Source organism: Gorilla gorilla, chromosome 13, assembly GCF_029281585.2.
Source record: "Gorilla gorilla gorilla isolate KB3781 chromosome 13, NHGRI_mGorGor1-v2.1_pri, whole genome shotgun sequence".
Classification (NCBI taxonomy): Eukaryota; Metazoa; Chordata; class Mammalia; order Primates; family Hominidae; genus Gorilla; species Gorilla gorilla.
In genome coordinates this window covers 90,277,740-90,349,828 of record NC_073237.2, presented here as the reverse complement: position 1 = coordinate 90,349,828, position 72,089 = coordinate 90,277,740, and the positions used below count along the sequence as shown (strand labels likewise).

At 45.4% G+C, this 72,089-nt stretch overlaps 1 long non-coding RNA gene across 1 annotated transcript; it reads right to left on the bottom strand.

The window, feature by feature from the left end:
* Positions 1 to 22,506: 22,506 nt before the first annotated feature.
* On the bottom strand, positions 22,507 to 53,739 carry LOC129524441 (uncharacterized). Its single transcript, XR_008668198.2, has 3 exons — positions 53,592 to 53,739; positions 23,481 to 23,723; positions 22,507 to 22,607 (listed from the first exon to the last, which is right to left on the bottom strand). It is a non-coding gene; the product is annotated as an uncharacterized lncRNA (long non-coding RNA).
* Between the last annotated feature and the right edge of the window lie 18,350 nt (positions 53,740 to 72,089).

Sequence of the window (72,089 nt, the reverse complement as noted above, 5' to 3'; positions counted from 1 at the left end):
TCCTGGAAGTGAATACGTCTCATGAGATCTGATGGTTTTATAAATGGGAGTTCCCCTGCACAAGCTCTCTTGCCTGTCACCATGTAAGAGGTACCTTTGCTCCCCCTTTGGTCTCCACTATGATTCTGAGGCCTCCCCAGCCACGTAGAACTGTGAGTCCATTGAACCTCTTTCTTTTATAAATTACACAGCCTTGGGTATGTCTTTATTAGCAGCATGAGAATTGAGGACAGGAGTTTGAGACCAGCCTGGACAACATGGTGAAACCCTGTCTCTACTAAAAATACAAAAAATTAGCCGGGTGTGGTGGCGGGCATCTGTAATCCCAGCTACTCGGGAGGCTGAGGCAGGAGAATTGCTTGAATCTGGGAGGTGGAGTGCCGATTGGTGCATCCACAAACCTGAGCTAGACACAGGGTGCTGACTGGTGTAGTTACAATCCCCTAGCTAGACATAAAGATGCTCCAAGTCCCCACCAGACTCAGGAGCCCAGCTGGCTTCACCCAGTGGATCCTGCACTGGGGCCACAGGTGGAGCTGCCTGCCAGTCCCGCACCATGCGCCTGCACTCCTCAGCCCTTGGGTGGTAGATGGGACTGGGCGCCGTGGAGCGGGGGGGGGGGGGCACTGGTCGGGGAGGCTCAGGCTGCGCAGAAGCCCACTGTGCAGGGGGTGGGGGGGCGGTCAGGCATGGTGGGCTGCAGGTCCCAAGCCCTGCCCCACGGGGAGGCAGCTAAGGCCTGGGAGAAATCAAGCACAGCAGCTGCTGGCCCAGGTGCTAAGCCCCTCACTGCCCTGGGCTTGTGGGCCGGAGGGCCACTCCGAGTGCAGCGCCAGCCGAGCCCATGCCCACCTGGAACTCGCGCTGGCCCGCAAATGCCATGCGCAGCCCCGGTTCCCACCCATGCCTCTCCCTCCACACCTCCCCGCAAACTGAGGGAGCCGGCTCCAGCCTTGGCCAGCCCAGAAAGGGGCTCCCACAGTGCAGCGGCGGGCTGAAGGGCTCCTCAAGGGTGGCCAGAGTGGGCACGGAGGTCAAGGAGGCGCCAAGAGCCAGCGAGGGCTGTGAGGGCTGCCAGCACGCTGTCACCTCTCAATGTAAGACTCCCATAAAGGAGGCCTCCCTAGTGCCCGCCTTTGTTGTCTCATCCTTAGGAGCAGCCTGCCCTTGAATTCTTTCTTACTTGGGATGTATTGTCCATTCTGCATCTAACTTTCAAAATATTCTTTTCTTTTGCAATAAATTACTCTATGCTGCACCTCCTTTGCTGTGTGTTTCTTGTTTAAATTATTTTAAATCAAGAAAACAAGAACCGAGGTATCACCACAGCCATCAACAATGTTAGCTATGAGTTTTTCATAAATGCCCTTTATCATGTTGAGGACATTTCCTTTTATTTCTGGTTTTCTGAGGGTTTTTTTTTTTTCATGATAGGTCATTGGATTTTATCAAATGCCTTTTCTGTGTCACTTGAGATGATCATGTGATTTTCTCCTTTGTTCTATTATTTTATTAATTTTAATTTCATTAATTAACTTATTTTTAATTAAGTAAAAAATATATATTCATAGCATACAACATGATGTTTTGACATCTGTATACACTGTGGAATGGCTAAGTCAAGCTATTTAACATATGCTTTCTCTCCCATACTTATCTTTTTTGTGGTGAGAGCACTTAAAATCTCATTTAAATTTGTAAGGATAAAATATATTGTTATTAACTCTAGTTACCATGATGTGCAATAGATCTTTTGAATTTATTCCTCCTATTTAGCCTTCATTATATTAATGTGATGTATTACATTGATTGATTTTCTTATGCCGGACTAATATGCATTCCTAAGGTAAGAGTCACTTGGTCATGGTGTATACTCTTTTTACCATGCTGTTAGATTCAGTTTGCTATTACTTTGTTCAAGATTTCCACATCTATATTCATAAAGTCTGTAAATTGATTTTCTTGTGATGTCTTTACCTGGCATTGATTTCAGATAATTGGCCTTATAGAAAGAGTTTGGGAGTTTTCTCTCTTTTTCCCATTTTTGGAAGTGTTTTAGAAAGATTGGTATTAAGTCTTCTTTAAATGTTTGTTAGGATTCACTAGTGAAGTCATCTGGTTGTGAACTTTTCTTTGTTGGAAGATCTTTAATTACTAACTCAATCTCCTTAATAAAGATCTGTTCAGATATTCCATTTCTTCTTGAATCAATTTTGGTAATTTCTGTGTTTCTAGGAATTTGTCCATTTCATCTTGGTTGTCTATTTTTTTGGTGCAAAATTTTTCATAGTATTTTCATATAATTCTTTTTATTTCTGTAGAGTCAATAATAATGTCCCCACTTTTATTTTTTATTTTAGTTATATGCATTGACTCTTTTTTTCTTTGTCAGTCTAACTAGAGGTTTGTCAATTTTGTTGAACTTTTCAAAGAACCGATGTATTAGTCTGTGCTGCCATAACAAAATATTTCAGACTGGGTGGCTTAAACAACAGATATTTGTTTTCTCACAGTTCTGGAGGCTAGAAGTTCATGAATTTGTAGGTACTTACAAATTAAGTTTCTGCTGGGCTTTCTTCGTGGCCGTATACAGCTGTCTTCTTGCTGTGTGTCTTTAGGTGAACTTTCTCCTGAGTACTAGGAACAAGAGAGATAGAGCATGAGAGAGAGAGAGAGAGAGAGAGAAAGAGAGAGAGAGAGAAAGAATCTTAACATTTCTTCCTCTTGTAAGGACACCACACCTATCAGATTAGGACCCTACCTTTATGACCTCATTTAACCTTAATTACCTTCCTAAAGGCCTTATCTTCAAACACAGCCACATTGGAGGTTAGAGCTTCAACATATATATATATTTATATTATATATAATGATATAATATGATATATAATATCATATATAATATCATATATAATTATATATTATATATCATATATAAAATATTTATATATAAATACATGTATATAAATATGTATATATATAAATACATATATATAAATTTTGGAGGACACACTTGCATTCATAGCAACCAACTTTTTCTTCTCTATTGTTTTTCTATTCTCTAGTTCAATTATCCCCACTAGAATCTTTCCTTCTTTCTGCTAGCTTTGGATTTGGTTTGTGCTTTTTTTCCTAGGTCCTTAATGTGTAAAGTTAGGGTATTGATTAAAGAGCTGTCTTATTTTTTAATATAAGCATTTACAGTGACACATTTCCTTTATAGCACTGTGTTCATTGTATCCCCTAAGTATTGGTATGTTGCATTTTCTCTTTTGTTAAACTCTAAGTGTTTTCTAATTTCTCTTATTATTTCTCCTTGACACATTGATTATCTAAGACTGTGTTATTTAATTTTCACATATTTGTAAATTTTCCTGATTTCCTTGTTATTGATTTTTAGCTTCATTCCATTGTAGTCAGAGAAGATTCTTTATACATTTTTCTTTTTAAATCTATTGAGAGTTATTTGTGTCCTAACATATGATCTATTCTAGAAAATGTTCCATGTGTACTTGAGAAAAGTGTGTACTCTGCTGTTGTTGAGTTTATAAATGTTTCTTAGGTCTAGTTGGTTTATAATATCTTTTCATTTTCTATTTTGATTGATCTTCTGTTTATGTGTTATCTGAATTACTGAAAATATGGTGTTGGAATACCCAACTATTAATATTGAATTGTCTGTTTCTCCAGTCAAATGTGACAATGCTTTTGTCATATATTTTTGGGCTCTGTTGTTTTGTGTGCATACGTTTCTAGGTGTTACATCTTTTTGATTATTTGACCTCTTTATCAATGTATAATGCCCTTCTCTGTCTCTTTTAACAATTTTCTACTTAAATGATACTAGTATAAGCACTGCCACTATCTGTTGGTTCCTGTATGTTCATGGAATCTATTTTCCATTCTTTTATTTTCAACCTATTTGTGTCTTTGAATTTAAAGTGAGTTTCTTGTAGACAGCATATAGTTAGATTTTTGTTTTGTTTTGTTAAAGATAGGGTCTCGCTATGTTGCTCAGGGTGGTTTCGAACTCCTAGCCTTAAGCAATCCTCCCATCTCAGCCTCCCAAAGTGCTGAGATTACAGGCATGAATCATTGTGCCTGGCTTATTTTGTTTTTGTTTTAATCCATTTGGCCAATCTCTGCCTTTTGATTGGGGAGTTTATTTTATTTACGTTTAAAATAATTACTGTCAAGGAAAGACTAATTTCTGCCATTTTGGTATGGCAGAAATTTCTCTATGCCTTAGCATTTTCTCTACGTCTTAGCTTTTTTTTCCCCCTCATGTCCTCCATTACTGCCTTCTTTTCTTCTTAATCTTTTTGTTGTGAAACATTTTGATTCCCTTCTTACTTTATTTTGTCTATATTCTTTAAGTTTTTTCTTTGTGGTTACCATGGGAATAACATTTGAAATCCTAAATTTATAACAATCTAATTTGAATTTTTATCAATTTAATGTCAATAGCATCCAAAAACTCTGTCCCTATACAGTTCTGCCCTCCTCTTTATGTTATTTTTGTCACAAATTATTTCTTTCTATGTTATGTGCCAAATAATATAGATTTATAATTATTTCCATGCATTTACATTTTAAAACATGCAGTAAATCAAAAGTGGAATTAGAAACAAAAATTAAATACACTGGATTTTATATCTGCCCATGTATCTAACATTAATAAAGATATTTATTTCTCTAAACGTTTTCAAATTACTGTCTAGTGTGCTTTCATTTCCATCTGAAGGACTCCTTTTTGTACTTTTGCAGGGCAGTTCTAGCAGCAATGCACTCCCTCAGCTTTTGTTTATCTGGAATGTCTCTCTCTCTCTCTCTCTCTCTCTCTCTCTCTCTCTCTCTATATATATATATATATATATATATATATATATATATCTTGCCACCACACCCATCCCCTTTCTCTTATTTTTGAAGGACAGTGTTGCTGTTCATAAAATTCTTGGCTGACAGTTTTTTTATTCTTTTAGCACCTTAAATATGTCAGCTCATTGCCTCTTGGTGATCAAGGTTTCTGATGAGAAATCAGCTGTTAATCTTATCAAAGAATTCCTTGTACATGATGAATCACTTCTCTCTTGCTGCTTTCAAGATTCTCTTTTGTCTTTCAACAATTTGTGTCTTGGTATAGTTTTTCTTGTTTAGTTTATCCTACTTAAAATTTTTTCGAGGTTCTTGGATTTGTAGATTCATGTCTTTCATCAAACTTGTGAAATTTTTGGACGTTATTTCTTCAAATAAATTTTCTACCTCTTTTTCTCCTCTCCTTTTTGGACTCCCATTATGCATATGCTGGCCCACTTGGTGGCACCTTACAGGTCAAAATTAGTACTGAGGAGTGGGGCATTGCTATAAAGATACCTGAAATTGTGGAAGCAACTGTGGAACTGGGTAACAGGAGAGTTTGGAAGAGTTTGGAGGGCTCAGAAGATAGGAAGGTGAGGGAAAGTTTGAAACTTCTTTGAGACTGGTTAAATGGTTGTGACGAAAATGCTGATAGTGATATGGAAAATGAAATCCAGGCTGATGAGGTCTCAGATGAAAATGAGGAACTATTAGAAACTGGAGCAAAGATCACATGTGTTATGCCTTAGCAAAGAGCTTGGCTGCATTCTGTTTATGCCCTGTGGGGCTGTGGAAGTTTGAACTTTATAGTGTTGATATAGGGTACCTGGTAGAAGAAATTCCCAAGCAGCAAAGCATTCAAGATGTGGCCTGGCTACTTCTAACAACCTATGCTCAGATATGGGAGCAAAGGAATGACTTAAAGTTGGAACTTATATTTAAAAGGGAAGCAGAACATAAAAGTTTGGAAAATTTGCAGCCTGGTCATGTGGAAGAAAAAGAAAAAGCTTTTTAAGGAGAGAAATTCAAGCAGGCTATGGAGCAACCATTTATTAGCAATATTTGCATAACTAAGGAGCCAAGTACTGATAGGCAAGACAATGGAAAAAAGGCCTTGAAGGCATTTCAGAGACCTACATGGCAGCACCTCCCATCACAGGCCCAGAGGCCGAGGAGGAAAGAATAGTTTCATGGGCTAGACCCAAGGTCTCACTGCCCTGTGCAGCCTCAAGGAACTGCTCCTCACATCCCAGCTGCTCCAGCTCCAGCCTCAGTTCAAAGGGCCCCAGGTAAAGCTTGAACCACTGCTTCAGAGGGTGCAAGCCATAAGCTTTGGTGGCTCCCATGTGGTCTTAAGCCTGCAAGTCCATAGAGTGCAACAGTTGAGGCTTGGGAGCCTCTGCCTAGATTTCAGAGCATGTAGGAAAAGCCCAGATGTCCAGGCAGAAGCCTGCTGTGGGGTGGAGCCCTCACAGAGAATGTCTACTAGGGCAGTGTCAAGGGGAAATGTGGTGTTGGAGCCCACACACAGAGTTTCCAATGGGGCACTGCCTAGTGGAGCTGTGAGAAGGGGGCCACTGTTCTCCAAACCCAAGAATGGTAGATCTACCAGCAGTTTGCACCCTGCACCTGAAAAAGCCACAGGCACTCAACACCAGCCTATGAGAGCAGCCCTGGGGGCTAAACCCTGCAAGAAAGTGAAAAGTAAAACTAAAATGAAAAATTCATTAGAGGGATTCAGTAGCATATTTGAGCAGGCAAAAGAAAGAATCTGTGAACTTGAAGATAGGACAACTGAATAATTAACAATTCAACCTCAACAATTGAAATTGTTGACACTGAGGAGCAGAGAGAAAAAATAATAAAGTGAATATAGCCTGATAGATTTTGTATTAGTTTGTTCTTACATTGCTGTAAAGAAATACCTGAGACTGGGTAATTTATAAGCAGATAATTTTAATTGGTTCATGGTTCTGCAGGCTGGAGAGGTCTCAGAAAGCTTCCAATCATGACAGAAGGCAAAGGAGGAGTAGGCACATCACATAGTGAGAACAAGAGTGCGTGTGCATGTGTGTGTGTGTGAGAGAGAGAGGAGCAGGGGTGGTGGAGGTGCCACACACTTTTAAATTATGAGATCTCATGTGAACTTAGAGTAAGAGCTCACTTATCACCAAGGGGATGGCCCAAGCCAATCATGCAGTATCTGCCCCCATGATCCAGACACCTCCCACTAGACCTCATCTCCAACACTGGGGATTATAATTCAGCATAAGATTTGGGCAGGGACAAATATACAAACTATATCATTCTACCCTGGCCCCTCCTAAATCTCATATCCTTTTTACATTTCAAAATATAATCTTGCCTTCCTAATAGTCTCCCAATGTCTTAACTCATTCTAGCATTAACTCAAAAGTCCAAAGTGCAAAGGCTCATCTGAGATAAGGCAGCTCCCTTCCATCTATGAGCCTGTAAAATAAAAAACTAGTTAGCTACTTCCAATATACAATGGGGGTATAGGGATTGGGTAAACATTCCTATTTCAAAAGGGAGAAATCAGCCAAAAGAAAGGGGCTACAGGCCCCATGCAAGTTTGAAACCCAGCCAGGCATCCATTAAATCTTAAAGCTCCAAAATAATCTCCTTTGACTCTATGTCTCATATCCAGGGCACACTGGTGCAAGTGGTGGACTCCCAACCGTCTTATAAATTACCCAGTTTCAGGTATTTCTTTACAGCAATGCAAGAATGAACTAATACAAAGTCCATCGGGCTATATTCACTTAATTATGCCTGTGGTCTGCAGAATAACGCCCCCCTAAGATGCCCCCCCAACTCCTGGATCCTGTGAATACACTGCCTTACATGCCAAGATGGATTTTGCAGTTGTGCTGGGGGATACAGACCAGAAATAGGGAAATTATGCTAGATTGTCCAGTAGGGCCCAATCTAATCACTTGAGTTCCTAAAAGCAAAGTACTCTGCCAGTTGGTGTCAGGGATATCTCAGACGAGGAAATCAGAGAGATTTGAAATCTGAGAGGAACTTGACCCTCTGCTACAGGGGGAGCCATGTGGAACCCTTGGAAGAGATGTGGCACTTTCTTCCAGGAGCAAAGACCCCTCAACCCTGGCTGAGAGCCAACAAGAAAGGGGACTTCAGTTCTGCAACCACAGGAAGCACTATTGAACCAACAACCTGAATGAGTTTAGCAGCAGATTCATCCTGAGCACTTCCAGAAAGGAGCACAGCCTGACTGGCACCTAGGTTACAGCCTTGTGAGACCCTAAGCAGGGGACCCTGGTGAGCCTGGAGGTACAGAACTTCTGGTTGTCTGGCCCACAGCACTGTAAGAGCATGAATGTGTTGCTCAAAGCTTGTAGCTCAAAGCTTGCTCAGTTGGTAGTGATTTGTTATAGCAGGGACAGGAAACCCAAGCACCAGGTCACAGGGTCCGTTCTGTCCTTGGTAGTCCGGTGGCAGCTCTGAATTCAGGTTTCTCTGTGGTTCTGCTACTCTCAGCTCTTTTCACAGCCCATGGCCCAGTTGCAGGGCACCAGGAGCTCTTTAAACATGGCTGTGAGGCCACTGGTATTGCCTGTGATTTCCTGACCTGAGCTTATTTCCATTCTACATCTCATCCACCTACAGCAAATTGCAGCCCTTCTCATTACAATCTACCCCCATCTCTTAAGTGCTAGATGCATTGCCCGGCCCGCGCACTCCGCCCCGCCCCCAACTTGGAGGAAGGGGGATTGTAGCAGGTGCATTTCTGCAGCAGCCAGTGGTTTCTGCCACTCCACTCAGCACCAACAGTGGGGTCCCTATGGCCCTGTACCCAGTTGGGGCCCCAACTCCAGAGCCTCACCAAAAATATGCTTGCTAGGACAATTTTTTTTCTTTTTTTTTCTTTCTTTCTTTCTTTTTTTTTTTTTAAGAGACAGAGCCTTGCTCTGGGCAACCTTTCTCTGTCACCCAGCCTGGAGTGCAGTGGCACAGTCATGGCTCACTGCAGCCTCAACCTCCTGTGTTCAAGTGATCCTCTTGCCTTAGCCTCGCTAGTAGCTGGGGCTACAGGCATGCAGTACCACACCCGGCTAATTTGTGTTTTGTGTGTGTGTGTGTGTGTGTGTGTGTGTGTGTGTGTGTGTGTTTTATATATAGAGACAGTGTCTTGTTATGTTACCCAGGCTGGTCTTGAATTCTGGCCTCAAGCGATCCTCCTACCTTGGCCTCCCAAAGTGCTGGGGTTACAGTTATAAGCCATTATGCCCAGACTTGATAGGACAATTTTCAGTAACCAATCCCAGAAGCAGAGCCTGAGTTGAGGGCTGGTGTGAAGGTGACTTATGAGGAAAGAGCAGAAAAGGCAGAGGAGCCAAGAAAGGGTGTGAGGCCAGGCAAAGTCCATGACCCCTTCCTGCTGGGCGCTTTTCAAGCCCATTCCAATGTGGAGCGAGGACTGCCACATTCCCTGCCTGATGGTCATCGGCCAAGGACTGGTAATACCTGAGGTCTGAATTCTGAGGTGCTCCCCATCCTTCAGGTGTAGATGCAAAGTGGGTTCCAGCGGCTTCAGGGCACCTCTCCCTGCAAAGGAGCCTCAGGGGCTGATAGGGGAGTGGATTTCACCTTGAGACTGTGGGAACAGAGGGTGCAGGAGGCCAGGGCTGGGTGGGACCTGACAGGTCCACTACATCCCAGACTGTGGGAGGTCAGGTGTCTTTGTGTGTTTGCTTAATAAATAGAGAACATTGGGGCAATCCCCCATTTGGTAGCTTACTCATAAGAGTGCAGCTGCCCTGTCAGCTCCTGATACTTGGCTGGGTACTGGGCACGGACAGGACCCACCAGATAAGGTCTCTGTCTCAGAGAACCTGGCGGGAGGAAGGGAGTAGCGCTGTGTGTCCAAGTTGGAACAGGTACTCCATGCATCACAGGGGTACCAGTTCATCCCGGGGTGAGCCAGGGGAGAGGGAGCCGGGGAGAACCTCCTGGAGGAGCAGATGTCTAAGGGGAGACAGATTTACAGTAAAAATAGCAAACGACTTGTCCTGCCAGAAGAAAGTGTAGAATCCTCTAGTTCCAGGGGCCAGGGAAGGCCTGAGGGTTTGGCTGGGTAGGAAGCCCCATCCTGTTACCTGCCAGCTGTGTCACAGCTACTCTCTGGATCTCAGTGTCCCCACCTGTGAGAGGAGAGGGTGGCCAAGTAGGCATCCAAGCCCCAACAGAGCAGGGGGTCAGAGGCACCTGGACTCAGTAATGGGGTGGCTGTGTGAGTGGTCATAGGGTGGCTGTGTGAGGGGTCATGGGATGGTTGTGTGAGTGGCTGTGGGCAGGTGTCCTAGTCCCACAGGCTCAGCTCCCAGCCCACGGAACCCAGGGCTGCAGTGCGGCTGGGGCAGCCAGTCAGTCTTTGGAAAGTGTGAAAGCTCAGTATTGTGTGTATGTGTGTGGTGCACGTGTGTGCATGTGGTGTGTGACGCTTGTGTGGTGCATGCGTTGTGTGTGCGTGTGATACATGTGAAATTTCTGTCCTTCCATCCCCTAAGATGAACCCCACCAGCCACAGATCCTTGCTCAGGAGCCAACATGGCCATAAGACCCTCACCCTGTCCCCAAGGCTGTGTCTTCCCTCCAGCCTTGGCCTCCTGGTCAGGGAGAAAGCAGGTGGTAGTACGAGAGATATCTGAGGCTCGGCTGCTGCTCTGCGCTGGGGTTCTGGGATGGTGGGAGGTGGGATGCAGGGTCAGGACTAGCCGAGAACTCCAGTCTGGTGGCCCACAGCTGACATTTCACCCGCTGCCCAGGCCATGCCACCTGGGGGTGGGCTCCCCAGCAGCTGGCTCTCAGGCTTCTCTCAGGCCAGAGACAGGGGTGGGGACCTGCTGGGCAGGAAATGACCTTGTCCTCTCACTGGCTCTCCAGGGACCTCTGCCCACAGCGCGAGAGTGAACAGAAGGCCCTAGGCAAGGCTTGGATTTGGGGGGCTCTCTCTGCATATCCATGTCCACTCCACCTACCCCCACGAGTTCTCACTGGTTGCTCATGGGCATGAACTCCCCAGAGCCCTGGGTTCCTGATGAAAATGTGTGGAGTGGCCTCAGGCCAGGAGTGGTGCCTGTTGCATAGATCAGAAAACCCCTGGCCCAGTGAGAAGCTCCTGGAAGCCCCAGGAGACTGTGGCCATCGTGACATCCTTGTACTCCACTCTGACAGTATTTCACAGGGTCTGTGCCTTTTGTGTGTAAAATGGCAGTTGTTATTTTCATCTGGGCCTGTTACCCAGTGCCCTCAGTTGGCGGGGAGTCACCCCTACCGGCTGGCCAGGCAGCCCTCTAATTTAAATTTCGGACATGTTCCCTTGTTTCCAAATCCCTCCCCAGGAGGCCCCCATTCCTATGTGTTTGGTGTTTCTTTTTGTCTGGAATTTGTTTCTTGAACACATGTTGTTTTGTGCCTGTGAGTTTTTCATGTCGGTATTTTGCTTTTTCTGTTCAGCCCTGTGTCTGCAAAGTTCATCATTGCCCGTTACTGCCATCTGGCCCTCTGAACATTGCATCAGTTGAATGTCACCGTCCACTGTGCTGGTCACTCAGCTCCTGCTGATCCCTGCAGGGCTGGACTCACAACTTTCTCCTTGTCCCCTCTGTGCGAAGTGAGTGCATTCTTTAACATAACAAGGCCATTGTTGCTCTGCCCAGAACAAAGGCCCGCACACAGCATCTGATGTGATTTGTTTTGAGCAATTGGCAACCAGGCTTCCAGTGAAAAGTTTGAGAGCAAATTTGGGTCTGAAAATGAAAACTCATAGGGCCAGTGTGATCAAGTGAGTGATACACACATACATATGCACACACACGAATACATGCCTTGTATGGACACATAATACACACAAGTGCACACACACCATATATGCGTGTACACACATGTACACGCACATACATGTGCACACAGAAAACAGATACAATAATATACTCATAAAAACATACAGATAGACATACCCACACATACACATGTGTAAATGTGCACATATACACATACCCACATAAATACACACACACGTTCACACATGTACAACCTAGATAAATATATAATATACATATACATGCACAAATGCATACAAACTTTTGCATAGCCATACATTTATACATGCATACACATTACAGACATGCATGCACACACATGCATACATAGGAAGAACATGTACACACACATATATACACATATGTATGCACACACGTATACATACATACCGCTCTTGCCATCTTCATCATCTTTTTTTCCATCCCCTCTCTTTGTGTCTCACCAGTGCTGGGCTATCAGCTCATCTCCCTGAGGCTCCCTGGTAAGCCTGGGGCAAATTTATTACCACCTTACAGATGAGAAAACTGAGGCCCCATATGAACAAATGCTCAGGGTCACACGGCCATAAAGGTTGGTGTCAGGGTTTGGTGTGGTATGAGTCTAGTGATCATCCAGTGCTCAAACCCCCATGGCTCCATTCAGAACTGAGGGACAGTGAGTTCTGCAGACGTTCCATACACAGATGCCCTTAGGGGCATCCTTGAGCTCCACTGTGTGTCAGGCTCTGGGGACAGATGGCTCCTCCCTCAGAAGGGTTGGAGTCTGAGGGACATGGGCTCTGGGGACAGACACTGCACAGGACAGACATGGGCAGCAGGCACTGATGACAGATTTGTTGCAGATGTGAGTGGTGGTCTCAGGCTTGTTTGAGTGGTTGGGGAGACATACATCAAAACACAATGTGCACCTGTAATCCCAGCACTCTAGGAGGCCGAGGCGGGTGGATCACCTGAGGTCAGGAGTTCACGACCAGCCCGGCCAACATGGTGAAACCCTCTCTTTACTAAAAATACAAAAATTAGCTGGGCATGGTGGCGCACACCTGTAATCCCAGCTACTCAGGAGGCTGAGGCAGGAGAATCACTTCAACCGGGGAGGTGGAGGCTGCGGTGAGCCAAGATCGTGCCACTGCACTCCAGCCTCGGCAACAGAGAGAGACTCCATCTCAAAACAAAAAACAAAAGCAAACAAACAAAAACCACAATGTGCAATATCATTAGTCATCAGGGAAATGCAAATCAAAATCACCATGAGGTATCTCACTCCAGTTAGAATGGCCATTACCAAAAAGACAAAAGGCAACAAGTGCTGGTGAGGACGTGGAGAAAAGGGAACTCTTATACACTGTTGGTGGGAATGTAAACTAGTACAGCCATTATGGAAAACAGCCTGCATTCCTCAAAAAAATTAAAAATAGAACCACCATATGATCCAGCAATGAAACCAGTATGTTGAAGAGATCTCTGCACTCCCACATTTATTGCAGCATTATTCACAACAACAACCAAGATATGGAGTCAATCTAAGAGTCATCAGCGGTTGAATGGATACAGAAAATGTGGTACATATATGCAATGGAATACTATTCAGCCATAAAGAGAAGGACGTCCTGTCATCTTGGCAACGTGGATGAACATGGAGGACATTATGTTAACCGAAATACTCCAGACACAGAAAGACAGATACCACATGATCTTGCCCATATGTGGAATCTAAAAAGGAAAAAAAAGTTGATAATCATAGAAGCAGAGAGTAGAACAGTGGTTACCAGAGACTGGGGAGGGAAGAGAGTGGGGAGGATGGGGAGAGGTTAGTCAACAGGTACAAAGTTACATTTAGAGAGAAGAAATGAGTTCTGGTGTTCTATTGCGTAATAGGGTGCCTATGGTAAAGAGTATTGCATTTTCCAAAATAGCTAGAAGGGGGTCTTTTGAATGTTCTCAGCACAAAGAAATGATAAATGCATAAGGTGATGGATACATTAACTACCCTAATTGGATCATTATACAACATAGATATACATCAAAACATCAAAATGCACCCTATAAATACGTACAATTACAATGTGTCAATTAAAAAATAAAGTTTGTCATTTAAACAAAAAAGAGCATATAGTTCGAATTATTAAAATTCAATCTGATGACATTTGTCTTTTATGGAAGCATTTGGCCCATGTACATAGAATGTAATTACTGGTATAGCTGGGCTTTAATTTTCCATCTTATTTTCTGCTTTTTATTTGTGGTCTGTTCCATATTTCTTTTCTGTTATTCCTTTGAATTGATTATTTTTAGCATTTCATTTTTTCCACTACTAGTTTGAAAATTATATACCATTTTTCTTTTGAGATTACTCTAGAAATTACAATATGTATTATTTCCCAAAGTCTAACATTAATGACTATTTTTATTCCTTGTAAATAATGTTAAGATCTTACAACACTTTAATTATCTTAACCTGATAGTTAACCTTAATGAATAACGTTATTCATGTGCCCTTTTTATTTAAAAAACTATTTTATAATTGTGAAATATATCAAACGTGGGTAAGCATATGTAATGCATGAGGATGTTTTAAAGAAGAAAAATTAAAGGAAAACTCAAACATCCCTAAGCCCACAAAATAAAGCTTTTAAAACCTGACAAACCCGCCCTCACCATGACGTGGGGGATATAGATTCAGGATTGGGGGTTTAGGAGGTCGGAGGGCGCAGAGGAGATGCTTCCTGGAAGTGACCTTAGAAGGCAGGAGTGAGGCTGCAGGACCTGCCCCCAACTCCCCCTCCCTAGCCCCCACTGGGCAAGGGGGTTGAAGGCTCAAGGGAGCTGCCAGAGAGGAGCACGGAGGTTCTGCTGACACTCCACTGTAGGGCTGGTTCTGGACTGGGGCCGTCAGGAAATCTCTTTCAGGCTCACTAAAATGAGTGCTGAAGGAAACTGGTCTTTTACGTTACACTGCTGCAACGTTCAATGTTCTTGTTATTTGAGTAGCACGAGGGCCTGCAGAGGCCTCTGGCTCCATTCCTGGAGCAGCCCCAGGGCCTGCTGCTAACAGGTGAGGCCAGGGGCCCCGTGAGGGTCCCGCTGTCTGAATCGCAGAGCCCAGCAAGTGGAGAGTGCCTCCCTGGAGGGCCTGGGCACCGGGGGGACAGGAGCGTCCCTTGGAAGGGCCTGGGGCCCCCATGCCTGCACCATGTCCCTGCACCCTGCAGCTCCCCTGCCTGCAGCCCCTCCTGTGCCCACCCCAGTGTCAGGTTCTCAGCTCAGGGACACTGTCCCACCAGGGCAGGGCAGGCAAAACCCAGCTCTAGGAGCCCAGTCAAGTGGGGGTGGAGAGTGACCCAAGAAAATAAGTAAATTCTGTGTGTATTGGGGGGCACAGTGAAGCAAAATTGCAGGGCCTTGGGCCCACAAGAGGCCCCTCTGAAAAGGTAACATTCGGTGGTGACAGAGGGGTCAGAGGTATGGTCTCTGGGACGTTGTGGGGCCGGCTTCTCTCTGAGATGGACATGGAGGGTCTAATCTGAGGAGGGATGGTCAGGCTTGGGTGGCCACAGTGGGGACAGGCTGTGGGGGTGCGGGGAGCCAGGGCCTGAGAGGTGGCAGCTGCCACTGTCCAGGATGGGGATGAGGGCTTGACTGGTAGAATTGCAGAGTCTGAGGCCAAGTGGGCAATGGTGAGTGGGGAAGGGAGCAGACACGCTGAGGCCTGTGGCCTGGAAAGGTGGGGCTGACATGCCTGAGATGGACCAGGCAGGTTTCTGGGGAAGAAGATGGACTTTTAACACAGTCCTGCAACATTTCCCCTCCCTATAAAGCCTTCCATTTTCTGGAAGCCTTCTGTTTGTCCACCTGTGGTCCCTGCAGAGATCCCTGGGGATGGGAAGCCAACAAGAGCTGCCTCAGTGAGGAAGGCCCAGGTCTGGTCAGGTGAGATGGCTGGGTCCTGCCGTCACCCACTCATGGCCTGCCTCTAGCAGCGTTGCCCTCTCTGCGCCTTGCCCTCCTCTTAGCCTAGCAGATCAGGGCAGTCACTCCTCTGTGCAGTGAGGGCCATGCAGACAGCAAGAGGGTTTCATCCCTGTGCCTGTGCGTCCATGGTTCCTCTGCGTGAAACGCTGTTCTTGCCACCTCCATGTGGCCAGTTCCTATTGCTCCTCCCAGACTTCACTCAAATGTCACCACCTCCACGCAGCCCGCCCTGACTTCTCCCACCCCCACCTAAAGACCATAAGCCTTCTTGTGAGCCTCCCAAATGCTTTGTTCATCCTCCACTGCTGCAATCCCCCACCCCTAGGTGAATACTCCTCTGAATCCCCTGGGTAGAAAAGGAAGGAGGAGGTGGAGCCAGGCTCTTTGCAGGGCATGTGTAAGGGAGCAGTTGGAGAGACAGAGATGAGAGAGAGAGAGATGAAGAGACAAAGAGGGAGAATCAGTCAGACAAGGAGAGACAGAGAATTGTACAAGGAGAGAAATACAGAGAAAAATCAGAGAGCAGAACACCGACACACAGAAACTGAGGCCAAGATGACAAAGTAAAAGAACCACAAGCAGGTCCAGAGAGTGAAAGACAAAAAGAAAAAAGAAGAGATGCAGGGTGAGACAAAGGGAGACAGAGTAGAAGAAAGGGCTAGAGAGAAAGGGGAGAGAGAGAAGCTGGTGAGAAGGTGGAGGAGTGGGGAGAAGGGAGGGGAGGAGGAGGAGTGGGGGAAGGGGCCCGGCCGGTTGGGCTGGGTGTCTCCTGGGGACGCTGACCCCACCGCAGGCGGACCAGCCCACTCACCTCCCAGCTGAGCTCAGATTTCAGGGCTTGGAGCTCACGCAGATTCAGTAACAAATGCATGTGTAACGCATTATGAAGAAAGCCTTAAAAAGCCCTCGTTTATCGCTGTTTACGTTATGTGATTGAGGGGAGAATTTGCCAAGACCAAAGGTTACTGCTGGTGTTTCTGTGACGAATATTACCTCAAACTAAAGCAATTAGCTTCAAGGAACGGTGCATTGTCTTTGGGAGGGTTTTCAAGAGCGAACCCCATAATGTGCCCTGATGGATTTCAACGCTACCAATGTCTCCACGTGGCGCACAACCCACACAATGCACAATCTGCCGTTTTGCTCACAGACTTTCCATGGGAGCTGGGTCGGGCCACGTGGCCTCCATGCGCCTCAGCTTCCCTTTCTATAGAATGGGGAGGGGCCTAGACTGGACCCAGACGTTCCGGGTCTCCCCGTGGCCTGTGTGGTCTGTTTCCATTGGTTTCTGCTCCCCGTGCTGTTACTTTGGCTTTCCCTCCGCCGAGGCTGTTTCTGCTCACAGTTTGGCTGATCAAATCTTTTCTTGAGACAATTATGGAAATTGCCTGAATGGTAATTAGCGAATGGTAATTAGTAAATGTTCTCCGTTCTTCCAAAGAGGACAGGCCTAAGAAATCTGCCCATGGGCCCCTCTTTTCCCTAGCTTCCCAGGCTGGGAGGCAGGGCCTTATGCACCCTCAAACCTGACTGGGCGCCCCTGCTTCCCCATCTGTAAGTACAGTGATGATGGCACCTACATTGCAGGGAGCTGCGACAGAGGGTACCAAGAGTTTCTAACAGTTCCCAGGACACAGGTGGCACTAGTTGAGTGTTGTACCTGCTGCTGCCACGTTGCTACCTCAGCCAATCAGACTTCCCAGGATTAGGGTATTGGAGAGAGGCAAGAGAACCCGCTGTGCTCCCTGGGTCCAGCACCTGCTGCCTGCTCCTCACTTCCTATCCCAGGCACTTTGCAAACCAACTAGCTGAAGTCACGAAGTTGTTGTATCACACCACACCCCCCTTCGCCCCCCACTGAAGGTGAGAGGTGAAGCCAGCTGGACTTCTGGGTCAGGTGGGGACTCAGAGAACTTTGCTGTCTTACAAGAGGATTGTAAAATGCACCAATCAGCACTCTGTAGCTAGGATTGTAAAACGCACCAATCAGTGCTCTGTGGCTAGCTAGAGGTTTGTAAAATGGACCAATCAGCACTGTAAAATGGACCAGTCAGCACTCTGTAAAATGGGCCAATCAGCAGGATGTGGGTGGGGACAAATAAGGGAATAAAAGCTGGCCACCACCACCACCTTCCCCTTCCCCCCCCCCACCCCCCCAGCTATCAGCCGGCAACCCTCTGGGGTCAATTTTCATGCTGTGGAAGCTTTGTTCTTTTGCTGTTGCTCACTGTTTTGGTCCGTGCCACCTTTAAAAGCTGTAACACCGCGAAGATCCGTGGCTTCATTCTTGAAGTCAGCGAGACCAAGGACCCACCGGAAAGAACCAACTCTGGACACAAAGGCACATCTTTTGCGTTGCAGTAAGCTGAGACTCTGGCCTGAGGTGGTTTGGAGATACCTGGCCCCCAGGCATGCCAAGAGCTAGACTAGCTTCAGAGGGTAGCCAGGCAGCAGGAGTCCACCCCTGCTCCTCGTCTCACTTTCTGTTGGCACTGGGAAGGTCTCTTTGCTCTCTGGGTTCCTCACTGGAAAACAGGACCAATGGTATCCCTCTCTCATAAGGTTATGGAAAGGGGGCAGTGGATTCTACAGCACGGCACCCAGTAACAGGCACAGAGCAGGCTGTGCACAGTGAGGCCCGTGAGTCCTTGCTAAGCCCCAGAGCCTGGGGGATCAGGATGGGCCCAGAGGACGCTACAGGAAGGACAAGGCCACCAGGGGATGCATGCTGGTGGGGAAAACCCACTCAAAGGAATGGCACTATCACTGCAGGATCTGGAAACAGCTTTAGATACCAGGGGCCAGGCCTCCAAATTTGGGGAGAGGTCTGGCTGCCTGCCCTCCTACCTCCAGGAGGAGCTGGTGGGCTCCTTCCTGCAGAGGCCCCAGGACAGCCTCACAGCAACATTCCTTCTTGAAACCGCTTCTGAGCCAACTGCAGAGCCTGGAGCTTCAGTTTGTCCCCAACGGAACAGGCAAGACAGTTTTCAGGTGGCATAATGGGCCCAAGTCACAGCTGGGAGTAGGGGACAGAGGCGACTCCGGGATGGGGGCCCTGACAAGGTTCTGTCCCCAAAGGGCCACTATTCCGGTCACTGTGACTTCAGCTGTTGGAGACTCACCTCTGCATCCTTCATAGCAAACAGTCTGCCCCAGAGGGTTGTAGAGGGAGGATCAAAACATGCCAGGATGGCCAAGCTCCACAGCCAGTAGTGGGCAGATGCCACAGGTCCTGGGCAAGAAAGGGGACCTTAGGGATCCCCAAACCCACAGCCTGTAGTTTCTTCCTCCCCTGCGATTACCCCATTTTATAGCCGTGGAAACTGAGGCTCAGGGTGGATGTAACCATGCATTCAAGGCTCCAATAGACTTTTGCCAAGTTGCTAAGCGTTTGTCTTACTCGTTTGGGTTTGGAGCCCCCAGCACCAAGTGCACAGCCGGGCAGGTCCTGGAAGTCCAACGGACGCCTTCTTGGCATCTCCACATACGGGTATCAAAGGCACCTCAAGTTCCTTCAGTCCCAAGCCAGTGCACGGCTCACTCTGTGTTGGCACACCCCAACCTCTCCTCTGGGACATTTTCTGATCCCGGATGGCAGCCCCCAGAGCCAGGCCCCCAGGTCGCACGCGGTCTCTTGAGAGCCCCGCAGAGCCCCAGGCACTTTCCGCGGGACCACCCAGCACTCAGGAGCCTGTCCATGCTCTCAGTCCCCTCAGCCACCGCCCCCTGGCAGCCCCTGCCCCGCCTCCACACCTCTGATTCCAAGCTCTCCCGAGCCTCCCTCCACGCAGCAGCCAAAGGGGGCTTTTTGCAGCAAACCGCGGACGTGTCCTCCCGGATGGAGTCTCCCTTGCTCTCATTGCCCGAGGGTCCCGACCGCTGCCCTCTCAGGCCTCAGGCCTGGATGCCCGGGCCCTTTCCCACCTCCCCAGCAACTTAGCTCCAGGCTCGCTGCGCTGCCCCCGCCCTCCGCACCGCCCCGGCTCCTGCCTTAGGGCCTGGGGACAGACGCCCCTGCTGGATCCTGCCCCCCAGTGGCCCCGCCCCGCCCTCCGCTAGGCTCCAGGCTCGACCCACGTGGGTTGATCACCCCCTCCGTGTCACGCCCCCTCCCCCTGTTTGCATACTGGCAGCACTGCATGGCCCGATTTGTGCAATCCTTTGCTTCCCCGTAGCGCCGCCGCTCCCCAGGCTGTGTGCTCAGTATACCAGGGTGCCCACCCAAGAGGGACAGCCTGGGCTTCACGGCTAATGGCCAGGAGGGTGCCGGGCTCCAGGAGTGTCCACACTGGTCCTCAGGCCCCAGCCCAGGGTTGGCCTCAGCATTGCCAGCCCCTCCTGGGTCAGTGACCACAAACCCTGTAACCCGAGGACACCCGGAGGGACCCGGCAACCAGTCACAACTTCACTTCCCCCTCCAGATGAAGGCAGCTAATTCCTCAAGGTCGCCTGTTCACCTCGGCATAAAGCACCCATTCTTCCTCAGCGTGGGGATCGGGTGGGAAAATATTTTCCAAAGGTCAGTTTTCCAATTATACTTAAAATTTGAAAGTTCATTTTTTTTTTTTTTTTTGCCTCCCCTCGGTGCAGCCGCGTTCTGCTAATTTCATAAAGATACCATTTAGCTGAGGTAGGTGGGATTCTGGGCATCAGAACAGCTTCCCAACGTCAACAGCCAGCCGTAACCGTAACTACCGACTTCCCATCATTTGTGGGGAAAAAAACGTTTTTCTCCCCAAAAATTATGGCCTGTAGGAACCAGACAACATCCCCATTGCCCGGCGGGAAATTACAGAGATTTTCTTATGTACTTAACATTAAGCCCAAGTTTATAAAGTCTACTCGGTTTTAATGACCTGCTCACGGGCCGCCCTGGCCGCTGGGGATGAGGGGCTGTTTGAGGCCATCGCTTTGGTGTGGGGTGATGTGTCTGAATCCCCAAGTCACAGGATGGTAGCCTGGGGTGTCTGGGGGCTGGATCCATAAACAGGGCCATGCAGCTCTGAGGGCAGGTGCAGGGGCTGGGACCCCCAGGCTGGGATGGCCCTACATGCAGCAACCTCACTCAGTGGCTGAGGTACCAGTCCCAGAGGGGACACAGACGACAGACAGAACTGTCTCTCGAAGGGCTTCTGCCTTTCCCCTCTAAGATGAGGACACCAAAGCACTGCTTCCTGGGTTGCCATGAGAATGAAAAGAGGGAATGCAATGGAGATAGCATCAGAGGCTGGGGTGTCAGTCAGGTGGTGGGGCGGGGGGAGTCCAGGAAGGCTGGCTCCAACCAGGAAGGGTGGCCAAACTTTTCTGGGATGGGAGGGCAGGATGGACCCCCTACCTCCAGGGCTCTCTCATTACCTTTGCCCAGGCTGTGCCAAGGCCCCTCTAAGAGTGAATTGGGCTTGAGGTGGCTCCCTCTAGGGCCCAAGGAGGCACCCAGCACAGCTAAGCTGAGCAGAGGACCAGGAGAGGCAGCTGGCAAGAAGTCTGAAATGAGGGCCCTGTTAGGGGCCAGGCTGGAGTCTGTACCTGGAGGATGGGGTGCAGGGGAAGTGATAGGTCTCTCTCCTGTGGGGGCCAGGGAGGGCTTGACGCAGGTGTGTGTGAGGTGCAGGGTTCAAACGAAACCCACGGAGGGTCCGGCAGGGGTATGGGTACAAATACCAGGCCTGGTGCATAGGTCTTACCCCAGCTACAGGGCTGAGGCACCTGCCTATCCCAGCAGGGGCGGGAGCAAGACTCATGACCAGTTTACAGGCTCAGAGATGCCAGCAATACCAGTGTTTAGAAGAAGCTGGGCATCTGGCTTTTGATGTGAAATGCCCTCGTTTCTCAAGTCTAGCACCCATTTACTATACTTTTTGGGCACATCAGACCACAGAGGACTTCGGGCCTCTTCTGTTCTCTCATTTCCTGTCCTTCCCCCACTCCCACACCCCAGCCACCACTTTGAGTTCCCTGTTCCTGCCTCAGGGCCTTTGCACTTGCTGTTTCCTCTGCCTGGGACACCCTTAACTCATCACTGCAGGGCCAGCTCCTTCTCCCCTCAGAGGGCCCTGGCCATTGTCACAATGCCACTGCACATTTGTTTTCTTCCCAGCCCTGACCTCAGTTTGACATAATATTATGCACAGTGCTGACTGGCTTGAGTGTTTACTGTGTTTCCCCCACAGCACAGAAAGCTCCTGAAGGCAGGGACTTAGCTGATTTGTTCACCGCATTGCTCTCAGTGCCTGAACAGTAGGTGCATGATACATAGCAGGTGCTTAATAAAATCCTAGCAAATAAACAAACAAATAAGCACATGACCTTTCCACCACCTCCCCCCATGGCTGGCAGCACCCTCTGCCCCTCTTCATTCCACACTCCTCCCCTGACCTTGGGCACCTCTATCACTGGGTCCTGAGCTGAGTCCTGCAGGAAGGGTTTCCTGCTCTAGAGGGAGAAAGGGGCCAGCCTGGGGTGACTTTGCTGGAAGTCCTTCCTGCCCTACCCTGTCTTACTTTGCTTTCAGAGCTATTCACCACCTGAAATGTTTGGGTTTACCAAACATGTCTGTTCAGAAGTCCAGAAGCAGAACCGGCCTTAGCACATCTGGGGCATGGTCAGGAGGTCAGTCTGTATGTCTGGGCACTGGTGTGAGGGCTCTGATGGAAGTGGCAAGGTCACTGGGGCTGTGGGCACAGTGAAGAGTTGAGATTTTATTCTAGGGAGCCATTGATGGGTCTATATCAAACATGGCGAAATATAGAGAGGAGTACAGAGAGAAATCTGATGGACCAGATCTGTGTCCTCAAGCAGCATCCAGGTGGTGAAGGTGTGCAAGTAGAACAGATACATTTCTTGGCAATGTCTGTGGTTGTCCAAATACAAACACACAAGGTATGGACCTGTCTTCAAAGACCTAAGATTCTAAGGAGGAAGACAGATAGGCAAATAGAATAAACATTAATTAACTCCCACATTGACATATCCACCCACCCATCCATCATCCACCTATCCATCCACCCACTCATCTATCCATCCACCCATCATCCACTTACCCATCTACCTACCCACTATCCATTATGCACTGATCAGCTCTCCTACCCTTCCAGGTCAGGGTTCCCAGCTGAACATTTGAAAATGGAAAAGATATTGGGCCCTGTTCTCAATGTGCTCACAGTAGAGGGAAAGATTGATAAATAACCTCATAGTTCCCTTTCAGCAGGATTGCTGTGATGACCATAAGAAGGAAGGGCCAAGGGTGGCAAAGAAGAGGAATGACTCACTTTGCCTGGCTTATCAGAGGGCAGAATGGAGCATGGTATATCAGAACAGGGTTTTGAAGGATGAATAGGAGCTTGTCAGATGGACATTGGAGGGAATTTTTTTCTGTGTGGTAAAACATATTGTGCAAGCCTGAGAAGGCGGGAAAGAACCAGAAGTGTTCACACAAAATGTTTAGCTTTGGAAGGGTGGGGGCAGAGGCACATGAGATCGGTGGAGGGAGAAGTCACTGGAGATGGAGTGAGACCAACTTATGGAGAATGTTGTGCTCTGGGTGAGGAGCTTGGACCTTGTCCTGTCAGTAGTGGGGAGCTGGGTGGGGGCATGGCCAGGGAATGGGCAGGCTTACATTTTACAAAGGTCATGATGGGGGCTAACAGGCAGAGACCAGAAAGGACAAAACAACATAAAATCATCTTTCCCAAGCATGTTAATAAATGACCTCTCATTTTTATCCTCAAGGAACACATTTCCCCATTCTGTGATAAGAAGACAGTTTTAACAGGAATGAGATACCTAAGGTAGCAAAGGAGTAGAAGCAGCACTGAGATTGGAAGGCAGATTCTGTGAGTCCAAATGCACCCATCATGGCAACTCCTAAAAGCTTCCTGGAGGCTCCCAGACTGTACTGAAGGACTTGGCTTCGCTGGCCTCCTGGCTGTCTGGACAATCCCCTGTGCTTACTCTTCCAAGATGGGAATTCCAGTGGGCAAAAGGCAACATCCCAGGCTCTGGACCAAAGGTTCCGTTACTGTAGCACTGAGTGGGGAGGACAAAAATAAAAAAACATTTTTGAGCACTTACATGATAGTATGGACTTGTAGAAGGCACTCTAGAGGAGCAATTTCATTCAATTCTCAAAGCTGTCTTATGAGGGAAGGATTATCCTCTTTATTTTGCCTGTAAGAAACTGAAGATCACAGAGATTAAGTCAGCTTACCCAAAGTCACAGAACTAGTAAGTGGCTGAGCCAGTATGCACACCAAGGGTTAGTTCATTTCAAACTCTCAGACCCCTGGTGAGAGGGAGAGGGAAAGGGAGAGTGGTTGGCAGGCTGTGAGGCGGTAGTGCATAAGCTGAACAGGCAAGTCAGGCACTGCCTGCACTGGGGATGTTTACACCAACATTTGAAGAAGTTAATATAAAAATAATATATACACAAGGTCAAAAATTTAAATATAAAATTTGAACAATAAAGAGGGAGTTTGTACCTCCAGCTATGGTCACGATGGAGTACAGAGTATCAGATTTACCCTACCCATAAGCAGCATAAGCAGCTGTAAAACTAGACCAAATATATATGAAGCAACTACCTTCAAGCATTGGGCAGCAGAGAAAGCAGAGCTGTGATTCTCGGGAGAAGGAAACACACAGGCGAGCCCTGCATTTGCTCTGGCTTTTTGCCTGGGAGTATTTTTCAAACTGTGGCACAGGGATATAAACCTACAAAGCGAGCTCCATGGGCAGAGGAAAGACTGGAGGTTGGGACTTCTGAGGCAGACGGAGTTTGAAGGGCAGAGTACTGGGAAGGAGGAAGCTATGCAGAGAAGTAGTAGAATTCTGTACAGAAGAACTGAGTCTCTAGCAGAATGCTAAGCTGCAAATGCATTAAGGTGAGATTCTGCGAGATTTAGCAGAGAACCACTGCTAGATGGTTGAGAGGTAAATGGAGATTCTAGAGGCTGGACAATTCTTGGAGACATTGGAATTCTGCCCAGCCAGTGTGAAGGGCTACTCTAGGCCCACCATAAAAAGCCTAACAAGTACCAATCATTTTCCAGTAAACTAAGTGCCTGTCACAAAACTAGTCAACACTCTTTAAACAACACCCAGGCTCTCAATATCATAGCATCCGCAATGTTTAAAATGCAACAAAAAATTACCAGATATGCAAAAACAAAACCAAAAAACAGGGAAAGGGGAACTCAAAACCAGGAGGAAAAAAAGCCAACATAAAGAGATAGAAATAAATCATTTGTTGGATTGACAGAAAAAAACTTTAAGTAATCAGTTATACTATGCTCAAGAATTTAAAGAGGGGAATGGACACAATGAGTGAACAAATGAGAAATCTCAGTAGAGAAACTGAAACTACAGAAATGGATCAAGTGGAAATTCAAGAACTGATAAATAACATATTTGCAAAGTGAAATTTGGACACGTCAGAAGAAAGGACCAGGCTTGAGCTTGAAGACAAGGCAATAGAAGCTATTCAAATTGAAGCATACAGGGGGAAAAGACCAGAAAAAAGCAATCTAGAGCCTCAGAGATATGTGGGACAATGTCAGTCAGTCTAACATGCATGCAGCTGAGGTCCCAAAAGAAGCAGCAAGAGATTGGGACAGGAAAAAATATTTCAAGAAATATTGGAGAAAATGTTTGAAATTGGATAAAAACTATAAACCACACAGATGCAAGAAGCTCAATTAAATTCCAGCAGAATAAATAGAAAGAAAACCATACCAGGACTCATCATATTCAGATGGCTAAAAAGCAAAGTTAAAGAGAAACATTTCAGCCAGGGAAAAGACACAATTATAATATGGGGTAGCCAAAGACTTAAAAAAACAAAAACAAAAACAAAAAAAACACCAAAACACTGCTGAGTATCAGAAACAAGGCAAGTCAATAGAATGATATCTCTGAAATTCTAAAAGAAAAAAACTTGTCACTTTAGAATTCTACAGACTGCAAAAACACCCCTTAAAAATAAAGGAAAAATAAAGATATTTTCTTATGAACAAAAGCTGAGAAAATTCATAACCAGTAGATTTGACCTACTAGAAATGTTAAAAGAAGTTTCTTTGAATTGAAAAGGAATGACATCAGGTGGAAACAGACTTGTATGAAGAAATGAGGAATGTCAGGAATGGTAACTATGGGAAAATGTAAAAGACATGAAAACCAGAGAAAGAGAATCAATTTATAATGCTAAGAGTTAATTCTATAAAAAGACGTATTGACGCTAAACACAAACACAACTAATAACAGACACTCAAAATGCAGAGAAGCATTTTGACAGAACTAAATGACAAAACTAATGACAAATAGAATTAACAAACATAGTTGGAGAGTTAACCTTCCTTTCTAAGTAACTGATTAAAAAATAATTCTGTAAAGATATAGAACAATTGAACAACATTAAGAACCAGTTAACCAAATTGACATTTACAGAAAACTATATTGGAAATATGCATTTTTTCCAAGTGTACTTGGAACATTCACCAAAACAAGTCTTAATAAAGTAAAATAATTTAAAGCATATAGGATATGTTTTCTAGCCTTAACAGAGTTAAATTAGAAATCTATAACAATAAGATACTAAGGAAACCCTCAAATATTTAAAAGTGGCACATTTCTATAGCCTACAGATCAAAGAGGAAATCACAAGGGAAATTATAAAATGTTCTGAACTAATGAAATTAAAACAGAACATATCAAAATTTGTGGAATGCAGGTAAAGTTGTGCTTAAAGGGAAATTTATAGCTTTACATGCTTATATTAGCAAAGAAGAAAGGCCTAAAATCAATTATCTAAGTAACCAACTTAAGAATCCAGAAAAAGAAGAGATCAAATTCAAAATAGAAAGAAGGAAATAAAGATAAGAACAGAAATCAATGAAATACTGCAAAGCAAAAAATAAATAAATAAATAAAATAAAATAAAGAGTAAACAGATGACCTATAAAATGGAAGAAAGTATTTGCAGATTATGCCTCCAACAAAGTACTAATATACAGAATCTACAGGGACTTAAACAACTCAACAAGAAAAGAAAAGCCTCATTAAAAACTAGGCAAAGGACATGAATAGACATTTCTCAAAAGAAGAAATACAAGTGGCCAACCAACACATGAAAAAATACTCATCACTAATTACCAGAGAAATGCAAATTAAAATCGCAATGAAATATCATCTTACACCAGTCAGAATGGCTATTAATTAAAAAGTCAAAAAAAAAAAAAAAAACCCACAAACAGATGCTGGTGTAAATGCAGAGAAAAAGGAAAGTTTATACACCACTGGTAGAAATGTAAATTAGTTCAGCCTGTATGGAAAACAGTATGGAGATTTCTCAAAGAACTAAAAATAGAACTGCCATTTGACCCAGCAATCCCACTACTGGGTAACTACCCAAAGCAAATCATTATGTAAAAAAAAGACACTTGCACTTATATGTTCATTGATTGCAGCGCTATTCACAACAGCAAAGTCATAGAACCAACTTTTAAGTGTTCACTAATGGCTGACTGGATAAAGAAAGTGTTACACACACACACACACACACACACACCACAGAATACTATGCAGCCATGAAGAAGAATGGACTCATGCCTTTTGTAGCAACATGGATGGAGCTGGAGGCCATTATCCTAAGTGAACTAACTCAAAAACAGAAAATCAAATGCCACATGGTATCACTTTGAACTGGGAGCTAAACAATGGGTACACATGGACATAAAGATGGAAATAATAGACACTGAGGGTTCCAAAAGTGGGGAGGATGAGAGGGGGAACAAGGGTTGAAAAATTACCTATCACGTTCAAGTTTCGCTGTTTGGATAATGGGTGCAGTAGAAGCCCAATCCCCACCAGTATGTAATATACCCATGTAATAAACATGCACATGTACCCCCTGAATCTAAAATAATAAAATAAAAAGTGAACAAAAATAGAGCAAATCAATGAAATGGAAAGTTGGTTATTTGAAAAGATCTATAAAATTGATCTCTTTCTCTATCTCAACTGTTAATATATCCAATATAATGAACCATTACAACTCAATAAAAATAACCCAATAAAAATGGGTAAAAGGTAAAAAAAGAAAATATACTGATGGTCAGCAAAAATGTGAAAGTGCTCCTCACTTTAAAAACAACATGAGATACCACTACTACACACCCACCAGAATAGCTAAAACTAACCAGACAATACAAAGTGTAGGCAAGGGTGTAGAGCAACTGCATACCTCATATATTGCTGATAGGAATGTAAAACAGTAAAATCATGCTGGGAAAGGTTTGGCAGTTTCTCATAAAGTTAAAAGTATATTTACCACATGATTCAGCAATCAGCTCCCAAGCATTGGCCCAGAAGAAATGAAATCACCTATCCATCCAAAGACTTGTGTAAAAGTTCATAGAAACTTTGTTAAGAATTCTCCCTTGTTGGAAACGACTTAGATTCCCATCAACAGGAGACTGGATAAAGTGCAGTGCACCCACACAGTGCACCCAGCAACAAAGAGGCGTCAACTGCTGACACATGCAGCAACAGGGATGAATCTCAGAAAAATCATGTTGAGGGAAAGAAGCCAGATACAGCGGATTCCATAATGTATGACTCCATTTACATGAAAGTGAAAAACAGGGATTTGCATGGCTTGATGTAATGCCCCATGTGTTGAACTCTGTCTGCACCTAGTCTTTTCCACCTCACAATACATCCTGGTCACTGGTCCCTATCAGGATGTTTGGATCTGCCTCTGCCTCTTCATCAGCAGCATGGTGTTCCATTGGGTAAAAGGAGCATAAATTATTTACTGCTGCTATTGGAGGACACAGATCGTTTTCAATCTTTTGTTCTCATGCCACCATAGTGAAACTCATTGTAGGTTTTCTTGTGATTGTTGACAAGTCTAGCTAGCTGGGGACTAACTCCTAGAATGGATGTCTGAGGTCAAAGAATGCACTGACTTTTTCCTTGGGAAGCCAGAACACAGTCCCAGGCAATCTGGGAAGCAAGGGCTCCCCTGGGCCATCTCAAGGTTACAGCCAAGGGCCCTGCATCCAGAACTGCTAGTATGAATAGGCATTATGAGTCACTGACAGCCACCAAGATCATGCTGGCAGCCTCCGGTGACTGCTGAGGTGTACTGGTAATACCCAACTATGGCTATATCATGTACCAGACCTCAGGTGCTCCTGCCCACCTGCAGGTGAGCAGGTAGGAAGTGGGCACAGACACATGGGACAGGATATGCCTAGGACAGAGCCTTGTCTGGACACCAAAGGGGTCTGAGAGGAGTCACAGGTGCCCTACCCCAGAGAGGAGGCAGCCAGAGCCCTATGCAGAGCCCTTCCTGCCAGGTCGCCAACCACCCTGGGCCACAGGGCTGGAGCAGTGACCATGAAAGCCTCCACGCTTGTCTCTAGGTCTGGTCCTGCTCCCTCAAACTCTAGCCTTCCAGTCCACACCCACATACCTCCCCAAGGCAATCATTCTTTATACAAATAAACTTATGAAATTAAATTATAAAAAGCCTTCATCTTCTGGGCAAGATGGAATGATAGTACGGATCTACCTTTCTCCCTGAAACAACTTAAGAATAAACAGGATGTATGAAACAGTGGTTTTTCAAGACATTGGACATCAGGCATTGAAGGACAGTGATCTATAAGAGCCAGGAAATAAAGGAGACAAACTCTACAATTACTCCAGATCATTGTCTTTGAGAGTTTCCAGGCCATGGTATAGAGAGAGGGAACTGCATGGAGTCTCAAGGTCTCACTGACTTGAGAGACAGAGCTAAGAGTCTGGAGAGACTAGGTGGCTAGAATTTGTAAGACACAGTACTAGAGAGTAGAGAGGTGCACAGATAGAGAACTCCAAAGAACTGTGGAGAGTCTTTCCGAAGTATTCAACAGAGTCTGGATCAGCACATGCATGTGAAGAAACTACTCAAGGATGGAAAAAGAATCACCTGAAAGGATTAGCAGTAACAATACCCAGTACTCACACAGGACCAAGAATAGTGCCTGTACCCACCACACAGATTGGAAAACGTCATGATTAACAGGGCATTACGTAGACTATGCACAAAAGTCTTGCCTCATTAGTAGGGAATAATTTGCTCTAGACTGAACACTGCCCTGTCTCCACCTAAGAAAGCTTAAAAGCTTTCTTAAATCATCACACTGTTTCCAAGTAACTTTACTGTGTTTCAGAACAAAGCTTAATCTTTGCAGGAATAAAAAAATCACTCAGCACCCAACAAGGTAAAATTCACAATGACTACCATCCAATAAAAAATTACCAGGCATGAAAAGAAACAGGAATATACAACCCATAATGAGGAGAAAAGTTGATCAATCAAAACTGACCTAGAAGTGACACAAATGCTAGAATTAGCAAAGAAGAATATTAAAACAGTTATTGTAATTGTATTCTGTACGTTCAAAAGGTTAAGACATGGAAAATATAAGAAAGACACCAAATCAAACTTTTTTCTGAAAAAGAAAAACAAAATTGGGGGACAAACACTATCTGATTGCAAAACTTATCATAAAGTCACAGTAATCAAAAACTCTGTCACTGGCAAGATGGAAAATACATCAGTGGAACAGAAAATGTCCAGAAACAAATTCTCACAAATATATTTAGCTGAATTTTGACTACAGATAAAGGCAATTCAGTGGAGAAAGGACAATCTTTCAACAAATGGTGCTGGAAAAATTGGATCAAGTAGGCAAAATACTGAAATTCAACCCAAAATTTATACCCCAAATTTAGTCCTCATATAAAACATACTGAAATGTAAACCTCCAAACTATAAAATGTCTAGAAGCAAACATGGCAGAAAACTTTGTGACCTTGGGCTAGGCAAAGATTTACTAGCTACAACAGCAAGAGCACCATACATAAAATAACACATTGATAACTTCAGCTTCATCAAAATTAAAAACTTTTGCTTTGCAATAGACACTGTTAATAGAATGAAAAGACAAGCTACAGATTGGGAAAAAAGAACTTTGCAAAGGATCTCTCAAAACTAAATAAATAAGAAAAATTCTAATTTAAAAATAGGCAAGAGCTTTGAACAGGCAGTTCACCAATGAATATATGTGGATAGCAAATAGGCACATGAAAAGGTGCCCAACATCGAACTCATCAGGAGATGCAAATCAAAAACACAGTGAAGGTCAGGCAAGGCGGCTCATGCCTGTAATCCCAGCACTTTGGGAGCCCAAGGCGGGCAGATCATGAGGTCAAGAGATCGAGACCATCCTGGCCAACATGGTGAAACCCCCTCTCTACTAAAAATACAAAAATTAGCTGGGTGTGGTGGTATGTGCCTGTATTCCCAGCTACTCAGGGGGCTGAGGCAGGAGAATCACTTGAACCCGGGAGGCAGAGATTGCAGTGAGCTGAGATTGCGCCACTGCCCTCCAGCCCGGCGACAGAGTGAGATTCCATCTCAAAAAACAAACAAACAAACAAAACAAAACAAAAAAACAAAGAAACACACACACAATGAGATACTACTATACATCTATCAGCTGAATAGACTCCATTGGGTATATGTACCACATTTTCTTTATCCATTCATCTGTTGATGGACACATAGCTTGCTTTCAAATCTTGGCTATTGCGAACATTGCTACAATAAACATGGGAGTACAGATATCTCTTTGATATAATGATTTCCTTTCTTTTGGGTCTATACTTAGCAGTGGGATTGCTGGATCATATGGTAGCTCTTTTTTTAGTTTTTTGAGGAATCTTCAAACTGTTCTCCATAGTGGTTGTATTAATTTACATTCCCATCAACAGCATATGGGGGTTCCCTTTTCTCCACATTCTTACCAGCATTTGCTATTGTACATTTTTTGGATAAAAGCCATTTTAACTGGGGTGAGATGATACCTCATTGCATTTGATTTGCATTTCTCTGATGATCAACAATGTTGAGCACCTTTTCATATACCTGTTTTCCATTTGTGTCTTCTTTTGAGAAATGTCTCTTCAGATCTTTTGCCCATTTTTAATCAGATTATTCTATGTTTTCCTCTTGAGTTGTTTGAGTTGTTTAATTCTGGTTATTAATTCCTTGTCAGATTACATATCTATTAGAATGGCTAAAATGAAAGAGGCTGACGATATGAATTGTTGGTAAGAATGAGGAGAAACTAGAACTGGTGGGAATGTAACAGGGTACAAACACTTACAAAAACAATTTGTCAGCTTACTGAGAAGCTATAGAGGGATGTTAGAATATGAATCTTTGCAGACTCACTTCCAGTGAAAAAAGCAAAACTAGACCAGGTATGGTGGCACATGCCTGAATTCCCAGCTACCTGGGAGGCTGAGGCAGGAGGATCATTTGAGCCCAGGAATTCAGGCCTGTAGTGCACTATGATTGCACCTGTGAATAGCCACTTTACTCCAGCCTGGCAACATTGCAAAACCCCATCACAAAAAAAAAAGGAAGACTGTCAACAGCTATTTTTTTAAAAAACATTTCTTTAAGAAGTCATTAAAAGTCTCTGGAAATTGTCCTGCAGCATACAGCAAATAAAGAAATATTTATTCAAGAAAACATATTAAAACTCAGTAAGAATAGCAAGAATCTGTGGCATTGAGCCATGGCCCATTCCCTCCCCATGTCCCCCCGACCCCAGCTTCCTCTCTATTCAGCTTCACAGAAGCTCCACTCTGAGTGAGTGTGATCAAAATACGGTGCTCCCTCTCCCTCTTCCTCCCAACCAAGTCATTCCATGCCTTACTGAGAAGGGCAGACCACTAGCATTTCTAATTCCTTTCAATTCCAAGTTTAAGAGTTCCTGGTGAATGTGACTGAGAGATACGGAGCTTCCTTCCTCTACCGATAGGACAGAAGCTCTACCCTAGCACATCAGGCCAAGGATACTGGCACCCTAACCACCATTGCCTCAGCTGAAGGCAGAGTGTTTACACCAAAACAGGCAAGCAATGAAGACAGAGGCCATGGCCCATGCAGGGCTCAGAGACTGTGCCAGGGGAGAGGCGGCACATAGAAAAAGCTCTCCACAAAGGACCTGACATTATTTGAAAGAGACTGGAGAAGTTTAAGCCTAAGGATGCTCTCAAAATCAATAGTTGCTCTTAATTAGGAGGAACAAGCTAAACCATAGGCCATCTAGGTCACCAGGGAGAATCTGGGAAAGAGATAGCTAAGAAGACTTCCACTGGGTACAGAATAAACCTTAAAGACTGAGCTCACAATCTAGCCCTCTCCAAATTTAATTGGATTGGGCTGCTCAGAAATTAATGTTTCAGGGCATTGTCAAAAAAGACATAAAGCAATCAGTTGGTAATTTGTGGAGTCTAAAGGATGGAGAGTAATACCAAATGAAACAGGCAGCTTAACAGAGAGATCAGAAAAGAGACAAAGAGAGTGTGCTAAAACCACCCTCATCCCAAGGTAACTGTATGCATGCCCCAGGCTGTGCCTTTTGACGAGCAACACCAAAGACTTCATTCTGTGTGAAATGGACTTCACTAAGATAGTCTAGCCAAGTCATAAAATACATAAGCAAACAAAATTAAGCTTCAGAGAGGGAGAAGGGCAATCAGTCTCCAAAGTTGCTATATTACCAGAAATGTTCTCATTTCCAACAAAATATTATAAGACATGCAAAAAAACAGGAACATGGACCCATACACAGGAAAAATGTAGGCAACAGAAACTGCCTGTGAGAAACTCCAGATGTTATACTTAATAGACAAAGTCTTCAAAGTATGCGTTATGAATATGTTTGGAAAACTAAAGGAAGCCATGCTTAAAGAAATTATAAAAGGAAGATCATGTTTCATCAAATGGAGAATATTAATAGAGATAGGAACCATAAAAAAACAAAAGTTCTGTGGTTTAAAAGTGTAATAAATAAAATGAAAAATTCATTAGAGGGGCTCAACAGTAGATTTTAACTAGCAAAAGAAATACACAGTGAACTTAAAAATAGATCAATAGAGACCATGCAATCTGAAGAACAGAGTAAAAATAGACTGAAAAAAATGAGCAGAGCCTCAGAGTAATGTGGGACACCTTTAGACACACAAACACACATGTAACAGAAATACTGGGAGGAGAGAAGAAACGAACAGAAATAATATTAGATGAAATAATGGCTGAGGCCAAGCACGGTGGCTCATGTCTGTAATCCCAGCACTTTGGGAGGCCAAGGCAGACAGATCACCTGAGGTCAGGAGTTCGAGACCAGCCTGGCCAAAATGGTGAAACCCCATCTCTACTAAAAAAACAAAAACAAAAACAAAAATTAGCCAGGCATGATGGTGGGCACCTGTAATCCCAGCTGCTCAGGAGGCTGAGGCAGGAGACTCGCTTGACCCCAGGAGGCGGAGGTTGCAGTGAGATGAGATCACACCACTGCACGCCAGCCTGGATGACAGAGTGAGACTGTCTCAAAAAAAAAAAAAAATTGTAGCTGAAAACTTCCAATTGCTGAAAAACATTAATCTGCATATCCATGAAGCTCAGCAAAGTCTGATTAGGATGAATACAAAGACAGCCACACCCAAACACATAATAAAAATGCTGAAAGCCAAAACCAAAGATAAAATCTTGACAGCAACAATAAAAAATTACATGCAAGGTAACCCCAATAAGATGAACAGCTGACTGCTTAGTAGTATGACACACTTAAAGTGCTCAAAGAAAAATATTAACCATGAGTCTTATATTCAGTAAATGTATCTTTCAAAAATGAAGGTAAAATACAACCATTCCCAGATAAACAAAACTCGAGATAATTTACTGCTGTCAGGTTCACCTTATAAGAAATATTAAAGGAAATCAGTCAGGCTCAAAGCAAGTAAACCCAGATGAAAATTTGAACCCACATTAAAAAAAGAGCCCTGTTAAAGGTAGTTATGCAATTATTAATAAATAAACAAATGCATATTTTCTTCTTTCTTCTCTTACCTGATTTTAAAAGCAATTGTATGAAACAGAATGTATATATGTATACATATGTATATACATGTATACATATGTATGACACTAACATATAGGTATTGTTAGGCCTATACATGTGACATGTTTGACAATAACAGCACAAAGGAGTGGGTAGGTACTGGAGTAAGGAAATGATCCCAGATGGTAACTCAAAACCACAGGAACCAATAAAGAGAACAAGAAATGATAAATAAGAAGGCAAATATAATAAGCTAAAAAAATTTACTTGCTCTCTATACAGAAGTGTCCATATATAAAGTAACAATTATAACAGTGTATTGGTAGGTTTATGACATATTCTGATGTAATATGTCTAACAATAATAGCACAGAAAGGAAAAGAGGACATAGAGTTTTCTAGAAGTAACACTTCCATAGTTCACTGAAATTAAATTAGAAGGACTCTAAGTAGATTCTAATAAATTTAGACTCTATGGAAGCCCTAGACCAATGACCAAAGAAATAACTCAGAAAATTTAGAGATTTGGAGTACTTCTGGTTCCAAAATCATGGTGTAGAAGTAAGCTGGCTTCACCTCCTCCCACAGAAAACTAAAAACAAATAGACAGCATGGACATTATCACCAGCAATATCCCAGAACTCAAATATCAGGAGAATATATGTGGTTCCCTGGGCCACAGAGAAGTGAACAAACTCTGAGCAGATAGTAAGAAAATTGGATTTTCATATCCACAATGTCCCTCCCCACAATCCATCCAGCACCTAGCGCATAGAAAATTTTCCCCAACTCACAGTTGGAAAAATACTGGAAAAAATAAGATCAAGGTGGTAAACCAACTTCCTCATCCTCTTGGGTTCACTGGCAGGAGACCCATTCCTGTTTCAACCATGGGAAGTATCAGGAGTGCCTGAAAGAAGAAAGATCACTGAGGATAGCCAGAGACAAAAGAGGGAGGCTAGACTACTAGCCCCAGCCTTGGAAACTTAACCCTGTAACTTGATCAAAGGAGACACCAAATCACAGTGGCTGTTCACCAGCACCATGCTGTAGGAGGTTCATCCCACAGGTCCCCTGGGCATGAGCCTATAGCCAGCAGTCCCACACTACTGAGTCATCCCCTTTGAGACCTCCCCTATTTGAGACCAGTGACACTAATTGTTTATTAGAACTGAGGCAAACCTGGGCTTAAGGCACCATCTAGTACAAAGAAGGAGGCAGAAACCTAGCAGAAAAAAAAAGAAAGAAAATCAATGGGTAAACTACAAAGAAACTCTGAGGAAACATATCCAATAAACAACAAAATGAGCCTGATTAGACTGGGACAAATAACTAAGCCTTCAATGCAAAGATATAGGCATACATCAACAAGAAACAACAGCAAACAGGGACCCATGATTTCTCTAGATTTACAAAGCAAGAAATCAGAAACTGACCCTAATGAGATGGCAATATGTGAACTCTCTGATCAAAAATTCAAAATAGGCCAGGTACAGTGGCTCACCCCTATAATCTCAGCACTTTGGGAGACCAAAGTGGGAAGATCACTTGAACCCAGGAATTTGAGACCAGCCTAGGCAACATAGTGAGACTTGTCTCTACAAAAAAATTTTAACAATTAGCTGAGTGGGGTGACACATACCTGTGATTCCAGCTGCTCAGAAGGCTAAGGTAGAAGGATTGCTTAAGCCTGCAAAGTCAAGGATAGAGTGAGCCATGATCATGCCACTGCACTGCAACCTGGGTGACAGAGCAAGACCCAAATAAAACTACTCCAATGCATAATCAAACCCTCAAAGGTCAAGGACAAAGAGAGGATCCAAAAAGTAACAAGATAAAAGAAGCAAATAACATACAAAGAAAACCCAATTTGTCTGGCAACAGATTTCTCAATAGGAACCATATAGGCCAGGAGGGAGTGGTATAACATTTTCAAACTGCTGAAAGAAAAAAAATAACTGTCAGCTAATAATACTATATCTAGCAAAGCTGTCCTTCAAGTATGAAGGAAAGATAAAGTCATCCTCAGACAAACAAAAACAGAATTCACCACCATCAGATCCATCTTCCAAGAAATGCCAATGAGAGTTCTTCAATTTGAAAGAAGAAAAACACTAATGAACAGAATGAAAACATTTCGATGTATAAAACTCACTTGTAAAACTAGGTATACAGACAAACCCAGAATACTCTAATACTCTAATTGTGGTGTGCAATCCACTCTTAACTCTAGTATAAAGCCCAAAAGACAAATCTATCAAAAACAACAATAGCTATAGAAACCTGTTAAGAGATAGGCGTTATATGTAAATTGAGATAACATAAAGTCAAAATGTTGAGAGAATGGAGTTAATTTGTAGAGTTTTAAAAAATGTTTTATTTGTTTCTATTCTTCTCTGTGTTCTCTCTCCCTCTCTCTCTCTCTCTCTCTCTCTCTCTCTCTCTCTCTCTCTCTCTCTCTCTCTCTCTCTCGACAGGGTCTTATTCTGGCCCCCAGGCTGCAGTGCAGTGGTATGATCATGACTCACTGCAGCTTTAAATTCCAGGGCTCAAGTGATCCTCCTACTTCAACCTCCCAAGTAGCTGGATTACAGGCACACATCACCATGCCTGGCTAATTTTTTTAAAAACATTTTTTATAGAGACAAGGTCTCACTGTGTTGCCCAGACTGGTCTCAAACTCCTGGACTTAAGCAATCCTCCCACCTCAGACTTCCAAAGTACTGAGATTACAGGCATGAACCACTGTGCACAGCAGTTGTCATCTCTTCAAAATAATTTGTTATATATCTATGATTTTTTGTAAGCCTCATGGTAACCATAATGCAAAAACCTATAATAGATTCACTAAAAATAAAAAAAGAATTAAAACATAATGCCAAAGAATATCACTTAACCACAAAGGAAGACTGTAGGAAAGGAAGAAAGGATGCGGAATTACAAAACAACCAGAAAACAAGCAACAAAATGGCAACAATAAGTCCACATTTAATCAATAATAACATTGAATGTCAACGGACTCAATTCTCCAATTAAAAGGCATAGTGTGGCTGAATGGATAAAGAAATAATACCTAACTATATGCTACCTACAAGAAACTCACCTCATATATGAAAACACACATAGACTGAAAGTGAAGGAGTGGGAAAAGATACTTTATACTAACCAAAAATGCTACACATGCTAACCAAAAAAGAGCAGGAGTATCTACAGTTATATTAGATTGAATAGAGTACAAATCAGAGACTGTAGAAAGGGACTAAGAAGGTCACCATATGATGATAAAGGGGTCAATTAAGTAAGATAATATAACAATTATAAATATATATGCACCCCATTAACTGTAGCTTCCAAGTATATAAAGCAAACATTAGTAGATCTAAAGGAAGAGAAGGATTGCAATACAATAATGGTAGAGGATTTTAACACCCTACTCGTAGTAATGGGCCAATTATCCAGACAGATAATTTGCAAAGAAACATCTAAGTTAAAAGAATACAGGATATCAATGAAATGAAAAGTTGATTTTTTGAAAAGATAAACAAAATCAACAAACTTTTAGCTAGACTAAAAGAGAGAGAAAGAAGTCTAAATAAATAAAATCAGAAACAAAAAAGAACTCATAACAACTGAGACCACAGAATTACAAAGAATCTTTAGAGGCTACTATAAACAACTATATGCCAACAAATTGGAAAACCTAGAAGAAATGGATAATTTCCTGGACACATACAATCTACTAAGATTGAACCATGAAGAAATAGAAAACCTCAACAAACCGAGAATAAGAAACAACATTGAAGATGTGATAAAAAGTCTCGCATTAGAGAAAAGCCCAGGACCTGATGGCTTTACTGCTGAATTCTACCAAACATTTAAAGAAGAACTAATACCCTCTTTTTCTACTGATTGGAATAGTTTCAGAAGGAATGGTACCAGCTCCTCCTTATACCTCTGGTAGAATTCGGCTGTGAATCCATCTGGTCCTGGACTTTTTTTGGTTGGTAAGCTATTAATTATTGCCTCAATTTCAGAGCCTGTTATTGGTCTATTCAGAGATTCAACTTCTTCCTGGTTTAGTCTTGGGAGGGTGTATGGGTTGAGGAATTTATCCATTTCTTCTAGATTTTCTAGTTTATTTGCGTAGGTGTTTATAGTATTCTCCGACGGCAGTTTGTATTTCTGTGGGATCGGCTTCTGAAACTATTCTAATGAATAGAAAAAGACGGAATCCTCCCTAACTCATTTTATGAGGCCAGCATCATCCTGATACCAAAGCCTGGCAGAGACACAACAAAAAAAGAGAATTTTAGACCAATATACTTGATGAACATTGATGCAAAAATCCTCAATAAAATACTGGCAAACTGAATCCAGCAGCACATCAAAAAGCTTATCCACCATGATCAAGTGGGCTTCATCCCTGGGATGCAAGGCTGGTTCAACATATGAAAATCAATAAACGTACTCCAGCATATAAACAGAACCAAAGACAAAAACCACATGATTATCTCAATAGATGCAGAAAAGGCCTTGAAAAAATTCAACAATGCTTCATGCTAAAAACTCTCAATAAATTAGGTATTGATGGGACGTACCTCAAAATAATAAGAGCTATCTATGACAAACCCACAGCCAATATCATACTGAATGGACAAAAACTGGAAGCATTCCCTTTGAAAACTGGCACAAGACAGGGATGCCCTCTCTCACCACTCCTGTTCAACATAGTGTTGGAAGTTCTGGCCGGGGCAATCAGGCAGGAGAAGGAAATAAAGGGTATTCAATTAGGAAAAGAGGAAGTCAAATTGTCCCTGTTTGCAGATGACATGATTGTATATCTAGAAAACCCCATTGTCTCAGCCCAAAATCTCCTTAAGCTGATAAGCAACTTCGGCAAAGTCTCAGGATACAAAATCAATATGCAAAAATCACAAGCATTCTTATACACCAATAACAGACAAACAGAGAGCCAAATCATGAGTGAACTCCCATTCACAATTGCTTCAAAGAGAATAAAATACCTAGGAATCCAACTTACAAGAGATGTGAAGGACCTCTTCAAGGAGAACTACAAACCACTGCTCAATGAAATAAAAGAGGATACAAACAAACGGAAGAGCATTCCATGCTCATCGGTAGGAAGAATCAATATTGTGAAAATGGCCATACCGCCCAAGGTAATTTATAGATTCAATGCCATCCCCATCAAGGTACCAATGACTTTCTTCACAGAATTGGAAAAAACTACTTTAAAGTTCATATGGAACCAAAAAAAGAGCCCGCATTGCCAAGTCAATCCTAAGCCAAAAGAACAAAGCTGGAGGCATCATGCTACCTGACTTCAAACTATACTACAAGGCTACAGTAACCAAAACAGCCTAGTACTGGTACCAAAACAGAGATATAGACCAATGGAACAGAACAGAGCCCTCAGAAATAATGCCGCATATCTACAACTATCTGATCTTTGACAAACCTGATAAAAACAAGAAATGGGGAAAGGATTCCCTATTTAATAAATGATGCTGGGAAAACTGGCTAGCCATATGTAGAAATCTGAAACTGGATCCCTTCCTTATACCTTATACAAAAATTAATTCAAGATGGATTAAATACTTAAACGTTAGACCTCAAGCCATAAAAACCCTAGAAGAAAACCTAGGCATTACCATTCAGGACACAGGCATGGGCAAGGACTTCATGTCTAAAACACCAAAAGCAATGGCAACAAAAGCCAAAATTGACAAATGGGATCTAATTAAACTAAAGAGCTTCTGCACAGCAAAAGAAACTACCATCAGAGTGAACAGGCAACCTATAGAATGGGAGAAAATTTTTGCAAGCTACTCATCTGACAAAGGGCTAATATCCAGAATCTACAATGAACTCAAACAAATTTTAAGAAAAAAACAAACAACCCCATCAAAAAGTGGGCGAAGGATATGAACAGACACGTCTCAAAAGAAGACATTTATGCAGCCAAAAAACACATGAAAAAATGCTCATCATCCCTGGCCATCAGAGAAATGCAAATCAAAACCACAATGAGATACCAGCTCACACCAGTTAGAATGGTGATCATTAAAAAGTCAGGAAACAACAAGTGCTGGAGAGGATGTGGAGAAATAGGAACACTTTTACACTGTTGGTGGGACTGTAAGCTAGTTCAACCATTGTGGAAGTCAGTGTGGTGATTCCTCAGGGATCTAGAACTAGAAATGCCATTTGACCCAGACATCCCATTACTGGGTATATACCCAAACGATTAGAAATCATGCTGCTATAAAGACACATGAACACATATGTTTATTGCGGCACTATTGACAATAGCAAAGACTTGGAACCAACCCAGATGTCCAACAATGATAGACTGGATTAAGAAAATGTGGCACATATACACCATGAAATACTATGCAGCCATAAAAAATGATGAGTTCATGTCCTTTGTAGGGACATGGATGAAGCTGGAAACCATCATTCTCAGCAAACTATCGCAAGGACAAAAAACCAAACACCGCATGTTCTCACTCATAGGTGGGAATTGAACAATGAGAACACATGGACACAGGCAAGGGAACATCACACACCGAGAACTGTTGTGGCCTGAGGGGAGGGGGGAGGGATGGCATTAGGAGATATACCTAATGCTAAATGATGAGTTAATGGGTGCAGCACACCAACATGGCACATGTATACATATGTAACAAACCTGCACATTGTACACATGTACCCTGAAACTTAAAGTATAATAATAAAATTTAAATAAAAAAATCAAAAAATCAAAAAAAAAAGAAGCCCAAATTTCAGCATCATGCAATATACCCATGAAACAAATCTGCACATGTGCCCTATGAGTCTAAAAATAAATTAAATTTTTAAATTAAAAAAAAAAAGAACTAACACCAATTCTACTCAAACTCATCAAAAGATTAAACAGGAGGGAATACTTCCAAACTAATTCTATGAGGCCAGAGTAAGACAATACAACATAAAAGAACATAACAGGTCAATATCACTGATGGATATAGATGCAAAAATTCTCAACAAAATACTAGCAAACCAAATTCAACAACACATTAAAAAGATTGTTCACCATGATCAAGTGGGATTTATCCTAGGTATGCAAGGATGGTTTAACATATTCAAATCAGTAAACATGTTACATCACATTAACAAAACCAAGAATAAAAACTATATGATCATTTCAATGATGCTGAAAAAGCATTCAATAAAATTCAGCATCCCTTTATGTTAAATTTTTATGCTAAAAAGTTAAGAATTTTTATGTTAAAAACTCTCAACAAACTGGGTATTAAAGGCACATATTTCAAAATAATAAAGGCCATATATGACAAACCCACAACTAACCTCATACTGAATAGGGAAAAATTGAAAGCCTTTCCTCTAAGATTTTGAACAAGGCAGAGTCCCAATTTCACCACTTTTATCCAACATAATACTTGAAGTCCCAGAGCAATTAGCTAAAAGAAATATAGAAAAGAGACCAAATTAGAAAGTAAGAAGTCAAGTTAGCCTTGTTCACAGATGACATGATCTTATACTTAGAAAAACCTAAAGACTCCACCAAAAAACTTCTAGGATTGATAAACAAATTCAGTAAAGCTGTAGGATATAAAATCAATATACAAAAATTTGTAGAACTTATATATGCTAACAGTGAACAATCTGAAAAGGAAATTAAGAAAGCAACTCTACTTACAATAGCTACAAAAATATAAAATACATAGGAATCAATTTAACCAAAGAAGTGAAAGATCTATATAAGGAAATCTATAAAACACTGATGAAGGAAATTGGAGAGGACACAGACACAGACACACACACACACACACACACACACACACACAAATTGAAAGATATTCCATACTCATGGACTGGAAGTATTAATATTGCAAAAATGACAATACACTCAAAGCAACCTACAGATTCAATGCAATCCCTATAAAATAACATTCACATACTTCACTGAAATTTTTTAAATACTAAAATGTACATGGAGCCACATCTATTTGATGAAGAAATTTTGAGCAAAAAGAACAAAGCTGAAGGCATCATATGGCTTTTGAAACATATTACAATCAGCATGGTAGTATATATAGCAAAATATACCACCAAATCAGCATGGTACTGGCATTTAAAAAAGACACATAGACCAATGGAACAGCATAGAGAACCCACATATATGTCTATTATTTTTAACAAAGGCACAAAGAACATACACTGCGGAAGGGGCAGCCTCGTCCATAAATGGTTCTGGAAAACGGGATAATCATGCAGAAGAATGAAACTAGACCTCTATCTCTCACCATATACAAAAATCAAATCAAAATGGATTAAAGGCTTACACCTAAGACCTGAAACTAGGAAACTACTAGAAGAAAACACTGGGGAACTGCTCCAGGACATTGGTCTGGGCAAAGATTTTTGTGTGTGTAAGATTTCAAAAGCACAATCAAAGCAAAAATAGGCAAATGGGATTACATCAAGCTAAAAAGCTCTGCACAGGAAAGGAAACAATCAACAAAGTGTAAAGACAACCTACAAAATGGAAGAAAATATTTGCAAACTACCCATCAGACAAGAAATTAATAACTGGAATATATAAGGAGCTCAAACAACTCAGTAGCAAAAAACTCCAAATAATCCAATTTTAAAATGGGCCAAATATCTGAAGAGATATTTCTCAAAAGGAGTCATACAAATGACCAAAAGGTATATGAAGAAAATGCTCAACTTCGCTGTCAGAGAAATTCAAATAAAAATCACAGTGAGAGATCATTTCACCCCAGCTAAAATGGCTTTTATAAAGAAGACAGGGAATAACAGATGCTGGTGAGAATGTAGAGAAAGGAGAGCCCTTCTACACTGTTGGCGGGAATGTAAATTAGTACAGCCATTATGGAAAACTGTATGAAGGTTTCTCAAAAAACTAAAAATGGAACTATCACATGATCCAGCAATTTCACTACTGGGTATATATCCAAAAGAAATGAAATTAATATATCACAGATACATATGAACTCCCACATTTATTGTAGCACTGTTCACAGTAGCCAAAATATGGAATTGACCTAAGTGCCCATCGGTGGATGAATGGATAAAGAAAATGTGGTGTATATATACGCAATGGAATATATTCAGCCATTAAAAAAAAATTCAGTCATTTGCAGCAACATGGATGGAACTGGAGGTCACTATGTTAAGTGAAATAAGCCAAGTACAGAAAGACAAATGTCACATGTTCTCACTCATACATGGGAGTTTAAAAAAGTGGGTCTCATAAAGATAAAAAGTACATCGGTGACTATCAGAGACCAGGAAGGTGGAGGTGGGAAAAAAGGGTTTAATTAATGAGTCTAAATATACAATTTGACAGAAGAAAGAAGATCTAATGTTTGACAGGTTGGTAGGGTGACTGAAGTTTCTAATAATCTATTGCATATTTCAAAATAACTAGAAGAGAATAATTCAAATGTTTCTAGCATAATGAAAGAACAAATATTCAAGGTGGTGAATATCCCAATTCTACTAAATTCATCTTTATAAATTATATAAATGTATTAATTTATCACATATATCCTGAAAATATGTATATCTATTATGTGTCAACAAATTTTTTTAATATAAAGGAAAAATCATTAAAGGAATTAAAATGTTATACTATAAAATATTAACTCCACACAAAAGAAAGAAATCAAGGAGGAATAGAGGAACAAAATAAAGGAGACATATAGTAAACAAAAATGAAATGTCAGATGTAAGTCCAACAATATCAATAACAACATTAACTTAGAATGGATTAAACAATCCAATCAAAAAGCAGAATTGTCATACTGAATAAAGCACATAATCCAATTACATGTTGGCTTTAGGAGATATGTTTGATTCAAAGATACAAATAGGTTGAAAGTGAAAGGATGGAAAAGATATATCATGCATATAACAACCATAAGAAAGCTGGAGTGGCTATATTAATACCATATAAAATAGCTTTAATTTTTTTCCCTGAAGATAAATAGGGATATTTTATAATGATAAAAGTGTCAGTCAATCAGGAAGTTGTAACAATTATAAACATATGTGCACCTAACAACAGAGCCCTGTGATATATGAAGCAAACCCTAACAGAATTGAAGGTGGAAATAGACAATTCAACAATAACAATTAGAAACTTCAGTACTCTATATAATGGATAGAACAACTTGGCAAAAGGTCAACAAGGAAATAGAAGACTTGAACAGCAATATACACAAATTAGACTTAACAGATATGTATAGAACACTGTGCCTAACAAGAATCACATTATTCTCAAGCACAAATGAAACATTCTACAGGACAGACAACAGGGCAGATCACCAAGCAAGCCTAAATAAATTTAAAATAATTGAAATTTACAGGACCTCCAATTACAATGGAGTGAAATTGAAAACTAATAACAAAAAGAAATTTGGGAAATTCATAAATATGTGAGAATTAAACATACTATGAAATACCAATGGGTCAAAAAATCACAAAGGAAATTAGAAAAATACTTTGAGATAGGTAAAAATGAAAACACAAAACATGAAAATTTCTGGAATGCAGCTAACATACTGCTTAGAGGGAGATTTACAGATGTGAATTACATGAAATAAAAATAAAGATCTCAAATCAATATCCTTCCACCTTAAGAACCTGGAATAAGAAGTGCAAACTGAGCCCAAAGTAAGCAGCAGAAAGGAAATAATGATTACAGTGAAAATTAATGAATCAGAGAGTACAAAAATAATAGAGAAAATCAACTAAATCAAGCATTGGTTCTCAAAAAAAATTAACAAAATTAACAGACAACAAAATTTACACTTAGTCGTCGTACAGAATCCTTTTTACACTAAGGAGTAGTGTAAATTCTTTTTTACACTAAGGACTAGTATAAATCATTTTTACACTAAGGACTACATCTAGACTGACTAAGAAAAAAAGAGATGACTCAAAATTCCAAAATCAGAAGTGAAATAGGAGACATAACTACTGACTTTACAGAAATAAACACAACTACAAAGGAATACTATGAAAAACTGTGTGCCAAAAATTATATAACTTAGATGAAATGGACAAATTCCTAGAAAAAAGAGCAACTGAAGCTGATATGAGAAGAAATAGAAAATCTGAATATACTTATACAAGTAAACAGTTTGGCTTAGTAATCAAAAAAAAAAAAAAACTTCTGCCAAAAAAGCCCAAGACCAAATGGCTTCACTGGTTAATTCTACCAAGCACTTAAAGAAGAATTAATATTATTTTTTCACAAACTCTTGCAAAAATAAAAGAAGTTGGAGCACTTTCCACCCCGTTCTATGAGACCAGTATTGCCCTTATTTCAAAACTAGACAGATACTCCACAGGAAAACCATATTTCATTCATTCTCACTTCTTATGAATATAGACACCAAAAAGTTCAACAAAACACTATCAAATAGAATCCAGCAATGAACAAAAAGAATTATATACTATGATCAAATGAGATCTATCTCAGGAATGCAAGGTTGCCTTATCATCTGAAAATCAGTTAAAGTGATACACTACATCAACAGAATGAAGGGAAAACCCATACTTTCATCTCAATTGATGAAAAAAAGACAGTTGACAAAATCTAACACCTTTTTATGATAAAAACACTGAACAAACCGAGAATAGAAGGAAACCAATGAAAAACCCATGAAGTTAACTTCATATATAATAATGAAAAGCTGACTTATTTTCTCTTAAGATCAAGAAAAAAACAAGGATGTCTGTTCTCACCACTTCCGTTCAACTTTTACTGGAGGTTCTAACCAGCGAAATTAAGTAAGAAAAAAAATAAAATGTATCTAGATTGAAAAGTAAGAAATAAAATGATCTCTATTTGAAGAAGAAATGAACTTTTATACATAAACTCCTGAGGAATTCGCTAAAAAAACTATTATTAGAACTAATAAACAAGTTCAACACAGTTGCAGAATATAGGATCGATATATAAAAATCAAATATATTTCTAAACAACTATATTTACAATAACATGAACAAGAATAAAATACTTAAGAATAAGTTTAACAAAAGAAGTGCAAAACTTTTACTTTCAAAACTACAAAATATTGTTGAAAGAAATTAAAGAAGACCTAAATAAACGGAAAAACATCCCATATTCATCCCATATTCATGGACCAAAGACTTACTATTGTCATGAAGGCAATGTTATCCAAAACGATGTGCAGATTCAATGCAATCCCTATCAAAATTTCAGCTGATTTATTTTTGGAAATTGATAAGCTGACCCTAAAATTTATAAAGAAATTCAAAGGACCTGAAATTGTCAAAATAATCTTGGAAAAAGAACAAAGTTGGAACAGTCATTCTTTTCCTATTTCAAAACTTACTACAAAGCAATAGTGATCAAGACATTTTGGCAGTGGCATAGGAAAGACCTTTATTTAAATGGAATAGAACTATGAGTCCAGAAATGAGCTCTCACTTTTATCGTCAATTGATTTATGATGAGGGTAGCCAGATGATTCAATGGAGGAAGAAAAATCTTCTTAGCAAATGGTACTAGGACAACTGAATATCCACATGCAAAAGAATGAAGGAGTATCCCTACCTCACACCGTATACCTAAATTACCTCAAAATGGATCAAAGACCTAAATGTAAAAGCTAAAACTATATGTCTTAGAAGAAAACACAGGTGTAGATCTTCAGAATCTTAAATGGGAAATAGTTTCTTAGATTGACATCAAAAGCACAAGCAGCAGAAAAAAAAATAGACTGAACATCATCAAAATTAAAACTTTTTACACTTCAAAAGACACCATCAAGAAAGTAAAAAACAACACAAAGTGAGATAAAATATTTGCAAATCATATATCTTATAAGAGATTTGCATCTAGAATATAAAAAAAAATTACTACAAAATAACAAAAAGACAAGTAACCCAATCTATAGATGGGCAAAGGGTCTAAATTGACATTTCTTTAAGGAAGATATACAATAGACATTAAGAATATAAAAAGATGTTTGCTGTCATTAGTCATCAGGCAAATGCCAGTCAAAATCATGAGCTATACCACTTCACATACACTAAAATGACCAGAATAAAAAAGACAATAGCAAGTATGTAGAGAAATTATAACCCTTATGCACAGTTGGTGGGAATGCAAAATTGTGCAATTGCCTTGGAAAACTGTTTAGCAGTTCCTCAAGATATTAGAGTTTCCATATTACCCAGCAATTATATACCTAGATATACACCCAAGAGAAATGAAGACTTGCATATGAATGTTCAGAGAAACTATTTAATAACAAGAATTAATAGCCCCAAACTGGAACCAACTCAAGTATCCTTTAGGATACTTGAGGATAGGTGAATGATCAAACTACTGTGTGTGGTGTATTCACACCACGGAATCCTACTCAGCAGTAAAAAAGAATAAAGTATTTATACATGTGACAGCATGGATAAATTTCCATGCAATTAGGCTGAGTGAAAAAAAGCTACACATGAAAAATTTTGGGGGGTGATTTATATGTTCAGTATTTTCATTGTGGTGAGGGTTCCATAGATAGATAGATAGATAGATAGATAGATAGATAGATAGATAGATAGATAGATAGATAGATAGATAGATGATAGATAGACAGATAGACAGACACATACACATATGTACAGAAGCATATCAATTTTTATTAAGAAAAAGACAAATTACAGAATGGAAGAGAGTTATTTGTAAACCACATATCTGATAAGGGTTTAATATCCAGAATATATAAAATCCCTTACAACTCAACAGCAAAAAGACAATCCAATTAAATAATGGGCAAATAGCCAACAAGACATGAAAAGATGCTTGACATCATTAGCCATTAGAAAAATACAAATCAAAACCAGAATGAGATACCACTTTACACTTACTAGGATGGCTATAACTAAAAAAAACAGAAAGTAGCAAGTGTTGACAAAGAGGTGGTGAAATGGAACCCTCATACATGCCTGGTGAGAATGTTCAATGGTACCAACACCATGGAAAAGTTTTGAAGTTCCTCAAACAACTAAACATAGAGTTATCATATAACCCAGCAATTTCAGTCCTAGCTATATACCTAAAAGAATTGACAACAGGAACTTGAACAGATACTTGTTTGCCAGTGGTTATTGTAGCATTATTCACAATTAGCCAAAGGGTGGAAACAACCCACCCTTAGAGGAATATGGTTTATCCATACGATGAAATATTATTCCACAATAAAAAGGAAGGAAATTCTGATACATACTACAGCATAGATGAACTTTGAAAACATGCTAAGTGGAATAAGCCAGACACAAAAGGACACGTACTCTGATTCCACTTACATTAAATATCTATAATAGGCAAAATCATAGAGACAAAAATTAGAGTTTACTAGGGGCTAGAGGGGAGGGGAAATGGAGAGTTACTGTTTCATGGGTACAGTTTCTGTTTGGGGTGATGGTTGCACAAAAATGTGTATTACTTAATGTCACTGAATTATACACTTAAAACAGTTAAGATGGCAAATTTTGTGTTATATATACTCTATCACAATTTAAAAAATAATTAATAATGTAATATACCAAAAATAACTGAATTTTACACTTTAAATGGGTGAATTGTATGGTATGTGAATTATATCTCAAAAAAGCTGTTCTAAGAACTTATCAACTTTCATACTTTACTTGTTTGCATTTTACTATGTATCAGTTATACTTCAATAAAGCAGTTAACAAAATGCTGCAATGCATGACTTTGATAAAAATAAAAATTAAATCGTAAGGAAAAAATTAAATTCCAAATGCAGTCTCTTAATCATTCCAATAATACGGATTGATACAGTGCAGAAACATGCAGTCCCTCTTCATTTCCCTGCTTCCCTGAAATCCATTCATTTAAATAAGAATAGTGTGTGCCCCACTCAGCACGTGCCAGCGGGCTGTGACCTCCAGCACACCATGCCTGAGTTTATTTACACCGGTCTTAGGAGGTGAGTGCTGAGGCACTGAGATTCAAGGGACATAGATGGGACAATGGTGACTTAAGCTCAACAAGCCTTGGTTTCTTTATCCATGAAATGGCAATAATAATATCTGCTTCTAAGGATTAATGAAGGCATCTTTCCAAAAGGGTGGTGTGTGGCACATGGAAGAGGCTGCCTACACACAGCTTTGAGTAAGTGGGGGTCTGATATCCTCCCGTGAAGAACACATGGTCCTTGCCTGGACTTCCACATCGAGGGAGGGAGGAAAGAACTCAGAAGGGAAGGGCGAGGGGAGCAGAGTGGCCTGGGATTGGTGTGGAGTCCATGTGCTTCTCAGCCCCTAAGAAGTTGTGGAGTGATGGGTGAGTGTGACTCGAGAGGGGTGGGCAGCACCTGGAGGAGAGTTGGGAGCTGAATATCAGAAAACAGAGGGGCCCGAAGCGGAGACAGAGTCCCCTGGACAGTAGGCTTCTCAAAGTCCCTTCGGGCAAACACTGGCCTCTGTCCCCAGGCCCACTGTTAGTATTTTATTCCATCCCATCCCTGCAGCGTGCCTCCTATCCTCACCTGCAAGAGGCAGTGAAGCTACCTGGCAAGGGGGTGCAGAGGAGGAAGGGGCTCAAGTTGCACCCCCACCCACCCTCTTCCCAGCCCACAGGCTCTGCTACTATAGCACCCCCTTCCCGCACATTGTCCCCTCAAGCAGGGAGGCTGTGCACTGCCAGACATCCCTGGCTGGGCAGTTGGTGGCAAGGGGCTCTCTCTCTCTGTCCCTTGGTCTCCCCACCCCTGGGCTGTGATCTCCCCACACCTCTCCTGGCTGGGACCTAGCCATGCCCCCTGCCACCCTCCCAGATTTGTCCATCCCTCCAGGCCTTCAGCCCCCCAGGACCTAGCTCTGGACAGCCAGGCTGGGCTATGAATAGCACACAGCCCTTTTCCTTTCCAAATATAAAATGTTTGCTTTCAATCAGGGGCGTCTGGGGAAATGGAAATTATAGGATTGGAGAGTGTCCTTGGGTAAAGAAATACCTCGAATGCCGAAACCTCGCAGGGCCTCTGATTAGGGCTGGAATAATTCCTGCTGTAATATAAACAAGCCTCACTAGGCTAATAGGGGGCAGGGAGCGGGGCCGGGAAATAGGGGCACATGCCTCGTCTTTGTTCTCTTTCCTCCCAGCATGCCAGTGCAGCAGGGCCCCGGGGGCCCGGGGCGTGGAGCAGCTCTGGGGGCCCCTCAGGACATCAGAAACCTTAGCTTTGTGGCGTGCTAAGTGACCACAGGCAGGTGGCTGTCCTGAGGCCTGGTGATCCCACAGGGGTGGGTTGGGATAGATGGGGCATCCATCTTAAAGGCTGTCTGGTCTAGTCCCGGCTCCTTGAACCCCTCCATGCTTCTGGGCCTTAGGCTGGCTCTGGGATTTGGGGGAGTGACCAGGGCTGAAGCCAGCAAGGCAGATGGGCTGGGGCCAGAGAGAAAAGAGGGGAGCCTGGGGAAGCGGTGCCAAGCAGAAATTTCCCAAATGGTCAGTCAGTCAACAAACATTGGTTGGCATCTTCTCTAGGCACCAGGATGTAATGGGGGTGAAAACGCTGTCCCCATCCTCAAGGGGCACAGAGTTGAGTGAAAAAATAAACACACCAACCGTAAGTGTTAGCAGCGTGGCACAGGGTGGAGGCCTGCAGAGGGAGGGCCTTGTTCCCAGGGTGGGGACAGGAGGGAGCAGCTCCCCGTGCCTTGGAGGGCTTGGCCCTCTCCTCAGCACTGTGCTGCCACCTCCTCATGGCATTCCCTGTCAAGAGCCCCCGTTAGACCAACACCTCAACTTCCCAGAGCAGGGAAAGTCCTCGGAATTACCAAAGATGTTTGATAACACCCAGCGTCAAAGCGCAGACTCACTATTTGTTTTCTTTTTTGCAGAGTGAACTCTCAGGCTAACTGCTCTTGCTTGGCATCCAGTGCTAAGGTGTGCAGCCACCTCCACGCAAAGCATTCAGAGAAAGGAGGCAGGCCCAGGTGAACACAGCTAATGAAACATAGAGATTGGGAAACTCTGGAGAGCGTTCATAAAAACTCAAAGGTCTCAAAATATGTGGTCATGTAGTTTAGGAACCTCAGAGGCCTGCAGAGGAACAGGACACGGTGGGTGTTGGGTCGCAGGGGTCGGGTGGGGGTGCCTCGTTTCAGTTCTGGCTCCCGGTCTCTGTCGCCTCAGGCAGCTCCTTCTCCATTCTAAACCTCAGTCTCTCATCTGTAAAATGGGTACAGTTGGTAAAGAAAAAGCCATCTGAGGTGATACTGAGGAAGAAGGATCATCAGGACATTGGGGGTGAGCAGGCTGAAAGTCCTGGAGCCCCCCAGTCCACGGCACAGGCTGGCTGCGGTGTCTTGGTCAGCACCAGCTCTCCGAGAGGCCACCCGGCTTGGCTCAATGTACACTGGAGGCCCAGACAGGTCAGGGAGGAGGCAGAGGGCTCAGCTGGTATCTTTGGAGAGAAGTGGAGGTGCCAGCAGTGTGCGCAAATCACCTTGTTTTGTCCTTGGGATAGTCTGGGGGGAAAGTTGAGAGCCCCTAGGTCTTGGGGTTGGGGGAAGCCTTGGGAACTGGGACCCACAGGTGAGGGAGGGGCTGGGAAAGTGCCCCAGCTCCTCCTCCCCTGCCTCCAGGGGCTGAGCTCTGTCAGGATGAGGATGAGATCCACTGTCCAGAGCAGGAAGTAGGAGGGGAAGAGGCAGCCAGGCCCAGCGTGGGACACCTGCCCAGTCTCCCCCTGGGTGGAAAAGAGCCCTGCCAAGGCCTGCCAGGGGCTGCTGCGGACCCCTGCTGAGTGACTGAGGCGGGACTCACCCTTCACGCCCCTGTTCAGCATCTTGGGTGAAAAACTTGAGAACGTGGCAGGCTGCAGCCACAGGCCTCAGAACCAGCAGGGCCCAGCCGGAGGAAGCCGGCACCTGGAGGAGCAGGCTTGGCCGGGGATGAGGGCAAGGGGTGGGACCCCTCCCCAGGAGGGTGGGAGCGGGAACACGCCCCAGGAATGTGATGGCAGCCTCGGCAGATGGCCCCCTGCCCGCCCGCCCGCCCAGGGCCGCCAGCGGTTCCGTATTTACACTACATTAATAATGGTTTAAACGTTCTCATAAATAGATGCTGATTAATTGGCAATCCATTTGCTGAAGCCCGGCCTGCCAGACGGTTTCCTGGAGGCCCGTTCCACATCCCTATAAACACCATCAGCCAGCAAAGCAGGCGCTAATGTACCGGGCGCCCAGCCCGCCCCCCGGCCCCCGGAGCAATTCCTCAGGCCTGAAAGGGCCACCGACCCGCAGCTGCACCGGCTGCCTGGAATTCCCGGCCTCGGCCGTGGGAGGACGACTCCAAGGGCCCCTTCGGGGCAAAAGGGTTCCACTGGGTGGCAGAGAGGGCAGAGGCACGGTGGCCCGGCAGCCGGTGCAGTGGGGCGCAGCTGGCCCCCACAGGCTGTGCTGGCAGAAGTTTGCTGGCTGAGCTTGTCCCGCCTGAGCCGGGGGCGGCTCCTCTCTGCTGCCCCCAGTGGCCTGCAGACCGCCATTGCAGTGGTCACTCTATACCACCGGGTCCAGGCCCTTGGGTCTCTAGGGATCTGGAGACCATTCTGGGACAGTGGGCTGAGTCCCTCCATGGCCGGGTGAACCAAGCCCGGGCTCATGGCTGCTTTAGGGAGCAGTCACTGCCCTTCACTGCCCGTGGGCAGTCCGGCACCTCCCTGCTCTCTCTCGGTCTCCTTGGCCTGCGTGTGCCCTCTCTTTTGTTCACCTGGCAGAGGCCTCTCTTCTGTACATTGCGAACCAGGTCGCGCCTTGTGCACAGGGTGTCGGGAGGAAGGGTACGCATTCATGCAAAAAGCAGAGCCGCTGCAACCTACCTGACCTCTTGGCCCTCCTCTACAAAGCTCCTGTCCCTTAGGGGGAGGGCTGAAGGAGGGCTCGCCCCCTGCCCCTGCGGCCCCGCCTCCTTCAGCACCTCACCAACGTCAACTCTTCTCTGCGTGCCTCCTGCATCCATTTCGCAGATGGAACACTGACGCTTGACAGTCACCTGCCCAAGGTCGCCGGCTGGCAAGTGACAGTGTCAGAACTCAAATCCGGCATCTGCCCCAGGGGCCCTGACCAGGGAGTCCTGCTGCCCTAGGATGGGTTGTTGAAAGAATGAATGGGAGTGAATGAGTGAATTTTACAAACCCAGGTCCAGGGAGGGAAAAGGATGGGGGAGGGGAGAGCCGAGGAGAGGGAGCCCCTCCCACCCCTTCCCTGATGATTGGTTTTTAAAGCTCGGGCAGACCCAGCCCGAGTGGGGAGGTCAAAGGTGGCCACTGATGGCTGTCACTCAAGCAAAATAGCCCCGTTTTCATTTTTCACTTGGGCCCAGACCCCTCCAAACAGACAGTGATTAGGCCCTGATTGAGCCTTTCCTCTGCCTGATGACTCCCACATGTGACCCGCTCCCAAATTACATGCAAATGTTCCGCGGACGAGCTGCTGAAAGCCCCCGCCCGCCCCTGCCTCCGCCCGCACCCCCGGGAGGGGCGGCAACCCGCCCCGCGCATACCCCCTCCCCCGCAGGTGCGCGTCCAGGTTCGGGTCGGCCTGGCTTTACCTTACCTGCGTCCTCTCCGCCACTTCCCGTGCAGGTGCGAGGCCTCGCGCACCGCAGCGCCGCCTGCCGGTGACGTCTGGCCTCCGTTTGCTCATCTGTGAAGAGGGCGCGATGATGGAGGCCGAAGGGTGCCTGTGGGCTTTGGCACAGCCTGTGCGCGGTGCATTGTGTTCTCCAACCCGAACGGGAATGGTGGCGGCGGCGAAGGCCATGACTGTAATTGCTGTTAGAGTCATACAGCTGAAATGCTATGAGCACCGACTGTGAGGCCAGAGTGCTAGGCTCAGAGGAGGCGCAGCACGCAGTGCCAGCCCAGCCTGCGGCAAGTTAGTGGATCTGGCTGCCCCCGATTCTCGCCGATGGAATAGGGGTCACAAGAATGCCCACCTCACAGAGGTGTGGAGAAACAGAATAAACACACTCATCTACAGTGCTTACAACGGCACCGGCCACACAGTATTATGTTTATAACTGACGCTGCGCAATTCTGGGGGCGCAGCGCATACAGAGGGGACTTTGTGGGCAACAACCTGGGACGGGGCAATCATGCAGCGGGGCAATCATGGAGCCCCGATGTCTCACTGCCCCACGCAGTGATCCCAGCAGCTGTTGTCCTGGAGTCTTCTGGGCACCAGTCAGTCCTGGAAGCGCCTCTGTGGCCAGCTCCTTCATCCTCAGGTCGGTCCCGTGAGGTTGGTAACACCATGATTTTCATTTTCAGAGGAGGACATTGCGGCCCAGAGAGGTTCGGCAGCTGGTCAGTGGTGGAGGTATCCTGAGGCTGACCTCACCTGCAACTTGAGAGCTGAGGCCCTGGCCTGCAGACGGCAGAGAGGACAGCTAGAGGAGGCTGCCATGGGGTCAGCCTAGAGGCCTCAGCTTATCCTAGGCCAACACCTCCTTAGATTATCCCACCTAGGCCCTCAAAGGACAGGACTCCTCTCTGCAGCATCCTAGGGGTGCAGCCGTACAGGCCCTGGTTACATGGCCCCTGTGAGGGGGAGCTCAGTCTCATGCCTGGGAGAGCACTGCAGCCCTGAGCCAGGGAAGGGAAAGGCCTTCCTATTGCACAAAGCCTCCTTAGCTTCAGGAGGCATGCTTGTCTCACTGCCTTGGGTCAATCACTATGAAAGACACACTGAACACACATACACACACATGGAGAGGAGGAGGGAGAGGGAGAAAAAGTAAGACAGAGAGGAGAGAGACACACTCATGGACCCAGGGAGAGGTGCAGATCTGGGAGGGAGATGATCAGGGTGTGCAGTAAGTCCCCAGGGCAAAGGGCTTTCAGAGAGAGATTGGGTTGGGGATGGGAGAATTTGTGCTTTGGACTGGGGAAGAGGGGAGTGAGGCTGAGGCAGAGAGGAAGGCAGGTCTTGGAGGCAGCAGAGCTCAAGAAAGAAGGAGCAGGCAGGTTGGGGGCAGAGAGGTGGGGCCTTTGACTTCACCCATTTGAAGGGACCAAGAGCTCTTTCTGGGGACAGGCTGAGTGGGCAGAGTGAGGAGGAAGGAGATGAAGACATGAGCACAGCCGTGCTGCAGAGGGCTGTTGGGCAGGTTGTGCACTGCACACAGGAGCTCCAAGGAGTCCAGCCAGCTCCTGCTGGACACACTCAAGGTTGTAGCCTGTGGCCAAGAGGGGCATCTTCCACTGAATCCCACAAAGGTACCCTAAGGCTAGCAGGTCCTTGGGCAGGCTCTGGGGGAAGGGAGGGCACTTGGGAAGACCGAACTGCTGGCTGGTGGGTTTGTCTGTGAATTTTGAGGTGAAAAGGACCAGGGCCTGTGCAAATACTGGTTGGGGAGCAAGTCAGGACAGAGAAGGGACCCTGTGGTGACTTGCCCTGGGTCACAGGGCCAGCAGTGACACAGGTGGGAATTGCCCCCACCCTCTAACCATGCTGGCCACCCCTGCCCCTTGCACAGTGGCCCTCCATTCCTGGGCAGGAAGCCGGCCGAGCCTCTCCCTCACCGGCAGGTGGGTGGCCCCTCATCAGCCTGATGTGGAAAGTGAAATAACTTCTCCCAATTACCCTCGAATCTGGAAACTTTTTGTGCCTCCGACATTTCCTCCAGCCTGGGAGTTAATCAGCCCCTTGGCTGTCCCCTTGCTGGGGCCGGGTGTGGGGGCACCAGGGGCAGTTGTGCCCTACAAAATTATTTCTCATCACCAATTATTGCCCATTAGAGCTAATGGTTGCGCTTAATCACCGTACACTTATCTGGGGTTTTTTAAGCCACTGGAACAGCCTCCCCTCCACCTCCTCCCCCCAACCCAGTTCTCTCTTGAGCAAAGCTGAAGCCATTGCCAGAAATATATTTTTTTTTAACCAAATCACACATCTGATACCGTTTTGTTTGAAAAATGAGCTGCCCTCCCCTTTCTCGTGTCTGCTGGTCACACAGCCGTGAAGTTGTGGGACAGCAATGGGACCTCCGTGGGGTGCATTCCCAAGGCCTCTGGGGGAGGTGAGACTCTTCCTCCCCAACAACTCTGCAAGGGGGAGGGGACTTAGCCCCAGTGACAGATTAGGAAACTGAGGCTCGGAGGGATGTGATGAAGGTCACCAAGGAGTGATGTGAGGAGGCATGAGTCAGCCCCGAGCTCTTTCTGCTTCGGTCTAGGTGCCAGAGATGGAGCAGGAAGGCAGCCCTGGGGAATTCTCACACTGTTGGAATTGGGACCAGGTGAGTCAGGTGGAATGTGGCTCACCCACAGCAGCCCTGCTAGGCCAGGACATCAAATCAAAAATTCTTTTGAAAACATTATTCACATGTCCAACCAAGAAATGGACAGGCTCAGATGTTCCACTCTGCACACACAAAACCTTTGGCTCATGAGGGCAATTCATGATTTTCTTGGGCAGAAATCTGCTCCACAGTCTCTTTCCAAAGAGGCCAGAGCCTCTTTGAGCCTTGGTTTCCTAATCTGCAAAATGGGGCTCGGATTCCTGAAAGAGCAGGACTGCTGTGAGGACTCCAGGTGCTGCCTTGAACCTGTAGCTAGTGTAGAGAGTCAAGGAATGGGCACAGAGGGGCCTGGGAGCAGCTCTGTCCCTAGAGGGCTGGCTTGAGGAGGGCTGGAGACAGGTACCAGGGACATAGGGCTGTTGCCTACTGCCACAAGCCAGGGCCTGAGATCACACTGTCCAACAAGCTAACTTGTTCCATAGACCCTTGCTGGGAATCTGAGAGCCTCAGGCAAAGCCTTGTGGGGCCTACGGAAGTGGGTTCACTCATTCGAAAGTTCTTAAAGATCTCCAAGCTGGGCACACAGCAAGAGAAAAGACAGGAGGCCAATCCCCACTTCCAGGGCACTTAGGAATGGATCAGGGAGAGGGAGGATAAATAGATGTCAGATTAGTCACCCGGATCATTCCAGCTCAACCTACAGAAAAGGATGATGGAATGACAAGCTATTATAGAATACGATGTGGTGTATGTATGTAAGGTCTTGAATGCATGCACACATCTTGTGTATCTGGCTCTGTCTGCTGAGAGAGCTCTGAAGCAGACACCTCAGTGGCAGTGAGCACATCCTGTACCCAGATGTTGGTCTCTAATACCATCCTTGGGAATGGGATCCGGGGCTCCTTGGAGAAATGGCTGATTCCAAACTTGGGACAAGATCAATACATTATAAGCCTGGAACATGTTGTTATGCACTAAAAAAGGAAGATTATATAATACCTGACCTCGGATCAGATGTGGTGGTGAAGGGGAAGGACATGCTATAAAGGGCAGCATTGCATCAGGGCAGCATTGCATCAGTTGACAAAACTGTGGCAGGCTTGTGGCTCGAAAAAAAGGCCTCTCTCCTCCCCCATTTCCCAGTTGAGAGCCAGCTGGGAAATGTTGGGGGAGGATTTGGGTGGAAAAATCAACGTTTTGCAAGCATTGTGGCAAAGATTGGCTCAGGCAAGAGTCATCAATGGCTGATAAAGCCGGTGGAAAGCTTTGACAAGGAGTAGGGTGTTTGCATGCTCTGCAGGTGTCTCCTCATAGACCGGGTATTCAATGCAAGGAGGGGGGAAAAGTTATACAGTGGAGAAATCAGGACCCACCCTGGCAGGGTGACAAAATCGACCACTGACCACCGTGGAGGTGCATGCGGGCACCGGGGGCCACCAGTTGTGATGCCCTACAAGTGCACATCCCTAACACCACTGACACCAGGTAGGAAGGCACAACCCACACCCAAACAGGAGGAAATGCAGACAAACTCCAAGTGAGAAACATTTCACTAAAAACACTGTGTTCTTCAAAAATGTCAATGCAATATAAGACAACGAAAGATTATGGACACCATTTCAGGCTGAAGGAGACCAAAGAGACAAAACAACTGAATACAATACCTGACCCTGGATCAGATGGGGTGATGGAGGGGAAAGACATGCTATAAAGGGCGGCATTGCGTCAGGGCAGCATTGTGTCAGTTGACAAAATTGGCACATGGATGGCAGATTAAAGTGTTTTGTCAATGTTAATGTTAATTTCAATATTACCAAAGTCAAGAACAGAGCTGTAGTTACATAAGAGCATAATTCTATTTTTGGGAAACCCACACCAAAGTATTTTGGGGTCAAGGGCTATGACATTTGCAATTTACCCTCAAAATATGTGTGTTTGTGAGAGAGGCAGACACAGAGGAGAGACACAGTGATAGAGACAGAGAGAAAGAACAAGAGCAAATAACACAGTAAATAATAAAAAGTTAACAGTAGGTGAGGAGTAGGCAGGTGTTTTTGGTCCCATTCTCATCCCTGCAAATTTTCCATAAATTGTATATTGTTTTCAAATAAAATGTTTTTTTAAAAGTGATGTGGGTAGGGGATGCCTTGAGATGCAAGTGGTCAGGGATGAATGCTCTGAGGAAAAACATTTGGGCAGAGGCCTGCAACATGAGAAGAAATCATTCCATGCTGCAGAGAAAGGGAATGGCATGTGCAAAGGCCCTGGGGTGGGAAGATAGGCTGGGCATGCTTGTGCTCGAGACAGGGTGGTGTGGGGAGGAGCAGGGAGACAATGAGGCTGAGGATGTTGGTGGGGACCAGGCAGGTCCTGGTAGGGAGTTGGGGATTTAGTCTTAGTGCAATAGATGCAATAGGTGGCTGCCCATAACCCCAAGGATGCCACTGGGTGAGAGAGAGTTCCTCCTTCATTCGCTTATACAAATATGTATTGAGCTCCTCTCATATCCTGGACTACTTGGGAAAGATGATGGTGCAGAGAGAGCTTCCAGTGCTTTGGGAACAGCCACTAGGTAGTTGGAGAACATTCTGCTATGAAGAGGGGCAGGGATTTGCCCTGATTATAGTTTCAGGGTCTAACATTCAGGGTGGGCTGGGTTCTATTGCAGCAACAAACAAGCCCACCATCTCATGTCTGCACACAGAAAAATGCATTTTTCAGTCAGTTACATGATGTGCCTTCATGGGCCAGCCCATCAGTCACCCAGGGAAAGGGGACGGGTCTTCTACCCTGAAGCTGCACGTGTTCCTTCTGCTCACATTTCATTTGCCAAGCAAGTCACACAGCCACACCTAACTTCAAAGGGACTAGGGACATGCCCAGAATGAAAGGGAGAAGGAGGTGTTTAGGAATAGCTGCAAAGACAGCCACAGGGACAGAAGGAAGCTTGCAGTCTATACAGCTGTCCCCCCAGTGTTTGGCTGGGAATGCGCCATAGGGACTAGCAGTAATGCTTCAGTCTGGCACCGAACAGATTCCAGACCAGCAAGGCTTTCTGCCCCCAAGTGGTCAAAGTGGGCAGTTAGGTGAGCTAAATGAGCATTAGTGGGAAGGAGAATAGCCTGGGACTGAGACCCTGGGGAGGGACACCAGCATGTCCACAGCAGGCAGCTAAAGTGACGAGGGGCCTGGAGACCCCAACCCCTGGGGAGCTGGGGCTGCTAGACTCAACTAACAGCCTAAGTAGAAAGTAGTGAAATCTACTCACTGTCCCCCACCTCTGAGGGCCAGTCCTGGGGCAGGAAGAGCTGATGGAGTCCTAGGGCCAGGAGAGCAGAGCTGGGTCCCCAGGAGGGGTGGGGGCATGGCAGAGATCAGCAGTAAGGACACAAAAATGGGGATGGCTGCTTGACGGGTGATGAGCTCCCCGTCATGCAGGGCATGCAAGTAGAGCAGCAGATGCCCAACATCTAGGGAAGCTGTAGAGGAACTTCCTGGGATCCAAGGGCCCTTCCTTTCTCCCAGAGTCTACATTTCTAGCGAGAATGGTGGGGGACAGCCAGGTCAGAGAGGGAGCGTGTGTTTAGAGAAAGCAGGTAGTGGGAAGGGCAGTAAAACTAGGGCCATTGGGGGGAAATGAGGAATCATCTTAGCCATCTCCACCAGTTCTCTACCTCTCCCCACCAGCTTGGGGGCCACCCCTCCAACTCAGTGACTGTGGGTCACCTCTGTCTGTGGCCAGGCCGTCCGAGCTTCCCGTCATGAACAATGCCGCTGAGAGACCCTAAGGCGTGTTGCAGGAATGAGCAGAAGACAGGCTGCTCACATCGTCCCTTCTAACACCATGGGGCATGGCCTCAGCATGTTTCAGTCTTGCCCTGAGTGCCTTAGGGATGTCAGCGGCTCTACATAAAGTCAGGCCATGGTGCTATCCAAGGGCTGTGATGTGCGGCCAGCAGCAGGCAGTCAGTAGAGCTTGGTGAGTTCATTATTTCTCTCTCCAGCCCTCAGTTCAGAACACAGGGGTACAACCCTGAATGCCAGGAGGAGGAATCAGCCAGTTATCCGTGGTCAGACCTGGAGGTTGCAGAGAGATAACTTTGTTTGGTTTGTACAGGGGTCCCTGGAGAAATCAGAAAAAACAGCCGTTCTGAATTCAGACCCCTGAGTGGCATGGCTGGCCATAGTATTGCCACTTTCTACTGCCCCAAGGGAAGCCCTGTGCTTGGCTGGGCTGGTGTTCTATCTGTGACCAGGAGAGACACAAAAAGGCTACAGCCATAGGGGAGGGAGCAGGTTTCTGTGGAACTAAGGAAACTCCGGAGAGTCTATTGTACAGTGTGTCTGGGTCACCTCCATCTGTAGACCCTGGAAGCACTTGGCTTCATTACCTCACTCTCAGCTCTGAATCCCACAGTTCAGGGCTGCAGCCACAGCAGAACAGCTCTGCTTCCACCCAGCTGTTCCTGCTGAAGCCCCCGGCGTCACCCTCAGGGCATCCTGAGCTGTGGCACCTCCACAGTGGAGACCCATCCATCACAGAGCCCATCAACGGCCCAGCGCCACCCGGAAGGGGCCAACGCCGATGTCAACTAGGGCCACTCTGAAAGCCGCCAGGGCGCGGCCCCAAGGGCAAGATGGATGGGCGGAACCAGCCACTTTAAGGCTGTGTTTATGGGACACCCAAACAGCTGGTCAATCCCCCGGGACCATCACTCACCCAGCTACCAGGGGTCCCTGACAGGCTTGGAGATTGCGTTGCCGTCTTAACTCCAGCAGCACTTAGAGTCTTAGCCTATCAGGCTGAGGGGTCCTGTCCCAGCCACCGGCGCTTGACAGATGAGGCACCTGAGCCCCAGCAAGGAGGGCACGTGGCTGCCAGGATCACCCAGGCTGTGAGCAGAAGATGGGCTTGAACCTGGTCCCCCCTCCAGGGCCCTCTAGTCTCCTGTGCACACACGCAGGCCTCGGCTTGTCTCTGGCACTTTTAGTAATGGAGGGCTGGTCCACCTGGATGTACGAGCTCTCTCTAGAGACATACCTGATTTTTGGTTTAGTAATGTTCTCATGTTCTACTCAGGGGAGACCAGAGAGGAGCTGCACTTTTACTTCCTCTAGGAAATGACCTCCCCTCCCTCCCTCCCTCCATCCCTTCCTTCCCTCTTTCCCTTTCTTCCCTCTTTCCCTCCTTTCCCTTTTCCTTCCTTCTTTCCTTCCCTCTTTCCCTTCCTTCCTTCCTTTTCTCTTCCTTCCCTCTTTTCATTTCCTTCCTTCCTTCTTTCTCTTCCTTCCTTTCCTTCCTTCCTTCTCTTCCTTTCCTTCCTTCCTTCTTTCCCTCCCCTTCCTTCCTTCCTCCCTCCCTCTTTCCCTTCCTTCTTTCCTTTTTTCTTCCTTCCTTCTTCCCTTCCTTCCTTCCCTCTTTCCCTTCCTTCCTTCCCTCCCTCCCTTCCTTCCTTTCATCCCTTTTTCCCTTCCTTCCCTCCTTCATTCCTTCCTTCTTTCCACCCCTTTCCTTCCCTCCTTCCTTTCTTCCCTCTTTCCCTTCCTTCCTTTTTTTCCTTCACTTTCCTTCCTTCCCCTTCACTTTCCTTCCTTCCTTCCTTCCCTCTTTCTCTTCCTTCCCTCCCTCCCTTCCCTCTTTTCCTCCCTCCCTTCCTTCCTCCCTTCCTTTCTTGCTTCCTTCCTTCCCTCTTTCCCTCCCTCCCTCCCTTCCTTCCTTCCCTCTTTCCCTCCTTCCCTTCACTCCTTCCCCCTCCCTCCCTCCTTCCTTTTGACAGATGAGTCTGTTGATGTAGGAAAAAGAGAACATAGAATATCCAGCCCAGAGTCACTACCTACACCTCAAACAGCCCAAAGAAGTCAGTAGATTGGGGTTTCTGAGGAAGAAAGAATCTGGTGAGTAAGGAGGTCACCCCACTTCATAGCAAAGCTCATTTTTCCTGGGGAGGAGGGCAGGAGGGTTAAGGGAAGAACACAGGCTCACCTCACTCTGTCCCTTTGATTTTACCTCCTCCTCACAAGTGTCCATGTCCCCACTTGTGAAGTGGGGTCACTAACATGTATAGGGCTGGGTGAGCGGGGAATGAAATGATGGGCATGCCATTGATTTCCTTATGATGAGACACCTTCCAAAACCAACAAGTATGTTACTAATAAAAACAACATGAGCCAGACACCACAACTGTTTCTCATAAAGTACCATTTTAAGGTAGTCAGCTTTAGAAAGAAATTTGTTACAAAGAACAATATACAAACCCACCATATGCAAAAATTATCTCAAAGTGGATCAAAGACCTAAATGTAGGAGATAAAACTACAAAGCTCTTAGAAGAAAACTAGAAGTAAATCTTTGTATACTTGCATTCTTAGATATGACACCAGAAACATAAGCAACAAAAGAAAAAACAGATACATTGGAATTCATCAAAATTAAAAACTTTTGTGCCTCAAAGAACACCATCAGGAAGGTAAAAAGAGAACTCAGAGTGGGAAAAAATATTTGCAAGCTATATATCTGATAAAGGTCTTTTGTCCAGAATATAAGAAGAACTCAACAGTAAAGGCAAATTTTCTTCAGTGGGCAAAGGATCTGAATAAATATTTATTCAAATATTTTTCCAAATATTGGCAATACAAATGCCAATAAGCACATGAAAAAATGCTCAATACCACTGTGCAAATGAAGTCCACACCGAGATACCACTTCATACCCACGAGGGTGGCTAACATCAAAAGGACAGATAATAACAAGCATTGGTGAGGATGCAGATAAGGTGAAACCCTCATATATTGCTAATGGGAACACAAAATGGTGCCGCTACTATGGAAAACAGTTTAGCAATTCCTCAAAATGTTAAAAAGAGTTACTGTATGACCTCAATCCACTTCTAGGTGCATGCCCAGGAGAAATGAAAACATCCACATAAAAATGCATACATATGTTTATTGCAGCATTCTTCACAATAGCCAACAGCTGAAAACAATCCAAGAGTTAACCAACAGATGACTGGATAAGGAAAATGTGGCAGATGCATACAATGGAATATTATTTGCCCACAAAAAGGAATGAAGTGCTGATTCATGCTGCAATGTCAATGGACCTTAAAACATCATACTAAGTGAAGGAAGCCAGGCACGAAAGGACAAATAGCATATGATTCATGTATACAAAATGTCCAGAATAGGCAAATCCATAGAGGCAGAAAGGAGATTGGGGGTTGTCAGGGGCTTTGGGGATACAGGGTATGAATTAGGAGTGACTGCTAATGGGCATGGTGTTTCCTTTTAGGGGGATAAAATGCTCTGGAATTAGTGATGATGATTGCACAACTCTGAATACTAAAGCCATTGAATCGTACACTTTAAAAGAGTGAATTTTATGTTACAGGAATTATATCTCAATAAAGCTATTATAGCTATTAAAATGTAGTTATCTGAGCTGGCACTAGGCAGTGCCTCAAAGCCATTTTTGAGAATTCCTGCTTTTTTCATTCTGGCTGCAAGTTGCTGTCAGGTGGGTGAGGGCTGCAGGATTTTATAGGCGAGTAGGGATTCCTCCACCATTTGGTTCCAAACCTCCTTTAAAACCCTGCAATCATTGGGAATAATTAATGACTACTTGGAATTTTTTAACAGAGAGACCAGCCCACATGTGGTTAATGAATAAAGGGAAAAATTGTCCATCAGAACCTACAATGATAAGTGAGTTTTGCAATGGAGACATTAAAAACATTGGAAGCAGCCCTCCCAAATGCTCGTAGTCCTTGGCAAAGTAATCCCCCTCTTGAGAATATTTGTCTTATCATAATTACTTAAAAAGCAAAAAGCTGTATGCATATGGTGACCTATCTTAGGGCTGGAGGAACAACAGACCCTTCCCATGTCACAAATCAGAGCACCGAGGTGTAGAGAGGTCGTGGCCGGCTTGGGAACATCCAGTGGGTGAGTGGCATGGCTGGGGATGGCCATGGTGTCATAACCCTTTCTGAGCTATGTCCACCTCTTCATGTCAAACAAGCTTCACAGAAATTAGAGGAAGCCTAAATCCCAGGGGGTGTGGCAAAGTCAAGGGTGGCCTACAGATTAGGCAGAAGAGCATGAAAACTTTGAAAAGGCAGGACGGGAAAGCTTTACAGCAGAGGAAAATGCCCATGGAGGACTTGAGAGGGACAGACGTTATGCGTGTGTTGGCTTCTCACAGCATACCTGAGGCCAGCAGGGGCTGGAGAATGGGGCTCAGCCCACAGAGGGAGTCATGGAAAGCCCTCATGTGTTTAGAATACAAGGCATTTAACGCAGAGAACTGGTTGCACATCCTAGAGGAAGGTGGGCTGCACTTAGTGCCAGCAGGAAGCTGCTGCCACCAAAGCTGGAGGACAGAGAGCAGTGGCACCACTGGTTCAAATTATTCAGGGCACCTGCAGGGTGCTTGGGCCATGCACATCTCTGGGCACAGATAAGAAGGAGGGACACCCGCCGGCTTTTCTCATCCACCTCCGTCTCCCACAGGGAAGGGAGGTGAGGAAGGGCTCGAAGGACAATGGGCCAGTGGAAAGGGGAAGTGGCAGGGCCTAGAGGAGAGGAGCGTGCCCCTTCTACTGGGCCACTGTGCAAATCAGGGTCCCACACTGGGTTTGGATGCAGATTGATGGAGCTAGGGAGGTCAGGGTGACTGATCACTGTCTATGTCTCATGTCACAAGCCCCTGCAGGCTCTGCCACACCCTCCACTATGATTCACCCCTTTTCTCTTCCATGGATTTCTTTATTTTCCTTAAATGAATTTACTTCAAAGGAGCCTTTTTACCACTACTATAAAACCCAACAGAACTTGCCATAAACTGAAGCATAGCCAGGAAAGTGAAGACAACAGGAAGCAAAGGATGAGATTAAATTCTAGCATTGCAGAGCTTGGAGCCTGAGAGATTGGTTGCTGTGGACTTGCTCTCAGAGGTGCCCAGAGGGTTGGCAGGGGTGCTGCCCCATCTGCAGGGCCCACACTGTTAGGACGCCCTGTGTCTGTGCACTCTGAGCTGATGGGCAATGCCACAGGCATGAGTTCTCCACTCTACAAAGCACCGAGGTCAGGGAAACCAGAGAGAGAGGGAAGGGGACCCAGTCAGGGCTGCAAGCCAGGTGCTGCCAGTGCTAGGACACAACTGGGCCCTCCATGTCCCCTCATGAGGTTGAAGCATTTCTTTTGTGGGTGTGGCTGCTTGCTCTGCTCCTCTGCTCCCCTTCCTGAGAACATCCACGTCCCACTGGAGGATGAAGCATCCCCCAGTGCTGCGGAGCAGAGCTCTTCCTGCCTCCATGCAGGGCATTTTGTTCAGAGCCATCCTTTGTGTGACTCTGCAGGTGGGGGTGGGGGCTTGAAGTAAGAGATTGTAGCCTAGTGTCACTGGGAGTCAAAAGCCTTTCCTGAAAGCATCCTGCAGCTGTCAGAGGGCCGGCCTCGGCAGGCGGCTGGTCCATTAGTGGAGGCAGGTGATTTGTATTGCTGGCTGCTGCTTGTGTAAACAGAGGGCTTAGGGAGCTCAAGGGGGGCGAGGAAGGTGGGGGTTGCACCCTGTGCACCTGAGCCGGGAGGGCTTGGCCTGGCAGCTGCCCCAGTCGCTGGGTGTCTTCCCTCAACACATACCAGGGTCTGTCTGTGCTCTGCCCACATCAGCACTTGGGCACAGCGACGAGGCCAGGTGCCACACCAGGGTGTGTGGCTGTACACTGAGAGAGAGCCAGGTAGAAATATATGACCAGTTCAACCACACCTATGTTCCTGTTAGCACCTGGGATGGAGACTCCAAGCCTGTGGGGATACCCTGCAGGGTCCTGATGCCCCAAATCCTCTCCCACCTCCTGGCCTGGACACCCTGCAGAGATCTCTGCACGAAATTGGTGTCCAGTTCATTTCAGCTCAGCTGGGCTTCACGTGGCAGCTTCTCTGTCCTCCCCCAATCCAAGGGGGGGGGCTCAGATGCCTCCTCCAGGGTCTCTCATCAGCCTGTGCCCCCACTCCCAGCACTTACAGCGGGGCTTCATGATGGTCTGTTTACAAGTCTGTCTTCCGCACCAGACTGAGCGGTTCTTGAGGGATTTTAATGACCTCCACCTCCCACCGTCAGCACTAATCAGTGTTTCTTGAATGAATGGATAAAGGAATGAATGAAATCTTGAACATGTACCATTTGCCAGGCTCTGTGTGGAGACTGCAAACAAGACAGAGAACCGTATGTTGGATGGTAAGGTGGTGGTTGATGGGGTGCAAGATTCTGGGAGACATGTTGAGATGGGGTGGGGGCTTCCTGAGCAAGGAGCTTAGAACAAAGACCTGAGGAGGTGAGGAAAGGAGCTTTGTGAATGGACATCTGGGGAAGAGTGCTCCAGGGAATAGCACGTGCAAAAGCCCTGGGGCAAGATCAGCCTGGGGGATTCAAGGATCAGTCAGAAGGCGAGCTAACATGACCAGAGTCCAGTGAGGGAGGGAGGAAAGCAAGGTTCAATTCCCACCCTGGAGAAGCTCCTGGCTTAGTGGGCTGATCCCATTCCATCCATTCCATCTCATAGGAAATGTGGTTTTAGTTGGTTTCACCTGTAATTTGCTAGCCCTGGATAGGAGCCATAGGAATGATATTGAACTTCATTAATCCTAGTCCATCAGATCTGTGACTGCTTTCCTCAGAGCTGTGAAGTGTTTTGTTTCTTCTCCAACCACAATTACATGTGTGAAAAACGTCTGGAGAATCTGCTGGGGCCACCTCTTTCTCGGAACCTGCTCTCCCTGGGCTCCTGGGTTCCTCCCTGGGCTCCTGGGTTCCTCCCTGGGCTCCTGGGCTCCAGGCCATCAGCACTCAAGAGAACTCTTCTCAAACGTGGGCCCCAATGGGCTGGGCCCTTGAGAAGAACCAGCAGGAGGCTCCTACCACTTTCAGCAATGTTTCCCCAGGGGAGTGGTCCCAAGAACATGGTCCTATGAGATGCTCTTGGAGAAAAAAAGAGTCAGATACCTTTAGGAAATGCCTGGCGGTAAGCCTCACAGATTCTGACGGGTCCTGCCCAGAAGCCTGTCCAGCCCACCCCCACAGCCAGCCCCACGTCCACTCCCCACTCACACTGGAAGGGCAAGAGAGCCAGACCCTCACTTTAATTTCCAGTCAAGGAGGGTGGGAAAGGGGCAGGCAGTTCTGGCCAGTGAGACAATGTAGAAAAAACTCCCTCTGAAGGAGGTGTCTGAAAGAGATTCATCCTCCCTAAGGAGATGAAAGAGGCTGTTCCAGGTGCCACCTCCAGCCTCAGATACACACACTTCATGTCCTTGCCTTTGGCTGCGGTCCTGTGTACATGTGATGTCTAGAGCTGTGGCAGCCACCTCATGCCCATGAGTGAAAGGCCAGGAGTACTTCAGAATTCCTGGCCTGGCAGCCTCATGGGGAGAACAGCTGCATCCCCCAATGCTGTATGAGTCCCGGCTCTAGCTTGTGTCACAGGATTCCAACCCATGTCACCTCCCCAGGAAGCCCTCCTGGGCCACCTGAGCCAGAGTTCTTGACCTCCTGGTCCATGACTTGTGTGACTTTCTTCAACTTGCTCTCTCTTTAAAAGGATTGTTTTCTGTCTAGATGTCTCCTTTTGGCTTTCCTCCTCAGAACATCAGTTCAGGGGCTCAGAGCTTGCGCTTGTTTTGCTCACATATACCTCTGCTACTTGGAGCAGGGCCTGGCACAGAGCAGGTGCCCAAATATTAGTTTAGTAAATGAGTGAGTACTCTGCCTGCAAGAGTGCGCACTGGGTGGGACCATCACTAGGTGGCTCTCCCACTTCCTCTGTTCCTGTTGGAGTTGGGAAGGGAGATCTGTGAGCTGAGCACAGTGACTCCCTGGAGGCTGCAAGCCCATAAGTGGTGGGAGGGAAAGGGGAGAAGTTTGTGGACCCCCCAGCCTGCCCAGTCAGAACCAGCACCCACCTCCTGATGAATTTTCTGACATCCTGTTACCACATAATACCTCAACTGCAATTGAGGAAGGCAAAGGAAATTAACACTTAACCTTTTAAAAGTTGCATTTCAAGGCTGGGCGCGGTGACTCATGCCTGTAATCCCCGCACTTTGGGAGGCCGAGGCGGGCAGATCACAAAGTCAGGAGTTCCAGACCAGTCTGGCCAATATAGTGAAACCCCGTCTCTACTAAAAATACAAAAATTAGCCGAGCTAAAAATACAAAAATTAGCCGGGTATGGTGGCAGGCGCCTGTAGCCCCAGCTCCTCGGGAGGTTGAGGCAGATGAATCGCTTGAACCCAGGAGGCAGAGGTTGCAGGTTGCAATGAGCGCAGATCGAGCCACTGCACTCCAGCATGGGCGACAGAGCGAGACTCCGTCTCAAAAAAAAAAAAAAAGATGCATTTCAATAGACAAGTGTCAAGGCGTGGAGACACTAGACGACGTCAGGTGGCCCTCAGACGCCTACACAATGACGCAAGTAGAAGTCGGAATTAAAGGAAGTCAGAGGCGCAACCGCGCCCCGCCAACACCTTCTCTAGGCATGTGCAACCTGGGAACTGCGTCTGGTGACAACAACGGCGCAGCTGTGCGGGCCTTGCGTAGTGCCAGGCACGCTGCTGTTTCCCAGGAGACCCAGCAGCGCTTTACAAAGCAGGGAGTGACTGTACCACGTCTCCCATAGGTATTGCCTTCTTGGAAAAGTCAGAATACATGGGAACCATGGAAAAAACACTCATGTTTTTGTATAAAACAGTGTATAAACAGTAATGCAGGCATGGATACTGACTCCACTGTACTCTCCCCAAGCGGGTGTATGTGGGACCCTGTCTAGGGGAGGACGCTGAGCTGGCCCCGGCACTGGGAGCCCTGCACCTTCAATGTTGCAGCCCCTCTCAAACGGCCGCCGCTGGTCTCCAGCCTGCCCCTGCTCTGGACTCCCCAGACCTGTCTCCCCTCGGCCCTTTCTTGCAGCAGTCCCTCCCCTACTGGGGTGCTGGATCCTAGTCCCCCAGCTCCCAGGAGACAGGCCGGGCCTACCCTGGCCCAAGGCCAGGAGCCCCTGGTGTCAGGCTGCTCGAACCCCCCTGCTGGGGCTGGGCACTGGCGGAGCAGGCCTCCGGCGCCCCCCAAGCTAGGCCTCCCAGAGGCGCACCCTGGCCTGCCCGGCACAGTCAGGGGCTCGGCAGGCGGTGATGGATGGGTGGAGGAGGCTCCGTTCCGCCGGCCTCGCAGACATTCCTCCCCGCAGATAAATGCGGAGGCGGCGGACGCCCCTGCAGGTCCAGGGGAGGGGCGCTCCTGAGAGGCAGGAGATGAGGGGCCTCTGTATATAATAAAGGTGAACGATTGTCATCCAGACATTTTTATGCTCTTTTCGAGGCCCCAACTGCCGTGAGGCCGGAAGGAAGGACCCAGGGCTCTTAGCGAGTGGCTGGAAAAGTGGCTGCTTTGAGGAAGCCGGAGAAGAGCTCGGGAATGGAGGCACAGTCTGGGGCCCCCGCTGCAACCCGAGTCAGCTCCAACCCCTCCTCTGCAGGAATTCTGGAGATGCCTGCAGGTGCCGTTGGCGGCTTGCTGGGGCACTCTGAGCTGGTGTCTGTGCACACTTAGCCAGCGGGACCAGGTCTGTGGCAGTTCCAGCCCAGCTCCCCACGTGGGCGCCTCAGGCTGCCCCTGGCAGGGCTGTGGGCCAATTGCCTGAGCCAGGTTTGAGGATCGCCCAGCTTGTCACAGCGTCACGGTGCCGAGCATCGTCCCGTAACACAGATGCTCAGAGGTCTGGGCCTAATCTGCCTGTGACTCGAGGCCCATTCTGGTACGGTGTGGGGTCGGTGAGACCCCCTTACAATGGGGCTGGCACTTAGTGGGTGCTCACTAACATTTTAGCTCGCTCCCCTTCATTGCCCCCTCCCTCCCTCTCTCCCAGGTCTGCAGTGGATGGGGAATGGAGTCTCGCACATGAGAACCCGAGGCTCAGGCCACCTGAGGCCACAAGTAGGGAGAGGACCGCAGAGCTGGGGCTGAGGACTCTCACCAGCAAAGGCCCCAGCCGTCTGAGTGTCCAGGGCAAGGGACTCGTTCATCCTCACAGGCCTGGTGCCCTCTCTTCAGCCAGCACCCAGGTCTGTTCAGCCCACCCACCACCTTGATGTCGGGATCCTCTCAGTCCATCAGCCTGTTACCCTACAGCTCTGGGGCAGCCCCCAAATGTAAGGGTAAGATAATGTGCAAGGAACCCCAGGGGCAGGGGTTGAATGGACCCGTGGAGAGCAGGGGCCTCAAGCCTGGAGCTGCTGTAGGCAAGGGTCCTACAGGAAGATCCCGAGGCCCCATGCAAGGCTGGGGGACCCAACATGCCCTCAAGGCAACCCCGCAACACCGGCATTATTATTCTCCTTTTAAAGAGGAGTAAACTGAGGGACAAGAAGTGAACAGCTCTGCTCAAGATGTCAAAAGGGCAGGGTTTTGGATTCAAACCTGTGTGCATCTGCCTCGAAATCTAGGATTCTTTGCACCACCCCACACAGCATGATCCCTCAGCCAGCAGACATTAAGTGCTTGCTAAATGAATGAAAAAGAAGCTCCTCTTGGAAAAGGAAATTGGAAATGGTCTAGCATTTGATCAATAGCACAGAGCTGACCCAATGCCAGGCAAGGGCCTATATAGAGCTCAGAGTTTTCCAGAAAAGCAGCTGAAGAGATATTTGTTATGAGCCACTCAGGAGTGGAAGAAACAGCATATTCTTCAGCTTTTTAGTACCGTCCTAATCCTGATGGCGAGCCTCATCCCACTGGGCCAGATCAGTATTGGGATCCCGATCTTCAGGGGTCCCCAGCAATGGGCCCTGATCCTCTAGGGACCCCTGAGAAGCCAATGGTTTCAGCTCCTTGACGTCCCAAAGCAACCCGACTATGTAAGTGGGAGCAGGTGGGGCTCCTGGCTCCTTCAGAGGAGGACTGAGAGGGCCCCAATCCTCTATAAACTCTGCTGCCTTATCCTCTCCTTGTCCCCAACAGCCTAAGCTTGTAGAAGACCTGTGGGATGTGGCTGTGAGGTGGAGAGTGAGCCTTTCCCAAAGA